The 71,882-nt window shown below is 45.1% G+C and overlaps 3 protein-coding genes across 4 annotated transcripts in view; 1 reads left to right on the forward strand and 2 right to left on the reverse strand.

The window, feature by feature from the left end:
* Positions 1–2,129: 2,129 nt before the first annotated feature.
* Positions 2,130–23,400, reverse strand: LOC137536686 (gastrula zinc finger protein XlCGF66.1-like). Its single transcript, XM_068258919.1, has 7 exons — positions 23,340–23,400; positions 8,482–8,601; positions 8,220–8,354; positions 6,890–7,013; positions 6,673–6,770; positions 5,438–5,638; positions 2,130–2,150 (listed from the first exon to the last, which is right to left on the reverse strand). The coding sequence occupies exons 2-7, from the start codon at positions 8,575–8,577 to the stop codon at positions 2,130–2,132; spliced, it is 675 nt and encodes a 224-aa protein (XP_068115020.1). The 5' UTR covers positions 8,578–8,601; positions 23,340–23,400.
* Positions 23,401–28,285: 4,885 nt separating this feature from the next.
* On the forward strand, positions 28,286–39,686 carry LOC137536363 (oocyte zinc finger protein XlCOF22-like). 2 transcript variants are annotated; one of them, XM_068258546.1, is made up of 5 exons: positions 28,286–28,522; positions 31,209–31,387; positions 31,509–31,607; positions 31,713–32,375; positions 38,339–39,686. In XM_068258546.1, the coding sequence occupies exons 4-5, from the start codon at positions 31,754–31,756 to the stop codon at positions 39,394–39,396; spliced, it is 1,680 nt and encodes a 559-aa protein (XP_068114647.1). In that variant the 5' UTR covers positions 28,286–28,522; positions 31,209–31,387; positions 31,509–31,607; positions 31,713–31,753; the 3' UTR covers positions 39,397–39,686. The 2 variants fall into 2 exon arrangements, with proteins under 2 accessions (XP_068114647.1, XP_068114648.1); XM_068258547.1 differs by having other exon boundaries at positions 31,726–32,375.
* A 29,489-nt stretch (positions 39,687–69,175) lies between these two features.
* Positions 69,176–71,882, reverse strand: part of LOC137533856 (CUB and zona pellucida-like domain-containing protein 1) — a 60,353-nt gene continuing 57,646 nt past the window's right edge. The window contains exon 11 of the mRNA XM_068255112.1: positions 69,176–69,727. Within this exon, the coding sequence (XP_068111213.1) occupies positions 69,475–69,727 (253 nt within the window). The 3' untranslated portion in view covers positions 69,176–69,474. The remainder of the gene's footprint in view (positions 69,728–71,882) is intronic.

Below are 71,882 nucleotides of genomic sequence, written 5' to 3' on the forward strand. Positions count from 1 at the left end.
CTTGGTAAGTTTACAGTTGTGCCATACTCCTTCCATTTCTGAATGATCGCTTGAACAGTGCTCCGTGAGATGGAAATCTTTTTCTAGCCTAAGCCTGCTTTAAATTTCTCAATAACTTTATCCCGGAACTGTCTGGTGTGTTCTTTGGACTTCACTGTGTTGTTGCTCCCAATATTCTCTTAGACAACCTTTGAGGTCATCACAGAGCAGCAGTATTTGTACTGACATTAGATTACACACAGGTGCACTCTATTTAGCCATTAGCACTCATCAGGCAATGTCTATGGGCAACTGACTGCACTCAGACCAAAGGGGGCTGAATAATTACGCACACCTCACTTTGCAGTTATTGATTTGTAAAAAAAATGTTTGGAATCATGTATGATTTTCGTTCCACTTCTCACATGTACACCACTTTGTATTGGTCTTTCATGTGGAATTCCTGTGGATTCATGTTTGTGGCAATAATGTGACAAAATGTGGAAAACTTCAAGGGGGCCGAATACTTTTGTAAGCCACTGTATATTGTTAATATAAATAGTTGTCATTAAAGGCGTCCACCAGGCACATACATCGCAGGCGCAGTACGCGCCAGATGACATGGGCGTTCACGCTGGCGGGTCGGCGTTCTTAACAGGCAGCCAGCGGGACACTTAGGAGGAACAGAGCTGTCATAATTACCTGCCAGGGTGGCTGGATCAGCTTCTCCTCTTCTTCACTCACGGCAGCGCTGCACTCCCAATATCCTCTTTTGGTTTTTGATCACATGATATGACATGTGACTGTAGCCCAGTGAATGGTGTCAGTGTCACAGTGCCGCTTGGTGGTGGGAAAGGGGTGACAGAAGAGACTCTTTCATCACCCCTCTTCCACCATCGGGCAGCACTGCAATGCTGACACAATCCTCCGGGCCCCGGTCACTTGTTATATCATGTGATTGGAAGCCAGGAGAGGATGTCGGAAGTGCCGCCACGGGTGGAGGAGAGAAGCCGATCCAGCTGTCCGGAGAGATAACTATGACAGGTCGCTGCGGCCTGCCTTAGGCTTGCTCTCGCTATCCGCAACATGACACGCACCACGCTACCCGCAACCTGACCAAAATGAAAACGGGTATCCAAACCCACATTTTGGGTAACCCGCGGGTGCCCCACCTGATGGAGTCCCCTAATCTAAGCTATCACTTCTGTACAAAATATGACCCACACTCAAAACATGAATATAACTTCACAAATGTAAATTCTCTGGTGCAAAAGTTGGTCTGATTTATTTGAAAAACACTTGGCACAGGAATAGGGCTTCTTGCTGGTTTGACATAAATAACCAATAGAAAAGATTTACAAAAACTTAAAACAAGGATATAACTTAATGGCAGTGTGAATTTGTGTACAAAAAGGTACATTTATCCCTGAAGGACACGATTACGGCTCTTCTCCCGCGTGAATTCTCTCATGTATGACAAGCTGTGATTTCCCTACAAAACATTTCCCACACTTAGGACATATATATTTATCTTCTCTCCAGTGAGCTCTCTCATGTCTGACAAGGTGAGATTTTTGTCCAAAACATTTCCCACACTCTGTACATGAATAGGGCTTCTCACCAGTGTGAGATCTCTTGTGTGCCACAAGCAGTGATTTGTACCCAAAACATTTCCCGCACTCCATACATGAATATAGCTTCTCGCCAGCGTGGCATGTCTCGTGTATGACTAGCTGTGATTTTTGTACAAAACATTTCCCACACTCAGCACATGAATAGGGCTTTTCACCAGTGTGAGATCTCCTGTGGACAACAAGCAATGATTTATACCCGAAACATTTCCCACACTCAGGACATGAATATGGCTTCTCACCGGTATGGCATTTCTCATGTCTGACAAGATTGGACTTATACGTAAACTGTTTCCTACATTTTGTACAAGAAAAATACTTTTCAGCCGTGTGAGAGCTCTGCTGGGCTTCAGCATGATGGCTCCCAGGGCTAGGACGATGGGGGGAGCCTGGAGGGATATTTCTGGTACCTGGAGTCCTTGCATCAGAATCTCGAGTGAACACATCATCTTCCATTGTAGGATCCGGAGATAAAGTGATACACATTTCCAAGGGGTCTGCTATGCCAAGACGCTGCAACTAGAGAAACATTGTCACTTCCTGCCAGAAGAGGAGTGGAACACTTGTCAGCCTGACAGAGAACTGCAAAAGGTTGTGTCACATTCAACTTTTTACATACAGTATATTAGCATATATACACGTTTAGTATACTCAAAAAGGACCTAAAGTGAGAGGCATATTGAGGCTGCCATAGTCATTTTCCTTCAGACCCCCTTTACACTTACATTGTAGGTGTGCATTGTGTTACCCTGTTTTACCACAGGGTAATGCAATGTCAATGCAAGTGTATGGGGCTTTGCACATGTACCGCATCCCGTGGCGCCAGAAGCTTCTGAATCGCTGCCGAGCTGATGCAAAGTCTGTAGCGTGTTAACGTATGACTTCTGCAGCAATGCAGTGGACACCATCGGAGTCAATGGGCACCGCAGGAATTTAATGGACGGGAGCGCAGAGCATCGGGGCGCACATGCGTGGACTGACGTCACTGAGGAGGGAGGGGGGGGATATGCATATGATGCTGTCACACACGCTGCCGCTAATATGTTTACCAACGATAACATGTGGCAGAAGCATCGCATCTTACCGCAACGCAAAAAATAAAACCGGCCTTAACCACTCCGCATCCAGACCTTGTTTCCCCAGAGCAGTTTTGACGTTTTAGCTATGTCCCTATTTAATCCACAATAACGTTATGCCTACTTATGACACCTAAATAAAATATATATTGTTTTTTTTACAAGACAAATTAAGCTTTTATTGTATGGCATTTTTTCCATTGAACAGTTTTGTTTTGTATGCATTTTAATTGGAAAAAAAAATGAAAAAACACATTATTTTTCAGTTTCCCCAATTCCAGTTTAAAAATAAAAAGCACTACTGTAAATACAAAACACAAATTTTGTTTGCCTATTTCTACCGTTTATCTCAAAACTGTCACATTATATGGTGAGGATATTTGATTCTGAAATAATGCTACAGTGTGTATTTTTCACTATGAACTGAGAACATAAAAGTATTTTTAATGGTAAAAATCAATTTTATTTGCTCAGGGAACGGATATTCCCTTTCACCAATCAGTGCTGCATCATATAATACTGGAGGTTGTACAGGAGCAAGCTCAGTCGCACACAGCACTGCTTCAGCTACAAAACGTATATCTATGCCCTTGTGGCTTAGATGAAGTCACAGAAGACGTAGATATACTGTAGTGGTGGATAAAGTGGTTAAAGGACACCTGAAGTGAGAGGGATACAGAGGCTGTCATATTTATTTCCTTTTAAGCAATTCTAGTTGTCTGTCTACCCTGCTGATCATCCGCCTCTAATACTTTAAGCCATAGAGCCTGTGCAAGCATGCAGCAGATCAGGTGTTTCTGACATTATTGTTAGATCTGACAATTTTAGCTGCATGCATGTTTCTGTTGTTATTCAGACACTACTGCAGCCAAACAAATCAGCAGGGCTGCCAGGCAGCTGGTATTGTTTAAAAGGAAATAAATATGGCAGCCTCTACATGCCTCTTAATTCAGGTTCCCTTTAAAGCTGCCCTCCCATCCTGTCTACTAACTGAGCAGGAGAGCAGCAATGGGGATCTCAGCGCTAGAAGCTTTCAGGGGAAGAAACTGAAAAGTAAATAAGAAAACGCACAGAAAGAAGAGAATACGGCCAGGTTAAGGGTAACTATACTGAGGAACAGAATCAGAGAGGAGGCACTCTGCTTCACTGGGGGGAAGAAAAAGGAGCAGGACTAAGCTGATTATAGGCTGGTAACAGAAAGCCACCTCTATTGTGACCACTATGTGTACAGTAATGTACAATGGCCATAAACATCTTATTACATGCCATTAACACTAAGTAATCCCTACTGTGACCAATAAGTGAATAGTAACCATAGTCAGCTGGGAATACGCCAGGGTAGTAACCATAACGCTGGGAATACGCCAATACGTTTTTTCGGTAGATAGATGGCTCAATAGATAATTTCCAACAGGTCCGATTTGATTTCAATAGTTTTTCTGATTGATTTTCTTATAGAAGTGAATGGAAATCGATTGGAAAATCAATCGAAAAAATGATTTGCCAGTAAATGTTGAAAAAAACTCTTTGGGCTCGATTCACTAAACTGTGACATTCCATAGCACAGCCGTGTTAGCGTTTTTGTGCTCGTTTTCGCGTGCAGTCTGGAATTTTCACGCACAATCACAAATTTTCGCGATTGCGCATGGAAACGTGCACAAAAACGCTAGCGCTAGCTATGCTATGAGCTATCACAGTTCAGTGAATCAAGCCCATTGTGTATTCCCAGCATAAGTCACCCACTACTGTCACCATTCGGTGTACAGTAAAGGTGCCCATACATCTAGCAAGGTATGGGCAGATCGACCAAGAAACAGGTCTCTCTCTGATCGAATCTGATCAGAGAGAGATTTGTAGGTCGCTCATACACAGGCTGATTCACAATCGATTTCAGCATGAAATCTTTTGGGAATTGGACTCATGACATCGCCTTGCCACCTCTGTCACTGCCCCCCCCACACACACGATTCCTGTGCATTAAAATATCTCACCTGTCGGCTTCTGCCAAATGTCTAGCTGCGCATGCAGACCCCATATGCTGCAGGAGTATAGCACGTGATGCGTGTGAAATCACACATTCACAAGTGCTACTTGCCGGCAGCACGTAACATGTAAATGAGGATGCTCAGCCAGACACTCTGCGGCAGCGGACAGGTAATATATTTTAAGGCAAATATAACATTTGGGTAGAGAACAGCCGGACAAGGTTGGCCAGAGATTTCCCAGCATGCTCGATTGATGCATTCGACCGAATTCAGCTTGAAAAAGGTTGAATCGCATGCTTCTTGCAGTAAACCTGAGATCGCCATAAGGGTTGTATTTATACTTACCTGGGGCTTCCTCCAGCTCCATGAGCCCCCTCACCACCCGCTACGTTATCTTCTAACCCTCTCTGGTAATTTGGCCGGCCGCGCTCTTCTGTGCATGCGCGGCTGGGCCGCAAGCACACCCCTGTCTGCGCACACACACACCCTGTCCAGGAGCGTTCTGCACCTGTGCGGTGATACTGCGCAGGCGCAGAACGCTCCTGGAAACAAGAGCGAGGCAACGACTGGCCGTGTCTGGCCAGATTATCAGAGAAGATTCGAAGATAACAAAGCCATTGGAGAGGGTAGCAAGGGCGCCCACGTGCCTCATGGGGCTGGAGGAAGCCCCAGGTAAGTATAAATACACCCCTGATGGCCATCTCAGGTACACTTTACTTGTTCCCATTATGCAACCCTCGTTCGTAGACTACCGATTATCCCTTACATACATCTCTTCTTCTTCCTCTTTAATTGTCCTCATCATTTTACCCTTCTCCATAGACTGCTGATCACTCCTCACGTATGTCTCGTCTTCCTTATTAATTGTCCCCATCATGTCAGCCTGCTCTGTAGACTGCTGACCACCTCTTCTATCAGTTGTTTCCTCCTCTTCACCCTCCGCTTTTACATCAGCTACATTTTCTTCCTAAGCCAACAAAATAGTTACAAATAATCAGTGAGCAGTAATATTCTTAGGGTACAAAGCACAGTAGAATCCCTTTATAGTAAACTCCAGGGGGGCCTGGCAAAGTAGTTTACTATATTAACTATATCGGGATTCGTCATACATCGTATAATCCGGAGCAGTGCTTTTCAGCGCTGCTAGATTTGGGCGCAGCCGGCGCCTCCATAGACTTCAATAGGAATCATTCCTATTGAAGCGCTCAGTGAGTAACGTCGGCTTCGTCAGAAGACGGAGCCGAAGTTACTTAAAAACATAATAATTCGGCCTCCAGCAATCGCTGGAAGCCGAATTATTTCATTCCCCCACTTTCCATGTCGGCCTGGAGGGGGAATAGTAATTAAATCGGCCCGGACTTGTGCAGAAGCAGGATTAGCTATATACCGCTGTGTCCTGCGCCCAAGTCTACCGGCGCCGATTTCAAATGTATGCGTATAATCATTCAGGTCTATGGTCGGGACCTGGGGTCTGAGTTTCCTATAGCCAAAGGTTGTCTATATTAGTTTATTATAACAAGATTATTCTGTACAAGATAATCTCACACTGGAGTCTCTGGTAATTCCGACGCCAGTTTCAGAATACTAACCGGCGTTATCTGTGCTCTGCGGTGACTGCTATTGCATCGCTAAAAACAACCTTCAGAGATTACCGCAGCAATGCGCGGTAATCTCCCTTCTGGCTCTCTAGCGCTCACATCCTGTGGCCAAAATTAGAATTGTGCGGAAGTGTATTAAAAAAAATACACTTCCGCGCATGCGTGTCACAACAATTTAAAAAACCTGCATCGCCAAACACTTACATGACTTATGGTTACCCCACGTCACCGCACATGCTGGCCCCTAATGGGCTGTTACCCGCGCTTCAAATTGGAGACTTCCGGCACATCACATTGCATCAGTTATGAAAGGCCGCACAGACTTACTTCGGTTTAGCGTTACCCTGCAGCAAACCAGGATAACGCAACGCGCGAGTGTGAAAGGGACTCGAGTCCCACCTACCTGATAATGGTGGTGGATTGTGAGACCTTCCTGAGGACAATGCTGGGAATAAAGAGAATCTGTAGATCTAGCTGGTGGGTTTCTGCTATTTGATCCCTCTGTAGGAAAGACACACACACACTGGCTGAATACACAGTCTCTATAATGATGATGGGGGGGGGGGGATCTAGGTGGACCCTCCCTACTGCTCTTTCCTTTATATAAAGTCTCCACCTACCCATTGATGTGAGGGGCAGCTGATTTTCCATCATGACATCCTTGTAGAGGTCCGTGTGTCCTTCTAAATACTGCCACTCTTCCATGGAGAAATACAAGGTGACATCCTGACACCTTCCAGGAACCTGACACACACAATGAAACAGTTACTACCCTGACCTATCCTTTGTGGATACTGCATAATATCCAATAATAGAAAAAAGCAGACAAAAACTGCTCCAAAACAACTCAATGAGTTATAGTGTATAAAATAATACCAACGTTTTATTTAGCAAAACACATAAAAAATGCAAACAAACTAAAGATGGCCATACATCAGGTCACTTGGCGGCCGATCAACCATCCCATTTATTATAATTGGATGAAATTGGGTGCCACCAAGTGCATGCCCGATCAACAATGCGACCAATTTCGGGCCAAAATTGGTCGCATTAATTGGTCGGACATTCTGCAAGACGGCAGGCTGACTTAATCAGGTGCGCGGCGGTAACAGCGAGCGATATCAGGATGAGCAATGAATCCTCCAGCTTGGTTCCCGCAATGTGTATCTATGTATGTAATGTATATGTGCTGTAATGTGCACTTATACATTACCTGTCCTGTGTTGCGGTGGCCACCTGTCTTCCGCCGCTCTTTTATTAGCCACAAACGCTCTGCCGGCGCATAGCACACCGGTGTCTGACGTCACACACACACCAGTACAATAGTGTCTCTTGGTTGAATATAATAGTAAACAGGAAAAAAAATGGTACTAAACCGGCCAGCCAGTGACCAGTGTCCTACAGGCACACCACCTCTGCAACTACAGGACAAAACAACAGGATGGACACGGCACTCAGAAGCTGTGTAGCAACAAGCTGTAAATGAGTCACAAGGTACACAACATGTTTCGGGCGGAGCCCTTCCTCAGGTATGAAACAATTCGTGTATCTTGTGACTCCAATACAGCTTGTTGCTACACAGCTTCTGAGCGCCGTGTCCATCCTTTTGAATATAATAGTGTAGTCTGCTGTAAAACAACCTGGTTGCTACACTTATTATATTCAACCAAGAGTCACTATTGTACTTCAGCTTACATATGATGCATTGCTTTAATGACCATGTTGGAGCATAACGGAACTATTCATACCCAAGGTTGCTAGGCAACGGGCTACACTTGCTATTTCCCCAAGATTGTCAAACAATGAGCTACACTTGTTACATGTGGGGATATCTTTGAATACTATTTAAGGACCACTCCAGAGAAAAAGGAAGCAGTTAAAATCTGACAGAACCGACAGGTTTTGGATTAGTCTATCTCCTCATGGGGGATAATTCCCAGTACAGCTCACCTCTCCTGTCAGCAGCTCCATCATCTTCCTGGTGACTTCCAGAACTGACTGCTTGTGATATCTGTCAAATATCAGGGGGTGAGATGGAGACACTGTGATGGTCACATGATTATCAGACCTCACTGGAGGAAATCTCTGCATGGAAAGTCCAACAATATTTGCACATGATTCTTCCAAAATCCTTCTCACCTCTCGCTTCAGGTGTATGTTTTATTAATAGAGATAAGAATGATGTTATGTGACTTCCCAGAATCCTCCTCACCTCTCCGGTTAGCAAGCAGATGATTTCCAGGGTGAGGGTGAATATCCTCTCAGTCATGTCACTATGATCCTTGTCCATCCTCAGTGGTGTGGTCATGTGATCTGCACAGGTCACTCCTCACTGTGGAAAGATAAGAAAGTGCACAGCATCTACTCAACTTCTATCTCTCTGATTCCCATATCTGAGTTGGGAGCTGGGTAGTTGTATTATTAGATTAGTCCGTCTTAGGAAGAGGATGTTACACGTAGCACACATACAGACTGGAGTGCAATGATTTCCTGGAAATGGAAATATATTGCTCTTATTCTTTCTGCCATCAGTCTCAGAAATGCTCTCTTTGGGTCCTCCCCTCACAAACTATCTGCTTAGATCCTGCCCCACAACAAGTGCCCCCCTCCGCACACTATGAGACCTTCCACAGTCCAACACCTGTCCTCCCCTATCCGACTATGTGCTCCTCCCCCACCACAATACCTTACCTTCCCTCCTTTACTATTTACCTTTCCCCACACCAATACCAGTTTTCCCGACACCTGAACTGAGAGGAATAAGGAGGCAGCCATATTTAGTTCCTTTGAAACAATACCAGTTGTCTAGTTTCCTGCTGATCTATTTAGCTGCAGCAGTATCTGGATAACACACCTGAAACTAGCATGCGCTAATCTAGTCAGATTTCAGTCAGAAACATCTGATCTGCATGTAGAAAATCAGCAGGACAGCCTGGCAACTGGCATCATTTAAAACTAAATAAATAGGGCAGTCTTCATATTCCTTTCAGTTCAAGTGTCCTTTACTATTTGCCCTTCCTCCACACAAATACCTATTTTCTATGTGCTCCACCCCCATGCCAATACCTATCCCCCCCAACATTTGTTTTCCCTTACCGCACAATGACCTACAACCCCCACACCAATATCTGCTCTCCCCTCCCTCACTATGTGTGTCTGCCTACTTTACCCCAATACCTGTCCTCCCCTCCTTCACTATGTGTGTCTGCCTCCCTTACCCAAATACCTATCCTCCCCTCCTTTACCATATGTATTTGCCTTTTTTACCCCAATACTTGTTCTCCCATCCTTCACCATATGTGTCTGTCTCCATTACTCCAATACCTGCCCTCCCCTCCTTCAGGCAGGGAACACACTTGACTTTCGGTTTTCCGCGCGCGTTTTTCTGCATACTTTTTCTGCACACCAAGTGTGTTTCCATGCAGGAAAATGTGCGCGTTTTTTCACAGCAGCTGATGTAATTGATAGAGAAAACTGCCAAAATGTGCAGAGTCATCATGCAGAATGTCAGTTTTTTTTCTGCGTGCGAACAACACAGTAAGTGTGTACTAGCACATTGATTAACATGAGCTCTCAGTTTTTCTGTGCAGAAAACGCGCACGAAAACAGTCAAGTGTGTTCCCTGCCTCAACATGTGTGTCTGCCTTAACCCAATACATGTCCTCCCCTCCTTCACCATGAATGTCTGCCTCCATTACCCAATACCTGTCCTTCTCTCCTTCACCATGTGTGTGCCTCCTCTACCCCAACACGTGCTCTCCCCTCCTTCACTATGTGTGTCTGCCTCCTAGTGATGCTCAAATACCCCTTTTTAAAATTCGAGTTTGGTCGAATTCGAATAGTAAATTATTCGAGGTCAGTCGAATATTCGAGTCGAATAATTTTTACTATTCGATTCGACCTCGGACTTCGAGCTCACTATTCGAGTCGGTATTCGAGCTAACTATTCGAGCTGACTATTCGAATTGGCCTTAAATAGCTTCCAACACTTGTTTTGAGGGTGAATGATGCAAGAAACCTCTTTTTTTCCAAGTAACAACAGCAAGTGATTATGTGGGGATGTTCCTTTAAAAAAAAATGTGGAAAGAGAAGTTGTGTCCTTAATTTTGTTCAGTAGTGTTACTGTATATACTTGTTCTTCTTCTTCTTTATCTTTCTTCTTCTTCTTCTCGATCTTCTTCTTCTATATCTTCTTCTTCTATATCTTCTTCTTCTTCTTCTTCTTCTTCTTCTTCTTCTTCTTCTTCTTCATCTTCTTCATCTTCTTCATCATCTTCTTCATCTTCTTCTTCTTCTTCTTCATCTTCTTCTTCTTCTTCTTCATCTTCTTCTTCTTCTTCATCTTCTTCTTCTTTTTCATCTTCTTCTTCATCATCTTCTTCATCTTCTTCTTCATCTTCTTCTTCTTCTGCATCTTCATCTTCTCCTTCCTTTTCAATATCGTCTTCTTCTTCTTCACGTATTTCTCTTTTCAATTTTTTTTTTAAAGAAATGCAGCTATTTTTGAGCGTAACAAATAGCTGGTGGGCGCACGCATGTTGGAAGCGCCATTGTATGTGCTCCCTGGCAGTGGAAACACAAAGACAGCAGGAGGTAAATTCAGCAGCAGGAGGAGGAGGATGAGTGTGTGGCAGCAGGCAGTCAATGAGGCAGGCAGCTCGCCGTGACATAATAGCCCTGGTACCTAGCGGTGATACCAGGGCTGTAAATAAACACAACAGGAGGTCCCAGACAGCGGTCGTGCAGCCCACATTGTGTCCAATACACAACTGGGACAACACAGTTTTCAACCCGGGCACCTCAGAAAAATTAAAACTTTTTTTTTTTTTTATGGTTTTTTGGTTTTTGGTTTTGCAACCAATATAGCTATTGTTTGACGTAATAGCTGGTGGCAGAGTGGCAGCAGAAGAAGGTAATTCTGTGTACCCTGGCAGTGGGAAACACAGACAGACAGCAGAAGGGCAGTACACAGCAGCCCACTGTAGGTGTAAAATGTGTGGCTGCAGGCGACGTAATAGTCAAAGTGAACCAGGCTGGCTTAGTGAGCAGGAGCCAGGAGGTGGTAAAGGGTGGTAAGGCACATTAACGATGGTTCCGGCAGCCAGTTCATGTCCCCCTCTCGCCGACAACAGGGGCCAGGAACTCGCCTTCCACCCACGCCTGGTTCATCTTGAGAAACGTCAGTCTGTCCACAGACTTGTGAGACAGACGTGAGCGTTTCTCGGTGACCACGCCACCAGCTGCACTGAAGCAGCGCTCGGACAGCACGCTGGAAGGGGGGCAGGACAGCACTTCCAGGGCGTACTGCGCCAGCTCGCTCCAGATCTCCATGCGCTTGACCCAATACTCCATGGGATCAACAGGGGCATCGCTGTCAAGCCCGCTGTACGACCCCATGTAGTCAGCCACCATGCGGGTCAGGCGCTGGCTGTGACCGGAGGAGGATGCTGCTGCATGCATCTCCTCTCTAGTCACTGCTGCCGGAGCCTCTACAGTCCTGTAGAGCTCGTGGCTGAGAGACAGCAGGTCTGTGGGGCGCTTGCTGCTGCTGGATGCAGGCACCTGCTGCTGCCTCTGTGCTGGCTGCTGGACAGTGGGGGTGGAAGGCTGGGGGAAGGCTTCCTCCAAGCGCTCAACAAGGGCCTGCTGCAAGCTCCTTATTTGTTGCGCTGGGTCTCCTCCTGCAGGCGGCAGGAACTGGCTCAACTTCCCCTTGAGGCGTGGGTCCAACATCATGCTGATCCAGATGTCCTCCCTCTGCTTCATCTGGATCACCCTGGGGTCCCTGCGCAGGCACGTTAGCATGTGCGCTGCCATTGGGAAGAGGCGGGCCACGTCTGCTGGCACATCGACGTCAGTGCTGTCCTCATCCTCCTCCTCTGCCGCCTCATCCTCTCTCCACCCCCGCACCAACTCAGCTGCGCTGTGCTGATCCCCCTCATCAGCAGCCAGGTCAGGGACCTCCACCAAGTCCTCCTCCTCCTCCCCCTCAGAGGTGGACTGCGCAGCTGGTTGCCGCTCCTGCTGGTCCAAGGCTGCCGCTCCCTGTTCCAGCAAAGCATCGAGGGCCCTGTTCAGCAGAGAAACCAGGGGCACCCACTCGCAGACCATAGCATGGTCCCTGCTCACCATGTTTGTGGCCTGCAGGAAGGGAGCCAGCACTAAGCACACCTGCTGCATGTGCCTCCAGTCATCATCGGGGACGATGGACGGGATGTTGCTGGTCTTGTCCCTTCTCTGAGCTGCGGAAACAGTGGCCAGGGCAAGGTACTGTTTGACAGCGCGCCTCTGTTCAACCAGACGCTCCAACATCGCCAGGGTGGAGTTCCAGCGAGTCGGAACGTCAAGGATCAGCCGATGGCGTGGCAGATCCAGCTCCTTTTGCACGTCTTCCAGGCTCGCACAGGCTGCAGCCGAGCGCCGGAAGTGACGCACAACATTCCTTGCCGTTTCCAGCAGTTCGCCCATCCCCTGGTAGGTGCGCAGGAACTTCTGCACCACCAGGTTCAGCACGTGGGCAAGACAGGGGATGTGGGTCAGGTTTCCCCTGTCTATTGCGGCAACCAGATTGGCCCCATTGTCGGCCACCACCTCTCCGACTCTGAGGCCTCTGGGGGTCAGCCAAATCCTCTCCTTCTCCTGGAGTTTGGCCAACACATGGGTTGCCGTCAGCTTGGTCTTCCCAAGGCTGACCAAGTGCAGCAGCGCTTGGCAGTGGCGGGCCTTCACGCTGCTGCTGAGGCGGAGGGTTTGGCCAGGTGTGCCGGAGGATGGCAGAGGATCGGAGGAACCTGCTGCAGTTCCCCTGAGCCTGCGGGGTGGCACCACCCACTGTGTTGCTGCTGCTGCTGTGCCCGCTGCTGCTCTCCCATCCTCACCCCCTTCCACCAAGCTGACCCAGTGGACAGTGAAGGACAGGTAGCGGCCTGTCCCGAAGCGGCTGCTCCAGGAGTCCATGGTGACGTGGACCCTTTCACCAACCGCGTGCTCCAGCCCTCGCTCCACATTGGCCATCACAAAGCGGTGCAGTGCAGGAATGGCCTTGCGGGCAAAGAAGTGTCTGCTGGGGAGCTGCCAGTCTGGGGCTGCGCAAGCAAGCAGCGCACGAATGTCGCTCCCCTCCTGCACGAGCGTGTACGGCAGGAGTTGGGAGCACATGGCCCGTGCCAGCAAGCCGTTCAGCTGCCGCACGCGACGGCTGCTGGGAGGCAGAGCCCTAACCACCCCCTGGAAGGACTCGCTCAAAAGGCTCTGGCGTGGCCTTTTGCTGACACGGGAATCAGCAGACACAGCAGAGGAGGCCACTGAGGACTGGCTGCCAGAACAGGCCTCAGTGTCGGCGGCAGGAGTTGCAGAGGGGGGAGGAGCAGTGCGTTTCCGCACTCCTGCTGGTGCTGCTGGAGGAGCAGGAGGGCGGGTGGCTGCTGTTGCTGCTGCTGCTGCTGAAGGCTGTGCAGTGATGGGTGTGGTGCCACTGCCAGCAGCAGATGCCTTCAGCCTCTGGAACTCCTCATGCTGGTGGAAATGTTTAGCCGCAAGGTGGTTGATGAGCGAGCTGGTGCTGAACTTTAAGTGGTCTGCACCTCTGCTCAACTTCCGCTGACAGTGGTTGCAAGTGGCGTACTTGCTGTACACAGTGGGCATGGTGAAAAACCGCCAGATTGGTGACAGAAACTTCCCCCTACGGCATGGAAGCGCTGCTGCCTGTCTCCCTGTGGTGGTTGGGGGGGGGGGCTTGGGTGCGGCTGGGGGTGGTACTGGCTGATGCTGCTGCTGCTGCTGCTGAGCCTGAGACACCAGCAGGCTGTGGGACGCTGCCAATGCTTGCAATGATGCGCCTCCTTGCAAGGTCCACAAGCGCATCCTCCTCCTCCTCCTCAGAGCTGCTGAGGACGACATCCCCTGGAGGTGGTGGCACCCAGTCTCTGTCTGTCACCGGGTCATCATCATCCTCCCCCTCCTGAAACATGTCCTGCTGGGATGAGGACCCCCCAAACTCCTCTCCTGATGCATGGATGGGCTGCTTGACTGTCGCCACAGTCTTGCTGTCCAATCCCTCATCCCCCAAAGTGCCCATCAGCATCTCCTCCTCAAGATCGCCAACAACAGCAGACAATTTACTCATGATGCCTGGGGTCAAAAGACTGCTGAATGACAGGTCGGCGAGTGACGGTGAACTGGCCTCCTCCCCAGACCCTGCTGGGCGGCTGCTGCGAACAGGGGTGGTGGTGGTGGTGAGGGTGGAGGCCTCGGATGCAGAGCTGATGGCGGGCTGCTCATCCTCCGTCATGAGTTGCACCACAGTGTCTGCATCCTTTTCCTCAATGGGACGTTTCCGACCCGGCTGGAGGAAAATGGGAGCAGGTGCTACACGCTGCTGCTGCTGTGTCTCTGCAGCGTGAGTTGCAGATGCTCCTGCTGGGCGGCGCCCAAGGCGTCCACGGCCAGTGGCTATGGGAGGAATGTTAGCCACTGACGCTGCTGCTGCTGCTGCGGAACTGTGCATGGTGGCGCGCCCGCGGCCGCGGCTTGCCACAATGCTGCTCCCTCTCCTCCTGATTCCCTTGCTGCCCTTCCCCTTGCCCAAACCGCGCTGGCTGCCACTTCCAGACATCTTAAATGTTTTGGGCGTATAGACAAAAGTTTTGTAAAAGGGCGGGTGAAAAGTGGGGTACTTTAATGGAGTGGGTTGGTTGGTGAGGTGACTGAGTGAGTGTCCCCTAGTACAGTAAGTAAGTAGTAACAGTCAGGAAGTACAACTAGCAGTTACAATAATCAGTAGTAATCACAAGTAAATTTAGTGTGTGTACACTCAGACAGTGAGTGCACGCACGCAGGAGCTAGTAGCCTATGAACACAGTGACTGAGTGTCCTAGACTCCTAGTACAGTAAGAGTAAGTAGTAACAGTAAGTACAACTAACTAATTACGATAATCAATCAGCGATCAGAAGGAAATGGAGTGTGGGTGTGTGTACACTCAGACAGTGAGTGCACGCACGCAGGAGCTAGTAGCCTATGAACACAGTGACTGAGTGTCCTAGACTCCTAGTACAGTAAGAGTAAGTAGTAACAGTAAGTACAACTAACTAATTACGATAATCAATCAGCGATCAGAAGGAAATGGAGTGTGGGTGTGTGTACACTCAGACAGTGAGTGCACGCACGCAGGAGCTAGTAGCCTATGAACACAGTGACTGAGTGTCCTAGACTCCTAGTACAGTAAGAGTAAGTAGTAACAGTAAGTACAACTAACTAATTACGATAATCAATCAGCGATCAGAAGGAAATGGAGTGTGGGTGTGTGTACACTCAGACAGTGAGTGCACGCACGCAGGAGCTAGTAGCCTATGAACACAGTGACTGAGTGTCCTAGACTCCTAGTACAGTAAGAGTAAGTAGTAACAGTAAGTAGAACTAACTAATTACGATAATCAATCAGCGATCAGAAGGAAATGGAGTGTGGGTGTGTGTACACTCAGACAGTGAGTGACCGCACGCAGGAGCTAGTAGCCTATGAACACAGTGACTGAGTGTCCTAGACTCCTAGTACAGTAAGAGTAAGTAGTAACAGTAAGTAGAACTAACTAATTACGATAATCAATCAGCGATCAGAAGGAAATGGAGTGTGGGTGTGTGTACACTCAGACAGTGAGTGCACGCACGCAGGAGCTAGTAGCCTATGAACACAGTGACTGAGTGTCCTAGACTCCTAGTACAGTAAGAGTAAGTAGTAACAGTAAGTACAACTAACTAATTACGATAATCAATCAGCGATCAGAAGGAAATGGAGTGTGGGTGTGTGTACACTCAGACAGTGAGTGCACGCACGCAGGAGCTAGTAGCCTATGGACAGTGACTGAGTGTCCTAGACTCCTAGTACAGTAAGAGTAAGTAGTAACAGTAAGTAGAACTAACTAATTACAATAATCAATCAGCGATCAGAAGGAAATGGAGTGTGGGTGTGTGTACACTCAGACAGTGAGTGCACGCACGCAGGAGCTAGTAGCCTATGAACACAGTGACTGAGTGTCCTAGACTCCTAGTACAGTAAGAGTAAGTAGTAACAGTAAGTAGAACTAACTAATTACAATAATCAATCAGCGATCAGAAGGAAATGGAGTGTGGGTGTGTGTACACTCAGACAGTGAGTGCACGCACGCAGGAGCTAGTAGCCTATGAACACAGTGACTGAGTGTCCTAGACTCCTAGTACAGTAAGAGTAAGTAGTAACAGTAAGTAGAACTAACTAATTACAATAATCAATCAGCGATCAGAAGGAAATAGAGTGTGGGTGGTGTGTGTACACTCAGACAGTGAGTGACCGCACGCAGGAGCTAGTAGCCTATGGACAGTGACTGAGTGTCCTAGACTCCTAGTACAGTAAGAGTAAGTAGTAACAGTAAGTACAACTAACTAATTACAATAATCAATCAGCGATCAGAAGGAAATGGAGTGTGGGTGTGTGTACACTCAGACAGTGAGTGCACGCACGCAGGAGCTAGTAGCCTATGAACACAGTGACTGAGTGTCCTAGACTCCTAGTACAGTAAGAGTAAGTAGTAACAGTAAGTAGAACTAACTAATTACAATAATCAATCAGCGATCAGAAGGAAATGGAGTGTGGGTGTGTGTACACTCAGACAGTGAGTGCACGCACGCAGGAGCTAGTAGCCTATGGACAGTGACTGAGTGTCCTAGACTCCTAGTACAGTAAGAGTAAGTAGTAACAGTAAGTAGAACTAACTAATTACGATAATCAATCAGCGATCAGAAGGAAATAGAGTGTGTGTTGTGTGTGTACACTCAGACAGTGAGTGCAGTGCGCACACGCAGGAGCTAGTAGCCTATATGAACAGTGACAGTGAGTGTCCCTACGGGTACAGTAAGAGTAAGTAGTAAGTAAGTACAACTAACTAACAATAATCTATCAGTAATCAGAAGGAAATAGAGTGTGTGTACACACAGACAGTGAGTGAGTGCACACACGCAGGAGCTAGCTAGTAGCCTATAAACAGTGACAGTCAGTGAGTGTCCTACTCCTAGTACAGTATAACTACAATACTATTAGTAAAGGACAGCAGAAATACTGGTATAGATGAGAGAAATAAACAGAGGACAGCTGCCCACAGAGGCAAGGCCCCCCTGAGGCCTAAACCTGTAAGCTTGCAGCAGCTGCCTGTCTCTAATGTAACACACAAGCTACTAACTAAAATACAATGTCTATCTAACTAACAACAATATAGGTGTATATGGCAGGTGTAGGTGAGCAAAAACGCTAGGTAAATGATCACAATAGAGCACTTGCTAAGCCAAAGCACAAAGGAGCAACTCTCTCTCTGTACAAGTCTCAGGCAAGCATGGAGAAACGGAACATGGCGGCCGCTATTTATAGGGTAGGGGCTGGCCAGGGTCCCCCTCTGTGATCGGCTGCCGTCAGAGGGCCTGGGAGCCCTCTGATTGGCTCTAAGGACATCAATCTGGGCTATGACGCTATTCGAGCTCGGTACCGAGCTCGAATAGCGCCGGGTTGCTCGAATAGCTCGAATAGTGAATGGGCTATTCGAGTGTACTCGGATAGCCCATTCGAATAGCTCCAGCTATTCGGAGCTCGAATACCGAGCTCGAATAGCTGAAAAAGAGCTCGAATATTCGAGCTACTCGAATATTCGAGCTCTGCTGAGCACCACTGCTGCCTCCCTTACCCCAAAACTTGTCCTCATCTCCTTCACCATATGTGTCTGCCTTCTTTACCCCAATACATGTCCTCCTGCCTTTCAATATGTGTGCTTGTTTCCTTTAACCCAATACCTGTCCTCCCCTCCAGTGGCGGACATACGGCCGTGCAGGCCGTGCCGCCGCACGAGGGCCCCTGAAGTTCTGCTGCTTCAGGGGCCCATTAAGTATTGCAGGTTTTTTTTTTTTTTTTATTTTATTTTTTTTTAACCTGGGGGGCCCAACTCCTGTCCTCCCCTCTCACCTCGCCCCCCCCCCCCTCATGCGGCGGGAGAGCGGAAAATACAAGAAGTCTCCGGCCGGGGCGGCAGCTGCCGCTTGGTCTCCAACTTTGGAGACATATCGGAAACTAAGCAGCAGCTGCCTCTAGCGTCTGCTGCAGCCCCGGCCGGAGACTTCCTGTATTTTCTGCTCTCCCGCCGGCTGCAGCGCATACCGGGAGGGGGGCCCCGAGGTGAGTGAGGGAGGATAGGAGTCGGGCCCCCCACCCGGATAGCTACCCACCCGGCTACCTTACCCACCCACCCGGCTACCTACCCCGCTACCTAACCATCCACCCGGCTACCTACCCGGCTACCTAACCAGGCTACCTACCCACCCACCCGGCTACCTAGCTACCCACCCGGCTACCTAACCACCCTGCCGGCTACCTACCTGGCTACCTACCCACCCGGCTACCTAGCTACCCACCCGGCTACCTGACCACCCTGCCGGCTATCTACCTGGCTACCTACCCACCCGGCTACCTAGCTACCCACCCGGCTACCTAACCACCCTGCCGGCTATCTACCTGGCTACCTACCCACCCGGCTACCTACCCACCCGGCTACCTAGCTACCCACCCGGCTACCTAACCACCCTGCCGGCTATCTACCTGGCTACCTACCCACCCGGCTACCTACCCACCCGGCTACCTAGCTACCCACCCGGCTACCTAACCACCCTGCCGGCTATCTACCTGGCTACCTACCCACCCGGCTACCTAACCACCCTGCCGGCTATCTACCTGGCTACCTACCCACCCGGCTACCTACCCACCCACCCGGCTACCTACCCACCCGGATACCTACCTACCCACCCGGCTACCTACCCACCCACCCGGCTACCTACCCACCCGGCTACCTAACCACCCACCCGGCTACCTACACACCCACCCGGCTACCTACCTACCCACCAGGCTACCTACCTACCTACCCACCCGGCTACCTACCAACCCACCAGGCTACCTACCCACCCACCCAGCTACCTAACCACCCACCTACCCACCCACCAGGCTACCTACCCACCCGCCTACCCAGCCACCCACCAGGCTACCCACCCGGCTACCCAGCCACCCACCAGGCTACTTACCCACCCGGCTAAGGGCTACCTACCTACCCACCCGGCTGCCTACCTACCCACCAGGCTACCTATCCACCCAACCACCCATGGGAGCTGCGCGCCGGATGGAGGCTGGGACAGGAGGTCTGCTGCTGCAGGTGAGTAAATGTTTTTTTTTTATTATTTATTTTAGCAGGTGTATGTTCTGGGCAGGTCTGCCACATGATTGCGTGTATGTTCTGGGCAGGTCTGCCACATGATTGCGTGTATGTTCTGGGCAGGTCTGCCACATGATTGCATGTATGTTCTGGGCAAATTTGCTACATGATTGCATGTGTTTTCTGGGCAAATCTGCCGACATGATTGCACTTATTTTCTGGGAATATCTGCCGACATGATTGCAGGTATTTTCTGGGCATATCTGCCGACATGATTGCAGGTATTTTCTGGGCATATCTGCCGACATGATTGCAGGTATTTTCTGGGCATATCTGCCGACATGATTGCACGTATTTTCTGGGCATATCTGCTGACATGATTGCACGTATTTTCTGGGCATATCTGCCGACATGATTGCACGTATTTTCTGGGCATATCTGCCGACATGATTGCACGTATTTTCTGGGCATATCTGCCGACATGATTGCACGTATTTTCTGGGCATATCTGCCGACATGATTGCACGTATTTTCTGGGCATATCTGCCGACATGATTGCACGTATTTTCTGGGCATATCTGCCGACATGATTGCACGTATTTTCTGGGCATATCTGCCGACATGATTGCACGTATTTTCTGGGCATATCTGCCGACATGATTGCACGTATTTTCTGGGCATATCTGCCGACATCATTGCACGTATTTTCTGGGCATATCTGCCGACATCATTGCACGTATTTTCTGGGCATATCTGCCGACATCATTGCACGTATTTTCTGGGCAAATCTGCCGACATGATTGAATGTATTTTCTGGGCAAATCTGCTCACATTATGTGTATTTTCTTGAGAAAACCTGCACAATTATGTGAATTTTCTGGGGAAAGGGTCACCAAAACTTGGGCCCACTGTCTTTGCGTTGCACTTTTCATGGGAACCTGAGGTGAGAATAATATTGAGGCTGCCATATTTCTCTCCTTTTAAGCAATACCAGTTGCCTGGTTGCCGTTCTGGTCCTCTGCCTCTTATTCTTTCAACCATAGACCCTGAACAAGCATGCAGCAGGTCAGGGGTTTCTGACAATATTGTCAGAACTGAGAAGATTAAGCTGCATGCTTGTTGCTGGTGTAATTCAGTTTATTACTGCAGCCAAATAGATCAGCAGGGCCGCCAGGCAACTAGTATTGTTTAAAAGGAAATAAATATGGCAGCCTCCATATCACTCTCACCCCGGGATCACTTTAAATTACAGTTAGCTCCGCCCTTATCCGGTCATTGCCACGCCCATTTTTTGCCGCAGGTTCTATCCACGCCCATTCTTTATAGCTGCACCCATTTTTGGGCGCGGCGCGCTTCGCGCGCCGCAGGTCAGGGGGGCCCACAATTGATATTTTGCACAGGGGCCCACTGCTGCCTGTGTCCGCCACTGCTCCCCTCCTTTACCATTTGTGTCTTCCTCCATTACCCAAATACCTGTCCTCCCCTCTATGTGACCATATGTGTGTCTGCCTCCATTACCCCAATACCTGTCCTCCCCTCCTTCACCATATGTGTCTGCCTCCATTACCCCAATACCTGTCCTCCCCTCTATGTGACCATATGTGTGTCTGCCTCCATTACCCCGATACCTGCCCTCCCCTCCTTCACTATGTGTGTCTGCCTTCTTTACCCCAATACCTTTCCTCCCCTCCTTCAATATGTGCTTGCTTCCTTTACCCCAATACCTGTCCTCCCCTCCTTCAATGTGTGCTTACTCCCCTTACCCCAATACCTCCCCTCCTTCACTATGTGTGTCTGCCTTCTTTACCCCAATACCTGTCCTTCCCTCCTTTGCTATGTGTGTCTGCCTCCTTTACCCCAATACCTGTCCTCCCCTCCTTCACTATGTGTGTCTGCCTCCTTTACCCCAATACCTGTCCTCCCCACCTTCAATATGTGTGTCTGCCTCCATTACCCCAATACCTCCCCTCCCCTCCTTCACTATGTGTGTCTGCCTCCTTTACCCCAATACCTGTCCTTCCCTCCTTCAATATGTGTGCTTACTCCCATTACCCCAATACCTGTCCTCCCCTCCTTCAATATGTGTGCTTGCTCCCCTTACCCCAATACCTGCCCTCCCCTCCCTCACTATGTGTGTCTGCCTCCATTACCCCAATACCTGTCCCTCCCTCCTTCACTATGTGTGTCTGCCTCCTTTACCCCAATAACTGTCCTTCCCTCCTTCAATATGTGTGCTTACTCCCCTTACCCCAATACCTGTCCTATTCTCCTTCACTATGTGTGCTTACTCCCCTTACCCCAATACCTGTCCTCCCCTCCTTCAATATGTGTGCTTGCTCCCCTTACCCCAATAACCTGCCCTCCCCTCCCTCACTATGTGTGTCTGCCTCCATTACCCCAATACCTGTCCTTCCCTCCTTCACCATATGTGTCTGCCTCCTTTACCTCAATACCTGTCCTCCCCTCCTTCAATATGTGTGTCTGCCTCCATTACCCCAATACCTGTCCTTCCCTCCTTTACTATGTGTGTCTGCCTCCTTTACCCCAATACCTATCCTCCCCTCCTTCACTATGTGTGTCTGCCTCCTTTACCCCAATACCTCCTCTCCCCTCCTTCACTATGTGTGTCTGCCTCCTTTACCCCAATACCTGTCCTCCCCTGCTTCAATATGTGTGCTTACTGCCTTACCCCAATACCTGTCCTCCCCTGCTTCAATATGTGTGCTTACTCCCCTTACCCCAATACCTGTCCTATTCTCCTTCACTATGTGTGCTTACTCCCCTTACCCCAATACCTGTCCTCCCCTCCTTCAATATGTGCGCTTGCTCCCCTTACCCCAATACCTGCCCTCCCCTCCCTCACTATGTGTGTCTGCCTCCATTACCCCAATACCTGTCCTCCCCTTCTTCACTATGTGTGTCTGCCTCCATTACCCCAATACCTGTCCTCCCCTCCTTCACTATGTGTGCTTACTCCCCTTGCCCCAATACCTGTCCTCCCCTCCTTCACTATGTGTGTCTGCCTTAATTACCCCAATACCTGTCCTCCCCTTCTTCAGTATGTGTGTCTGCCTCCATTACCCCAATACCTGTCCTCCCCTCCTTCACTATGTGTGCTTACAGCCTTACCCCAATACCTGTCCTCCCCTGCTTCAATATGTGTGCTTACTGCCTTACCCCAATACCTGTCCTATTCTCCTTCACTATGTGTGCTTACTCCCCTTACCCCAATACCTGTCCTATTCTCCTTCACTATGTGTGCTTACTCTCCTTACCCCAATACCTGTCCTATTCTCCTTCACTATGTGTGCTTACTCCCCTTACCCCAATACCTCCCCTCCTTCAATATGTGTGTCTGCCTTCATTACCCCAATACCTGTCCTCCCCTCCTTCACTATGTGTGCTTACAGCCTTACCCCAATACCTGTCCTCCCCTGCTTCAATATGTGTGCTTACTCCCCTTACCCCAATACCTGTCCTATTCTCCTTCACTATGTGTGCTTACTCCCCTTACCCCAATACCTGTCCTATTCTCCTTCACTATGTGTGCTTACTCTCCTTACCCCAATACCTGTCCTATTCTCCTTCACTATGTGTGCTTACTCCCCTTACCCCAATACCTCCCCTCCTTCAATATGTGTGTCTGCCTTCATTACCCCAATACCTGTCCTCCCCTCCTTCACTATGTGTGCTTGTTTGCTTCCTTTACCCCAATACCTGCCCTCCCCTCTATGTGAACTATGTTAGCTCCAACCAAAACGATTTTTCTCCTTTCCTAATACATACAACACATCATACATAAATATAAATTAAGTTATTAAAGTAAAAAATATTAATTATTCAAATCTCTCACTTCACCTTCTCGGCTGTCAGTCCGAACAATTGCTTCTCTACATGGTGGTCTCCCCACCACTTCCTGTGCTTTCCATATTTTACCGTCTGTAATCTCCGTTATTTCTAGATTTCCATTTTTTTAGGCAGAGGAGACGTGTTACCCTCTTGTGGTCATTTTCGGAACTGCAGCCCAATTACTAAAACGAGTTACTAATGCAAAATAAAAATAATGCTGCCAACCTGGCATGGAAGTAATCCTAGCATGGAGTGTAAAAATCCTCTTCAGTCTTACGTCTCTGTTTGGAACTTGGAAGTATGGTGCTGCCCTATGTCATCAGGGTGCGCCGGCACGGGTAAAATCAACCTCTTTTCACCTAGGGTTGCCAGGTCGGCTGATGGAGAAAAACGGACAGGGGGTGGAGTTAGGGGCGGAGTCAGAAGCTCACTTTTATGTAGAGTGGGGCTAAGCAATGGGCTTTTTAAAAAATGTTTTTTTGTTTTTTACAGTATTTATATCGCACTGACATCTTCTGCAGCACATTACAGAGTACATAGCCATGTCACTAACTGTCCTCACCAGTACATGCACATAAGAGACCACTTTTCACCAGTAAATGCACATAATAAGAGACCGCTTTTCACCAGTAAATGCACATAATAAGAGACAGAGCAGAAAACTATTACAAAACTGGAAAACTATGCAAATAATGCAATGCATTTGTGGCGTTTTTGCACAGTGAAGTGGTCGATTTCTTGCGGGAAGTTTTAAAATTTATTTATTTTTTCCCACCAAAATTTTTTATTGAGAACAATAAAGTGGACATACATAGGCATAAAGTTAAAATATAAATCTGCGCATACATGTATGTACACATTTTGAGCAAATATAACAAATATAACAGTATAACAGTATAAATTGCGTTGTACAATAGTATGAATTCAAGTGTAAAGTATAGTAAGCAGCGGGCTCAGGCGAGATTGAATGAGATTGAAAGTCACGCCTGGACTATACGGAGGGGATATAGAGCGGAGCCAATGCACACAAAGAGCGGAAATACAACCAGAGAATTATGGGTCACTCACTCACCATATCTCCAGACTCCTGACCTTACCTTGCTTCCTTCGCAGATGCAGAATCGCATTGCAAATGACGTGAGTGACGCACGTCATGCGTGCGTTGGCAACGCAGCGTTGGCGTTGCCGTAGCAACGTCGGGAAGCGCGGGCTCGGGGTCGGTACTTAAGCTGGCGTAACTTGCGCCGCGTAAGCTGGCTGGCTGTGCCTTTGACTGACAGACAGGCAGCGAATCAGCGGTCGCGCAGCGCTGGCGGACGGGTGGCGGCAAATGGCAAAAGGCATAAAACCGGACATCTTAATTGTCCGGTTTAACATGCCTTTTTGGACAGGACACAGCGGCCAAAAACCGGACTGTCCGGTCTAAAACCGGACACCTGGCAACCCTATTTTCACCCCTTCCTAAGACTTTAACCCCACTTTTATTCCACCTAAAGATAATCTGTGACCTTAATTAAAACACTGACACCCCCAAACATTCCTAAACAATAATAATAACAACAGTGGCGTGCCTGTGCAGGCGCATTCGCGACTCTCTACTTGGCCTCCATCCGAAATAGCTGAGCCCAATCGGATACACTCTATTGCTCAGACGCAGAAGGCTAGCGTCTGTGCAGTAGAGCAGACCCGATCGGGCTTGGCTATTTCCGCTGGAGCCCAAGTGGAAATACGCCAGAGCTCCTGCGTGCCAACATGCCCTTGTCGCTGGACTTTCAGCTGTCACACCGCTGGAACGGGACTAGATGGAAAGGATGAGTAAAGCCGATGCAGAAACTTCCTCCTCCCGAGGTAAGTACCCTCTATGGGCATAGCCGGCCTTTGACCTGTGCGACCAGAGCGGTCGCTCAGGGCGCCGGCTTCCAAGGGGGCGCCTAATAGCTGGTTACCTATACTGAGGGCACCTACACCTGATTTCCTATACTGGGGGCACCTATAGCTGGCTACCTTTACTGAGGGCACCAACACCTGACTTCCTATACTGGAGGCACCTACGCCTGGCTACCTATGGGGGTGATGGAGACCTTCAACTGACTTCCTATACTGGGGGCACCTATGCGTGACAACCTACAGTATATTGAGGGCACCTACACATGAGATCGGGGGGAGTTTTTTTTTTTTTTGGGGGGGGGGGGGGGCGCACTGCGGCTATAACGTGTGGTGCAAATTGTCGGTGCTGTGCTATCATTCTAAATGGGGGGGGGGGGGGGGCTAACTGTCCCACTGATTAATATTCCTGAAAGGTTCTAGCCTTCATTTTTAAGTATTTTCAGGGTAATGCACTCTTTCCATCCATTCGTGGTTATTAATAGTATTTTTCATATTATACATATGTGACGTGTCACAGAGATCTGAGCATTTGGCGTGATGTGTCACAACGTCAAAAAGGTTGGGAACCACTGTCCTAGGAGATATCTCAGGAGAAGAGGTGAATTGCATATGGGCCTGTGTGCGTGCGTGTGTGTGCGGGAAGAGGATGAAGGGGGGCACACAAATCAGATTTCGCTCAGAGCGCTGTGAAACCTAAGGCCGGCCCTGTCTATGGGCACTTTTTTTCACTTCAGGGTGACTTTATATTTGACTGCATTTGCTGCATGCTTATTTCAGGTGGATGATTCAGACTCTACTGATGCATAAAAGATCAGCACATTGCCAGACAGCTGTTATTGGTTAAAAGCAAATAAATATGGCAGCCTGCATATTTCTCTTGGTTCAGGTGTACTAATTGTTTTATGACCCCATTTGCTGGTGGTAGTGGCTTCAGCTCTCAAGCGCATTGAGTCTGTCAGGAGAAAAGCGTTATACAAATGTTGAAATTAATATTATTAATGCTAAAGGGGAACTCCGTGCTGATCACGCAAGTCATCTGTGACAATCCTGACCTATGTTTCAAGTCCAGCAGCACAGGTCTTAATGTTCTTTTTGGAGGTCATAGAATGTGGGTGATGGTGGTGGGGGAAATGTGCAGTCAGTGTTGGGTCCCCCCCATCCCCTTAATACAAAGTGCAACTAGATTCTGTGTCTTCCTCCCACCCCCAATCCCCCCCCCCCCCCCCCCCCACACACACACACAAAAACACACATACAAGAGGCCGGGCCTGCTTCTCTCTTCACCCATATGAATATGCAGAGAAGCCCCAGTGGAACATAAATACTGGGTCCTCACCTCTTTTGCACCATGCCTCTGCTATCACCGTGCAACACCATCTCTTCACATACTCCCGATGCTGGTCACATGACATTAGTAGCCTACAGAGAGATTCTTCAGCATGAAAATAGGCTGCAGTGTAGAAGAGGAGGGGATCTGGAGCTGGTATTTGTACACCTTTGTGGCCACTCTGCATATTCAGTCATTGGCATGGGCCTTTAGTTTTTGTCTGTCTAAATCAATGGATTCATGGTAAGGCCGGCAATGCATAGTAGGAAAGCTGAAGGATGATTTGGGGTTAGGAGGATAGGTGCACAGTAAGGAGGTCAGGAGAGGTGCTGTGATGGGGTGAGAAGATAGATGAGGGTTAGGTAGCCGAGTATCTTAAGAAATGACATGGAGGTTGCAAGATAGATGAGGAATGTGTGTAGGTGAGATTACACTGGTGACATCACGGTGAAAGGTTAGACATGTGGTGGGTGAGTAAGAAAAAGTAATGGAGAAATGATATGGTAAGTGCAAGGACTGAAGAAGGGTTGGTGGGCAGGTATTGAACTGAAGAGGGGACATAAACAGTAGAAAAATAGATGTAGGGTAGTTTGGTAGGTAAGGGGCTGGAGTGGCAGCATCAGGATGTAGGAGGATGGATGAGGGTTGGGTTGTCAAGCAATAGAAATGGTGACATGAGGAGTGGAAAAATAGTTAGCGGCTAGTTAGGTGATGGTGGTTACATTGAGTGTGAGTGATAGGATAGGTGAGGAATAGGTTGAGGATCAAAAGTTGTGACATACTGTAGGTTGGTAAGAAGATAGATGAGGGGTGGGTAGGTAAAGGTGCCCATTAACGGTACAATCTCCCAAACAATCGATCATCTGAGATTGGGTGTTGTTAATGGTGTCAATTAACAATGAATGATCATTCCATTGATCCAAATTTTGAAATGATTCGTTTAGTCTGATTGGATTTTCCTCTCTCAAACAAACGTTTCCTATCAATCACAATGATCAGGTTGATCATTCAGGAAATTGGATCGTTAATGGGCACCATTAGCTATGAGGATGTGGGGAATAACATTATCGATGAGGGGTAATTAGGTGAAGTTATGTATGGTGATTTTGGAAGCCACACAGTATAGAAGAGGGTGAAAAAGGTTTCTGCTGGCCGCAAGTGCAGCTATGGCACGTTTGCACTGGGCATGCGTAAGTATGGTCTGGGCATGCCCACTAGAAGGAAGCGCTCATGCACAGAGGAAGACAACATGTGCATTATCACTTCCCTCTAGCCTAGAGACTTCTCCGATCCCACTGCATGCCACCATTCCAGCCCAGGATCCCTCCATATCTTCTGCCAGTGAATATACAGTTTGCCTATAATGCCCAGTCCTGATGCGCTAGTTCAGGGCTGATCTGAGAAGTCTCTGGACTATCCACTAGTGAGGTATCTATTTTTTTTATTATTATTATTTTACAGCTCACTTCTGGATTGCTTTAGCAGCCAAATAAAATATATAATAATAACAATGCATTAATAAATAAATGAACAGAACTGAGTGGTAAAAGTTTCATCTATAACCCCAAACTCAAGGAGGTGTAACTAATCTCTATTGGACACCAAGCTAAATTAGTTTCCATCTGTGATCAGCTGTAGTTGGTAGGGACTGCAGTTAGTTGACTCACCACAAGATGGCAACCCCCTCTCAGCTGGAAACCAAGGAAAGCACAGACCGGAACTGATGGAAACACAGACAGGAATTAACAGAGAAGGACTTTTGTTCGGGCTGGAGGCAGAAGAAAGGATGTGATTTTACAAAGAAGAATCAAACAAAATGTATTATACGTCTGAAACATTGTACTTGTAGCCAGCACAGATCACAACGTGGGGGAGATTAGGAGAGGTGAAGATAAGGAGCTCGTGGTGGGGGAGGTGAGGACACTGGAAAGCTGGGACCTTCATCTGACAAGACATATTCTGAATACTGTCCTCCAGGGTATGTAACAATCATTGACCATTCCTCTCAGCACCTGGCTTCCCCCTGGTTCCAGGATGAGCATGGCTATCCTTGTATGTATGTCACTGCCAATTTAAAGGGATACTGTAGGGGGGTCGGGGGAAAATGAGTTGAACTTACCCGGGGCTTCTAATGGTCCCCCGCAGACATCCTGTGCCCACGCAGCCACTCACCGATGCTCTGGCCCCGCCTCCAGTTCACTTTAAAGTCAGAAAACCACTGCGCCTGCGTTGCTGTGTCCTCACTCCCGCTGATGTCACCAGGAGAGTATAGCACAAGCCCTGTATGGTCTGTGCCTGCGCAGTACACTCCTGGTGACATCAGCGGGAGTGAGGACATGGGCGTGCAGGCGCAGTGGTTTTCTGACTTTAAAGTCAGAAATTCCAGAAGTGAACTGGAGGCGGGGCCGGAGCATCGGTGAGTGGCTGCACCAACACAGGATATCTGCGGGGGACCATTAGAAGCCCCGGGTAAGTTCAACTCATTTTCCCCCGACCCCCCTACAGTATCCCTTTAAAGCTACGTACTTACATTTAATTATTGTTGTCGTTTAGGGATTGGGGAAAAGATTACTCGGGAGACAATTCAGGGCTCGATGTGCACAAATGTGTTTTGTTGCTAGGCAGATGAGGGTGTACAATCAATGCATGATGTGATGTCGGGTGGCTGCTGTACACACACTAGATAAGCAGTGCTGTGGGGTCGGTACAAAAATCATCCGTCTCCTCAGTTTATGAAACCTCCGACTCCAGGTACCCAAATTTGCTTTGACTCCGACTCCTTAGTCTAATTTTTACAAAGGCTATGGATTTGGTTCAAAAATCATCCGACTCCAACGCCTCCGTTTATTGAAACCACCGACTTCGGGTACCCAAAATTGCTCCAACTCCATGGCCCTGAAGAAAAATGATTGATCATTGGCCAAAGTGGTCGTTATTTGCTGTTCAGGCCGACATTTATGTAGTGTGTGTATGTAACGTGAAGTACACAATTGTAGAACAAAGATCACCGGACCATGCTAATTTATCAGAGAATCCCAGCAACAATGCACAACGTTGACAAGCCTTTATGACATTTATCTTAAAGAGAATCTGTACTCTAATATTCTTACAATAAAAAGCATACCATTCTATTCATTATTTTCTCCTGTGCCCCTCTGTGCTGTTGCTGCCACTCTCTGCTGCAATCCTGGCTTGTAATTAACAATTTTAGGCAGTGTTTACAAACAAACTAACCAGCTTCTAATAGGCTCAGCTAAGCATAGTGTGTGAGTCATTCAGAGTATGCAGGGGGCCTGCAGAGGGTGTGTATCGCTTCTACCAATCACAAGCAGCCCTGCACATTCCACACAATCAAGCTTTAGCCCGACAAACAGGACAGAGGAAAGATACATTGATTTATTACAGAGACAGTGCAGTTAGGAAAGACTGCAGTAAGCCAGAGCAGATTAGAACAGGCATAGGAACTTATAGGATAGAAGAACTAAGGCTGAAAAATTTGTTACAGAGTCTCTTTAAAGTACACCTGAACTGAATGGTAGATGGTTTCTGCCATATTCATTTTCAAACAATTACAGACAATTCCAGTTGTGTTTCAGTCTTGCTGATCTCTTCGGCTGAGGTAGCTTCTGAAGCACACACCTGAATCTTTGATTCTGATCTGCCAGGCCTGTTCAGGGTCTGTGTCTAAAGAGTATTAATAAACAGAGGCTCAACAGGACAGCCTGGCCATCTGCATTGTTTTATAAGGAAATACATATGTCAGCCTCCATATGCTCAGTTCAGGTGTACTTTAAGTCCCTCATTTCTGATTAGTTGTCTCTCTCTCTCAGGTTTGTCATGTACAAATCTGTATTAATAAAAAGACACCTGAAGTGAGAGGAATATGGAGGCTGCCATATTTATCTCCTTTTAAACAATACCAGTTCCCTGGCTGTCCTGCTGATCATCTGCCCCTTTTAGCCATAGTTCCAGAAAAAGCCCGGTAAGTTTTCTTTTCTGCTGCATGGGGGGAGGTTTGTGCTTTTTGGCCAGTTGCTCAAGCAACTTTCAAGCACATGTATCCGGCATCAGGCAATCCCCACCTGTGCCGGTCGGATACCGGGGGTCATGCTGTATTTTAGAAGTATTCTTAAAGGACACCCGAGGTGAAAATAAACGAATTAAATAAACAATTGTATCTATCTTCCTTGTCCTAAAAATGACTTTTCAAAATATTCCACGGTTTTATTTTAGGTTTAAATCTACTTTTTAAGTTTTAACTGTTTTATTGTTTTTGCTCAATGACACATTCATTGAAGTATGCCTGTGCTAAAATCTATGAACTGTTGGCCCTTTTATCTCCTTCCTGCTCTCAGAAGCCATTTTTTTGCTAGGAAAGTGTTTTTGTACTTGGAATTTCTTATCAGTGAGGGTCACACAGTAGTCACTCCCTGTCTGAGTCAGGACTGAGTCAGCCACTTACATACCTGATATTTAACTCTTTTCAGTCGGAGAAAGAAAAAAAAGAACACAGCATAGTTATTTGTGTTCTTGGCACTGTACATACCCATGTCTATCTCATCATGTCACATGTCACCGTTGGTATTCTTTAAGCATTCATCCAACACAGTCTACATCATTTTCATTGTTTTGGGTTTTTTTTTCCTCCATTGTGTTTTCTACAGTAAAGACTGTTCTGTATAGACCATATGTCCAGTTCAATGTAAACAGATGAGGAGCAGAATTCAGCTGAGAAGAGAAGTGGCGATGTCACCGTCTAAATCTTCATGGAAGAGGGGAAGTATTTAGAAGGACCTCTGCAAGAATGCCATGAGGGAGAGTCGGCCACCCCTCATGTCGCCAGGTAAGAGGATACTTTTGTTTCTTATGAAGGAGAGAGAAGCTTGGCGGGGCCATCTGCATCCCCTCTCTACTAATAAACACATAGAAAGTATGTATTCAGTCAGTTTGTGTATTTTCTACAGATGGATCCAGTAACAGAAACTCACCAGAGAGATCTACAGGTCCACTTTTGTCCAGGGCTTGTCCACAGGAAGATTCCACCATTCCCCCATCATAATCGGGTAGGTGGGACTTGGGGTCACCAGAGACTCCATACTGTGTGGTGTTATATTGCTTTGTTTAGTCTCAGCATGTTAATGCTCATATGTAAAATAATTTTATCTCAGTTTATGAATTTAGGGTGAAAAATGTAAAAGCTGAAGTAAAAATGGAAAAAGACCAGGTGTACATGAGTGGTGATCGGAAGTCTACGGAGGAGGGTGACATGATGAGGACCATTATAAAGGAAGAAGAAGAAACATACGCAAGGCATGATCAGCAGTCTACAGAGGACAGTAGCCTGATGAGGACAATGAAAGAGGAAGAAGAAGAGATGTACGTGAGGGGTGATCAGCAGTCCACTGAGGAGAGGGACATGATAGGGACAATTAAAGAGGAAAAAGAGATATATGCTAGGGATGATTGGCAGTCTACTAAGAAGGATAACCTGATGAGGACAATTGTAAAGGAGGAGGAAGAGATGTATGTGAGGGATGATCAGCATTCTACAGAGGACAGTGGCCTGATGAGGACATTTAAAGGGGAAGAAGAGATTTATGTGAGGGATGATTGGGAATCTACAGAGGAGGATGACATGATGACCACAATAATAAAGGAAGAAGAAGAGACGTACGAGAGGATTGATCAGCAGTCTACAGAGGAAGGTGACATGATGAGGACAATTAAAGAGGAAGAAGATGAGAAGTACTTGAGGGGTGATCAGCAGTCTACAGAAGAGGGTGACATAGGTACAAATAAGGAGGAGGACACTCTTACAGAGGTTGAAACAGGTATGTACTCTACTATAAATGTGGAGCAAATGTTTTAATATTGTTATTAGAATTTTTTACGGCTAGTTTTGAAGTTAATGGGCAACTGAAATGAGAGGGATATGGAGGCTGCCATATTTATTTCCTTTCAAGCCATACCAGTTCCCTGGCTATGCTGCTTATCCTCTGCCTCTAATACTTTTAGCCATAGACCCTGAACAAGCATATGCAGATCAGGTGTTTCTGGCATTATTGTCAGACCTGACGAGATTAACTTCATGCTTATTTCTGGTGTTGTTCAGACTCTACTGCAGCCCAAAAGATCACCAGGGCTGCAAGGCAACTGGTATTGTTTAAATGGAAATAAATATGGCAGCCTTCATATACCACCCGTTTCAGTTGTCCTTTAAGTTTTGTACTCATTATAGATCATTGTCACCTGAAATGATTACTTTCCTGTACAGGTGCTATTTTTTAGCACACGCCATTTTTATAGGCGTGCTTACAGAGTGAAAATCTGACAAGTTTTGGAATAGCTCATCTCCACATGGGGATGGATTCTCAGTATTTCATTTTGGGCCGTTTCACACTGGGGTGATGCGGTAAATTTACAGCACCCCACCGCAGCCTAATGAAAGTCTATGGAGTAGTGCATACTACCCATGATGTGGTATGCTGCACCGGAAATGCCCTAGCGTGTGTACTTATATTGCGGTGTGGCGACCTGCTGCGATCTGCGGCAGACCAGAAGTCGTGTAAGTCTATGGCGAAGCAAGTATTTAAAATGTTGGCAGCTGCGGTGCGGCACCCATGCGCTGAAGCATATTTTTACAATACGCTTCTGCTAGTGAGTGCAAGCGAGCGTCACTTCCTATTTGTCGTCCAGAAGGTGATTACTGCATATAAACACAGTGATCCCTGAAGGCCTGTTTTTGGCTGTGAGGTGTGGCCCCTCGGGCCCCCACACCACTAACGTCAGCCGGTAATCTGAAACCGGCCTTATTCTTTACAAAGGCATTTCCTGGAAATTATCTATACAAAGATGCTGGCTGGACTCCCTACTGCTTTGCACTTGACTCAGTTGAACTGAGCAGCTGCCGTTCAGTAAATGCTTTTGAAAATAAAGAAAACCCTGAGAATCCCCCACGAGGAGATGGACTAGTCCAAAAACAGATTTTTGTGTATTTTTATGTTACAATTTTTCGCAATAGTGGTCCTTTAAGTCATAGACAACCAGACTATAACCACTAGGACTGCACTAGAGAGCAAAAGGAGCCTAAGGGCTCATTTACAATTAATCAGTTGGTATGCGTTAGTACGCATTAGTGCACGTTAGTACCTGTTTTTTCCATAGCAGTGCATTGTGAAAAAGATTTCAGTTACAACGCGTTAAGTGTGAAAGGTGCCATAGGAAAACATGGGCATTACTTTAAAAAATCAGTTTTCTTTCAGTTAAAGAGACTCTGAAGCTAGAATAAATCTCGCTTCAGAGCTCATATTCAGCAGGGGCATGTTTGCCCCTGCTAAAACGCCGCTATCCCGCGGCTAAATGGGGGTCCCTTCACCCCCAAATCCCCCCTTGCAAAATCCACGACCAACTTGGTCGTGAATTTTGCTCCTCCTGGAGGCAGAGCTAATGGCCGCAGCCCTGCCTCCAGTCGCGTCTATCAGCGGCGCATTGCCGCCTCCCCCCCTGCCCCTCTCAGTGAAGGAAGACTGAGAGGGGTGGGGGAGAGGCGGAGATACGCGTCTGATAGACGCGCGTGAGGCAGGGCTGCGGCGGTTAGCCCTGCCTCAAACAGGAAGTAATCCCCCGCTGCACAGAGCGGATTTGGAGGGTCAGGGTCCCCCGTTTAGCCGCGGGATAGCAGGGGCACACATGCCCCTGCTATCTATGAGGTCTGAAGCGAGATTTATTCTCGCTTCAGACTCTCTTTAAAACTGAGAGCAACAGATTAAGTGTAAAAGGGCCCTAACCCCTCCTACTGAAAAAAAGCTGTGCTATAATTGTCCATCTTAAATGGAAAGTATTTGCAATCACTTACCTTTATATGAGCAAGAAGATATAATTACCGGTACTCATTGAGCAGATATGATGCATTAATGACGTACTTACTCATGTAAAGCTAAATAATAGCAAGTATTTTTTTTTTGTTTTTTGAGTGGGAAAAACTTTACTTTATTTAGCATAAATTGTCACCTGATAAATAATAACCAATCATCTTGGCCAATCAAAATCTCCCATGAGTACCTGGACTAATTAAGGGCTACCAGCCTATAATAAACTGCTGACAATGGTCAGAATAAATTATTGTACAGAGCTTGGTCACAGGAGGAAGTGTCACCAGCATGTTATAAGCTGATAATGGTCACTGTACTGTCCACTTGCCAACTTGCCAGGTTTTGGACTAGTCCATCACCTCATGGGGATTCTCAGGGTTTTCTTTACTGTCAAAATCATTTAGGGCCCTTTTCCGCTAAGAGCAATTTGCTAAAAATCGCAAAATGCTAGCGATTTTTAAATTGCTAGGGTTACTTCTTTAACATAGGAATTGCAAAAAGTATTTTTCAGTATTATGATTCGATTTTTGCTAAAGCGCAAACGCTTTTTGGAGCAATTTTACCTGCAATCGTGCTTCATGTTAAATGCAAACTCGCATATCGCATAACCAAATTGATGTAAAATCGCAATCACTTACGTTTGTGATTTTCTTTTGCGATTGCTACTGGAAAAGGGCTCTTACTGAATAGCAGTTTCTCAGCACAACAGCCAAGATAGTGTACCATCGAGTAGAGAGGCTGACTGGCATCTTTGTTCAGATCCTTTCCATAGAGTGCTTCTGTAAAATATAAAGGAGATACTAATACTCTCCACATGCGGAGATGGGCTAGTCCAAAACCCATCAGATCTGTCAGATTTTTACTGCCTAATGTAAGAGACAGCAACATAGGTAAAAAACAATTTATTGGGCATTGTACTCTGGGAGAAATTTACTTCTTGTAAGTATTATACATTCTACAATTTTTTAGCGATAGTTGTCCTTTAAGTTTTAGTGCACATCAGTTTCAGTTGGATTTCTTAGGGTGTCCTGGGTGTCTTCCTAGGGTCCAATGTGTTCAGGGGGCGTGTCTATACTTTCCACATATGCTCCTATCCTGGGGCTGTACTTTACCATCACATTTTGCACACAACAATAGTACTCGGCAAACATTTTTCCTGTATCCACTGAGATGTCCTGTTTTAGACCTTACAGTATCTTTATTCATGTTTGCCTGCTACAAGCATGTAGCAAATCAGATGTTTCTGACATTATTGTTGGATCTGACAAGATTAGCTGCATACCTGTTTCTGGTGTTATTCAGACACTACTGCAGCCAAATAGATCAGCAGTGCTGCCAGGCAACTGGTGTTGTTTAACCTCTCTCTCCCATCGGCGTTAGGCGGTCGCAGAGGGACCATCTAACACAGATTGGCATCATGGTGGTCTCGCGAGATTGGCAGGGAATGAACGCTCGCTGCAGGGGGACCCAGGAGACGGCAGCGAACAGCCTGCCAGCCGCAATTGGAGCTGGCAGGCTGCAGCAAAGAAATAAAAAGGTAATTTGTGTAAAGCGAGGAGAACGCCAGCGCATACCACTAAGGCTGCATCTGAAATGACCACCAGCTCAGTGTGTAGCACCTATATAGACTTTCTACACACTTCGCATTCAATTCAGATGCAAATCATATGCAAATCTGCTACTACTTATCATGCAAACAGGAATCTCAGGAGGAGGGGCTGGGAGCAGCTAACCTAAAAGTTACATAGTTACAAAGTTAAGTAAAGGTGGGGGGGAAAGGCTGCGCATCCCTAAACACATGCTGCAATTGAATGGTTAATCGCACAGGCATACACCGCCTCTGCCAGACTGAAAAATGCATGCCCTGCATCCAAGACAAGTGCTAACATTTATTAAACTAGGAGGTACTTTAGCTTCCAATATGGTTTGCATGCAAAGTATATTATACTAGACACTTGCGCCACGGTGAGGCAGACCTCCGGGCAAGTGACCTAACCTAAATTTAAAACCTCGGGAGCAGCTAAGCAGAAAAAAATGTGTAACTTACATTTGGTAGAACAGCGAGGAGAACGCCAGCCCATACCACTAAGGCTGCATCTGAAATGACCACCAGCTCAGTGTGTAGCACCTATATAGACTTTCTACACACTTCGCATTCAATTCAGATGCAAATCATATGCAAATGAAAGTAACTTTCAGGTTAGCTGCTCCCAGCCCCTCCTCCTGAGTTTCCTGTTTGCATGATAAGTAGTAGCAGATTTGCATATGATTTGCATCTGAATTGAATGCGAAGTGTGTAGAAAGTCTATATAGGTGCTACACACTGAGCTGGTGGTCATTTCAGATGCAGCCTTAGTGGTATGCGCTGGCGTTCTCCTCGCTGTTCTACCAAATGTAAGTTACACATTTTTTATTGCTTAGCTGCTCCCGAGGTTTTAAATTTAGGTTAGGTCACTTGCCCGGAGGTCTGCCTCACCGTGGCGCAAGTGTCTAGTATAATATACTTTGCATGCAAACCATATTGGAAGCTAAAGTACCTCCTAGTTTAATAAATGTTAGCACTTGTCTTGGATGCAGGGCATGCATTTTTCAGTCTGGCAGAGGCGGTGTATGCCTGTGCGATTAACCATTCAATTGCAGCATGTGTTTAGGGATGCGCAGCCTTTCCCCCCCACCTTTACTTAAATTTGTGTAAAGCGCTGCGATCTAGATCTAGACATGCCTATCGCTTAACTGTCTCTCGTCTCCTCCACGCCTCCTGACACAGCGCTCGCTGCTATGTAAGGAGCGTGCCTTTCTTAGTTATACACATTGCTTACATAGCAACGAGCGTAGTTTTAACATTAGGCAGTCCTGTGAAGTATTGTGATCACGATACTTCACTAGCTGTGGCTAGTATGTTATTTAATATAGTTACAGTAACTATGTTAAAGGGAGCCTTAACTGTGAAGGAAAAAAAGTTTCACTCACCTGGGGCTTCTCCAAGCCCCCTGCAGCCGACCAGTGCCTATAACCCTGCAGTCGTCCTATGCCCTTGCAGCAAGCGCACTACGCGTCGCCACCTGCGCATGATGCGCTTGATGGCAGGGAAGAAGAGGACGCGTTTGACTAACTGTCAGTCTTCCGAAAATAAAACTAAGCTGGGGGACTGGAGGACGGCTGCGGGGGGCTTGGGGAAGCCCCAGGTGAGTGAAACTTTTTTTCCTTCACAGTTAAGGCTCCCAGTCAGGACTGAGTCCGCCACTTACTTACCTGATATTTAACTCTTTCAGACAGAGAAAGAAAAAAAGAAAAACAACATAGTTATTTGTGTGCTAGGCACTGTACATACACATGTCTATCTCATCATGTCACATGTCACTTTGGGTATCCTTTAAGGTTCACTTTAAGTAACATAGTAGCTGCTGCAAGTGAAGTATTGCAGTGGCGATACTTCCCAGGACCACTCGCATTTAAGTTACGCGTGTTGCTATGTAAGCAACGCACGTAACTAAGGAAGGCACGTTCCTTACATAGCAGAGAGCGCTGCTATGTAATGCATGCATAGTGGGCGCTCCTTCACATTAAGCTGCGCTGTTTTAGCCCTATAATTCTATATAAGCCCTATAACCTTTAAAGAAAAACATTTCTTTGTTACAGCTAATACAAATCCTGCAGTAATTCTGCAGTGTGTCTACTTCCTGCTTTTATGGAAGCAGACAAAGGATTAACATCCTGTGTTTACATATTAGCTATGTCTACCGAATTTATGTGCTGACACAGCTGAGAGATCAAATTACAGTTGTGATTACTTGAAGGGGGGGAATTAGCCAGGTTATTGTCTCTAAAAACACACCGGGTGCATTTCTCTCTGTTTTCCTTGTGTCCTGTGCAAGAGTTCAGGTCCACTTTAACAGGAAGTGTTGATGTTTCTCCATTTGCAGCACAGAGTCACGGCATCACAGACACCTCAGAGAGTCATCTCACTGTATCTCTACACTGTACAATGGAAGATGATGTCATCACACAAGATTCTGCGGGAGGGGACCCAGTTAACAGAAATATCCCCATCACCTCACCCCATCCTGCTAATCCTGGAGGGGCTCATCCCAGAGCCCAGAGGAGACCTCACACGGCTGAAACAGCTTATTATTGTTCAATGTGTGGCAAATGTTTTGTTTGGAAGTCAAGTCTTGTCGTACATGAGAGATCTCACACGGACGAGAAACCATTTTCATGTGCCGAGTGTGGGAAATGTTTTGTATTGAAATCACAGCTTGCCAAACATGAGAGATCTCACACTGGCGAGAAGCCACATGCGTGTACTGAGTGTGGGAAATCTTTTGTATTTAGATCACACCTTGTGATACATGAGAGATCTCACACCGGGGAGAAGCCCTACTCTTGTCCTGAATGTGGGAAATGTTTTATACAGAAATCACAGCTTGTCATACATGAAAGATCTCATACTGGTGAAAAGCCATATTCCTGTTCTGAGTGTGGGAAATGTTTTAGCGATAAATCACATCTTGTTGTGCACAAGAGAACTCATACTGGTGAGAAACCGTATTCATGTTCTGAGTGTGGGAAATGTTTTGGACATAAGTCACAGTTTGTTGCACACAAGAGATCACACACTGGTGAGACACCCTATTCATGTACTGAATGTGGCAAATGTTTTGTACAGAAATCCCACCTTGTTGTGCACAAGAGAACTCATACTGGTGAGAAGCCATACTCGTGCCCTGAGTGTGGGAAATGTTTTGGGCGTAAAGCACAGCTTATCACACATGACAGAATTCATACTGGTGAGAGGCCTTATTCATGTTCTCAGTGTGGGAAATGTTTTATACAGAAATACCAGCTTGTTGTACATAACAGATCTCACACAGGTGAGAAGCCCTATTCATGTTCAGAGTGTGGGAAATGTTTTCTACAGAAATCAAAGCTGGTTATACATGTGAAGGCTCATTCTGGTGAGAAGCCTTATTCGTGCACTTAACCACTTCCCTACCCTGGATTATTTCCCCTTAAAAACCAGAACAGTTTTCCACATTTCACTCTCCCAGAATTATTTTATTTTGTATGAATTTTAAAGAGAATAAGGGGAAAAAATGAAAAAAAAAGTAATTATTTCTCAATTTTCCGCCAATATAGTTTGAAAATAATAAGCGCTACTGTAGATTAAACCCACACATTTGATTTGCCCTGGTTATTACAGCATTTAAATTATGATCCAAGTACAATGTATGGGGACAATATATTATTTGGAAATAAAGGTGCATTTTTCCATTCTTTGGTTTTCCTGCAATTTATGTGGCTCTTTATTATCCCGCCCCACCCCTAGTTAGCCAGATGTGCTCCTTTATATCCCCCCCCCCCCCAATAGTTGGTCAGATGTGTTTTTTTATTCCCCCCCCCCCCTATGAATAGGCAGGTGTGTGCCCCTTTATTCCCACCCCTCCACCTATGGATAGCCAGAGTTGTGCCCTTTAATCCCTTCCCCATGGATAGCTAGGTATGGACCCCTTTAAGACACCCCCACCCCCAAATGCCAGGTGTCCCCCCCTCCCCCTGCAGAGATGGGCGCAGGGAAGCATTACAAGTAACAATGTCTCATCTGACGTTGTTCATTTGGTTATCGTGATCCCCTCCCTGCAGTACTGCTGTTAGCCTCAATATGTTGAATGGATCAGGTCCCGGCTTGATGACATCATCAAGCCAGGACCCGATCCATTCGGCGTAGTGAAACTGACAATGGGACTGCTGGGAGGGGATCGCGATCACCGCTGGAACACGTTCAGGTAAGAGATTGTTACATAGTAATCCTCCATGCTGCCCAATCACAGCACGGAGAAGGCGGTAATCACAGATGGGGGGATCGGAGTCCTGGGAAGGGATACCTGTTTAGTGTAGTTAAGGGGAGGGGGGGTTAATGAGCCTAGATGCGTTTTTACTTTAAAAACCTGTTTAACATAATTGCCCTTACCTAAAACACCGCATCACAGCGGCTGAAAACTTAATAACCCCAAACTCCCGGGGCAAAAATCCACGACTTTCCTGGTCGTGGAATTTGCTGCCCGGGGAGGCAGAGCTTTGTGCTGTAGCTCTGCCTCCATGCGCGTCAATCAGCACTGTTCGCCGCCTCTCCCTGCCCCTCTCAGTGAAAGAAGACTGAGAGGGGCGAGGAGAGGCGGCGATCCGCGCTGATAGACGCGTGTAGAGGCAGAGCTGCAGCCCAAAGCTCTGCCTCTATGCGGATGGAGCCCCATGATGTGTCCCGGTGAGTTTGGGGTGATTTATGGAGTTTTCAGCCACGGGAATGCAGCGTTTTAGATGGGGCAATTATGTTAAACAGATTTTTAAAGGAAAAACCTTTTTTTTTTTTTTCTTGGCTTCAGACTTAAGAATTGGAGGCCTAAAATTCTTGAAAAAAATGTACCGCTTTTGACTCATAACTCCAGACGGAAATGCACCGCCAGGAAGGTTAAAGCACAGGTTCTAAATCTTCATGCTATAAGTTATTTATTGTTGGACAGATTTATCCCACTTCTGATAGAACTGAGGGCTTGTTTACACTATCAGCGTTTGCAGATTTTTTTAAGTGCTGGCGATTTTTAGAAATCGCTCTAAAAGTGCTTGTGCAATGATTTCCTATGAGAGTGTTCCACATATGAGCATTTAGATCTTCAGCAAATCGCAAATGCGCTGCCTGTACCATTTTCTGGGCACTTTTGCTATAATGGAAGGGATAGGAAAAGCGCAAAACTCTTGAAAAAGCCCTTTGTGTAGCGATTTCCCGAGCGCTATTAAGAATAAATACATTGTATTTATTCTTTTCCGGGTCGTAGTGAAAATCTCAGTCGCTCAGCAAAAGCGCCTAGAAAATTTCTTACAAAAGCGCTTTTCTAAGCTCAAAGCGCAGGGAAAAGTGCTTTGAAAAGAGCTCAATAAATCGTTCTGGGCTTGCGATAGCGCTGGCGATTTATAATGTGAACATGGCCTTTTTTCGCATGCAAAAAAAAAAACTATTAGCAGTGCAGGATAATTCTGCACACTGTGTGCATTTTGTCTATCAATTAAGCTGAGACACACTTGTGGCAAATCATGTGTGATTTGGTGCATGTTTGTTCGGAATTCCACAATTTTTCTACCATGATTCTCAAGCATAAATCGTAAATTGTGTGCAATTACCACAGACTGGCACTGCCAGCAAGTGTCAGAGGTCTTTGGTGGTTGAAAAGTGGAATAAAATAAAACGGACACTATAGGTGCAAAATCATCGACAGTAAAACAGCCTTATTTTTCCTCGGAAGTTAGTGTGCAAGTGTGGTCCCAGCCTAACATTTGCTCCTTTGAGAAAACGCACAGGCTTTTCCACATAGAAACACAGAACACAAAAAAACTGTGTGAACCCTGCCTCAAAGTTTTGGCTTTAAATGAGCTTTACATAGCTTTTTCAATGTACAAAGAGCAAAGCACAAAGTGCAGAAACCCATAACAACCTATTGGAATTCACTTTTCTGGGAAAAAAAAAACAGTTGTCAATTCTGATCGTTTATTTTTGACTTTCTAACATTTTATTGGATAAATTGCAAACAATCCAAATCTCTTGAAAACAGAACAAATCTAGTCCATGATTGCATTGCTTATAAGATTTTCCAATGAAACAAGAACTATAAGGCCGGTTTCACACTGAGGATTGCCTGCACCGCACTGCCAAAAACAGGCCTTCGTGCTAACACGGTAATCCCCTTCTGGCTAACAGCAAAACAGGAAGTGTTGCTTGCTTTCGATCACTTCCTGTTTCGGAAATACGGAAGTGCACATAAGCGTATAGTAAAAAATACGCTTCCGCACATGTGCGCCGCACCGCCATCATTTTTAAAATCCCTGAGTCGCCATAGACTCGTATGACATCCGGGCCGCCGCACGTCATCGCAGATGTGATGCGGTAACGTAGGTATGCGCTTGCTGTAGATCGGTGACTTCCGCAACACCGCACCACATGCTGTATGAAGGCACCCATAGGCTTTCGTTGGCATAGCGGTGAGGTGCGGTCAAAAAGATGACCCACCCCTCCACCAGTGTGAAAGGCCCCTAAAGCATACTTATACCATGAATCGTACTAAAACAATCATTGTTCGAGGTAAATAAGATACATGTAAATAATCAAACTTTTGTCTATATATATTTTACCTATACATAAAATGTTTTTAAGTTAGAAATAGCATATGCATTGTGGTACTCATTTCTAATATTTATTTTAACTAACAATTGCTATAGGAATGGATAATTAAATTAATGCTTATTCAAGACCCCAGGGTAGAGCTATCTGTGCACAGCAATATTACCATTACCCCAACCCGCGTTACATGGGTAATGCAATCATTACTACGGTAATGCGCCTTATGCTACTTTTGCAATACACATTATTGGTGTTAGAATCCCATTACCCATGTACCGCGGAGAGTTCTAATTGCACAATGCGCTTTATAGTGCTGGCGGTAGTAACGGTACTATTGCTGTGTGATGACTGCATACAGGCCTCAACCCCAATATTTCTGAACTATTGCTTATTGATGTTTCTCAGACTCATATCAGTTTACATAAACCTTTTAAAGGTTTTCCCCACTTAGATGGTGTCCAGGGATTCCTTATTTTATTTTAAAAAATTCCCAGTAATATGGGTAAGGTGTTCCTTAGTACAAGTAAAATGTATCTTGTGTATAACTTGTTACCTATACAGTTTATTATTAACCCAGTTGGAAAATTGACTGGTTATTTAACTTATATTCCACCTTGTGCATTGCTTCATGCACTGTTATTTTTCTTTTGTCTTGTAAAAATCCGGGCAGCACGGTGGTGTACTGGTTAGTCCTCTCGCCTTGCAGCGCTGGGTCCCCGGTTCAAATCCCAGCCAGGGCACTATTTGCACAGAGTTTGCATGTTCTCCCTGTGTCTGTGTGGGTTTCCTCCAGGCACTCTGGTTTCTTCCCACACCCCCAAAACATACAGTGGTTTGCAAAAGTATTCGGCCCCTTAAAGTTTTCCACATTTTGTCATATTACTGCCACAAACATGAATCATTTTTATTGGAATTCCATGTGAAAGACCAATACAAAGTGGTGTACACGTGAGAAGTGGAACGAAAATCATACATGATCCCAAACATTTTTTACAAATAAATAACTGCAAAGTGGGGTGTGCATAATTATTCAGCCCCCTTTGGTCTGAGTGCAGTCAGTTGCCCATAGACATTGCCTGATGAGTGCTATTGACTAAATCGAGTGCACCTGTGTGTAATCTAATGTCAGTACAAACACAGCTGCTCTGTGACAGCCTCAGAGGTTGTCTAAGAGAATATTGGGAGCAACAATACCAGACAGGTTAGGGATAAAGTTATTGAGAAATTTAAAGCAGGCTGAGGCTACAAAAAAAATTCCAAAGCCTTGAACATCTCACGGAGCACTTTTCAAGCGATCATTCAGAAATGGAAGGAGTATGGCACAACTGTAAACCTACCAAGAAAAGGCCGTCCACCTAAACTCACAGGCCGAACAAGGAGAGCAGGCCCATGGTGACTCCGGACGAGCTGCAGAGATCTACAGCTCAGGTGGGGAAATCTGTCCATAGGACAACTATTAGTCGTGCACTGCACAAAGTTGGCCTTTATGGAAGAGTGGAAAGAAGAAAGCCATTCTTAACAGAAAAGCATTAGAAGTCCCGTTTGCAGTTTGCCACAAGCCATCTGGGGGACACAGCAAACATGTGGAAGAAGGTGCTCTGGTCAGATGACACCAAAATGGAACTTTTTGGTCAAAATGCAAAACGCTATGTGTGGCGGAAAACTAATGCTGCACATCACTCTGAACACACCATCCCCACTGTCAAATATGGTGGTAGCAGCATCATACTCTGGGGGTGCATCTCTTCAACAGGGACAGGGAAGCTGGTTAGAGTTGATGGAAAGATGGATGGAGCCAAATACAGGGCAATCTTGGAAGAAAACCTCTTGGAGTCTAAAAAAGACTTGAGAGTGGGGTGGAGGTTCAGCTTCCAGCAGGACAATGACCCTAAACATAAAGCCAGGGCAACAATGGAATGGTTTAAAACAAAACATATCCATGTGTTAGAATGGCCCAGTCAAAGTCCAGATCGAAATCCAATCGAGAATCTGTGGCAAGATCTGAAAACTGCTGTTTACAAATGCTTCCCATCTAATCTGACTGAGCTGGAGCTGTTTTGCAAAGAAGAATGGGCAGGGATTTCAGTCTCTAGATGTGCGAAGCTTGTAGAGACATACCCTAAAAGACTGGCAGCTATAATTGCAGCAAAAGATGGTTCTACAAAGTATTGACTCAGGGGGCTGAATAATTACGCACACCCCACATTGCAGTTATTTATTTATTTTTAATTTTTTGAATCGTATGATTTTCGTTCCACTTCTCACGTGTACACCATGAATTGGTCTTACACATGGAATTCCAATAAAATTGATTTATGTTTGTGGCAGTAATATGACAAAATGTGGAAAACTTCAAGGGGGCCGAATACTTTTGCAAGCCACTGTACAGATAAGTCAATTGGCTTCCCCATAAATTGGCCCTAGACTACGATACATGCACTACAAGATACATACATAGACAAATGATTATGGTAGAGATTAGATTGTAACTGTCTGAGGGACAGTTACGTGGCAAGACAATATACGCTGTACAGCACTGCAGAAGATGTTAGTTCTAAACTAATGATAAGTCATATTGTTGTGTGTTTCAGGACAGAAAGTGTCTTTACATAGTCCTGGTTGTCCGCTTCAAGCTGAAGGGCTTTTTTCATAATGCTCAGTTGCTCTGTTTTCATCTTCTTCTAGTTCATGGATGAAACAAAGCAAGTCATGTCCACCAGCATCTGCAGAATTTCGGTCAATCATGATTTTAGCAAGGTCTTTCAGATTATTTATGGCATACGTTCTGACCTTCGTACAAATCTTTATCATTATTACTTCCTTGTAGTGCTTTATTGCTTCAGCTTCAGATTTTCTATTAAACCTTTCATACTGCGCCCAGCTGAAATGAAGCTCTTGTTTCTCTGTGCAGGTGATGTGTCCCATGGTTTCAGCTTTGTGAAATGCTTCCTCTGCCTTTTGATATTGTCTATCCTTAATATATATTTTAGCAAGTTCCATGTATGCTGGCACAGATCTCTTATTTAGGGCCACAGCTTTCTCCAAAAAATATTTTGCACTAGCAATGGCTTCAGTTTTTTGACGTTCCAAGTCAGTTGGCTGACCACGTAATCTAGCCCACTTTTCCTCTTTTTCATTCTCTGTAATCAAAATATTGTAACAAGACCCAAGTTGATAATGAAGGGTACTAGATGATGGGGTTATTTCAACTGCTTTTTCAAAGATAGCAATGGCTTCCTTTACTTCTCCTTTTCTTTTGTAGTACTTTCCAACATATCGAAGAACATATGGAGATTCTGGTTCTTCTTGAAGTGCTTGCTCTATTAGCCTTTCCCCTTCTTCATAGTTCTTTACGTCTTGATATTTTAAAGCAAGAAGAACCTTTACAACAGTGTCATTTGGATTGAACTTCAGAGCACGTTCCAAAACTGGAAGAGATGCATTAGGTGGGTCTTTGTGGAGGTTTAAGTTTTCCATTCGATATGCAGCTATAGCATAGCTTCAATTTACCTCTGGATTTTCTGGATCAATCTTTAGAGCTTTTTGAAAGCACTCTTTAGCTTTTTCATAGTATTTTCCTGTAAACGATAAGTAAGCCCAGCCTTGCTCACCATATAGGTCTAACAGAAGAGTATTTTTCATTGAGGGAGAATCATATTTCTGTAAAATTGCTTCCACCCTGTCTGCATAGTTGGAGCTCATGGTAAATTGGCTCTGGTGGTAACACAGCCAAGCATAGTTACCGTACATCACGGTTGTTTTAAAATCTTGGTCTTCTGATGGGTAGGACTTTTGAATCTCTGCCTCAGCATTTTGGATTTGGAGCATGGCTTCATCATGTTTTCCTCTTAGATATTTCAGGTAGGCCAGAAGGTTGTATCGCCTGTGTTTGTTTGCATCTCTCATAAGTGAAATCTGAGCATTCAGCCTTTCTTCTACGCTAACAATGTGCACATCTTCTCCATGCAGATTCCATGTAAAATGGCATTGCAACGTCTCCAGATGGTCTCTCAAAGAGTTTTTTACAGTATCACTGCAAATTCAATAATGAGGAGAATATTAGAACAAGGGTGTGAATCTGTTTATCAGTAACAAAACTAAAAAGTAACAAAACTGACAAACTTTTGGTAGCAAATATTTTTGGCACCAAAACATATTACTAAAGAAATGCTATTCAAATATAATTGGTCTCTTTGGGCCTCGTTGGCTCCTGAGGCCTAGCTGCCTTTTGTTTTTCATTCAGGCCTCATGGCTCAGAATGTTACTTTGCAAGTTACATGAAAACAGTGCCGCTATCAGTGTAAAGTAGTTCAACCGTTTGGGGCCTGTGGTGGATCTGGGGACCAAACAGCAGCAGTGCCACATGGGCCCCAACATTGATCCATCCTGGCTTGCTCTTGGTGCAGTAGTAGGGCAAGCCCATTTGATGTCCTAGGGGTCATTGTGTGTAAAAGTGGGGAGGGGGTAGCTGCAGGATTAGGGAGCAATACTTATAATCCTGCTACCTGAGCATGGGCTGGCACTGGGCTGTAATCTGTCCCACCTCCCTAAATGTCCATCACAGTTCTAAGCGATCAGGTGACTATTGCAGGCATCTAGAAACTCAAACCCCATTCCATCTTCAGACTTTGCAGTGCCACTCAGCACTGGCTTTGATTGGGGAGAATGTCAAAAAGACCCAGAAAGCATTGTGAAGACGTAGCGGTAGCAGAGTTTCTTGCTGTCTGCAATAGAGAGCCATGGACATTCAGGGGCTTCCTAGGCTGCTTGTAATAGTGGCTATGAGGTGAGACAGCACTGCACAGCAATCAAAAATATTGGGGGGAGGGTGTGGGAGAGTACCTAATGAAATATGGAGGAGAGGGAAATGAGCGAGCCCCTGGTTAAATGTGTGTGTGTGTGTGTGTGGGGGGGGGGGGTAATGAGGGAGCACCTGATGAACTAGGGAGGTTGTATGAGAGAGCACCTGATGAACTGTGAAAGGGGTATGAGAGAGCACCTGATGAACTGGGAAAGGGGTATGAGAGAGCACCTGATGAACTGGGAAAGGGGTATGAGAGAGCACCTGATGAAATATGTGGAAGGAGCAATGAGAGCACCTGATGAAATACGTAGACAGGGCAGTGATCTGCAAACTTGGCTCTCCAGTTGTTAAGTACCTAAAAGGCCCACAATGCATTGTGTGAGTCTGACAGTCACAGTCATGATTCATAAAGGCAAATGCATTGTGGGACTTGTAGTTCCTTAACAGCTGGAGTGCCAAGTTTGCAGATCTTTGGGATAGGGGAATGGGAGCATCTGATTAAATATGAGGGGGGAGGCAATGAGAGAGCACTTGATGAAATATGGGGAGGAATGAGAGGGTGCTTGAAATAGTGGGGGAGTAGGGAAAAGGTTACCTTATAAAATGTGGAAGGGAGGGGGCACATCATGTATGAAAGTAGAAGGGGGTCACAGTGAAATCTAGAAGGGGAAAGAGCATATTGTATATCACATATAGTAGATTACACTCTCGCAGTGGTAGAGTCACAAGTTCCTTGGCCAGGACAGTGTCTGCTTGTAGTTTTTATGTTTCCCCCATGTTTTCATAGGTTTCCTCCATGCACTCTGATTTCCTCCCAAACACAGGCTGGAAAGTTGTGTTCAGGTTATAAGTTCATTTGTCCCCCTACTTCCTTCAAAATAGGACAGCTATGGTAGGCATTTAATCCTGAGTTCTTTTTAGGACAGTTGGTGACATGACAATGTACAGTATTCAATACATCACTGTGGAAGATGTCAATGATATAATTACACAATACAGTAGAGTCCTGTTTTTTGTAACTCAACTAACCAGCAGACTCAACCAACCAGAACAAATAGGCAGCAGTACTCCTAGAGGTGAAGGCCAACTTCTTAGGTTGTTTGTGGACTGTTGTGCTTAAAGACAGCTCCCCCAAGGCTAATATACTTTCAGTTACTGTATTTTAACATTTTAATACAGAATTCATGGTATGCATATACAGTAGATATACTGTATCAGATAGGCCTACTTTTATCATTGAGTCTCAAACAACCAGAAAGCTCACTTATCTGGCATTATCCGATCCTCATCAGTGCTGGATAACCAAAACTTCAGAGGGACTGGCAATCCAATCCTTACCATAGTTACATGCTCATTGTACCCTACGGCCAATTGTGGGGGAAGCCAGATAACATAGTTTTTAGGGAAGTGGGAGTAAACTCATGCAATCACAGGTAGAACATACAAACATGTATTTCTGCATTTATTTCTTAGTGATTTTACGTGTAAGTTTGCCCAGTATGGGGCCCAGAAATTTCTAATGGTACCACCCCCACCCCAACACCCCCCGTCTCCACCACCAGACAAATGTAGGATGTAGATTTTCGGTTTGCGGACGCAAATTTTCTGCAAACGTTCACGAACTGCTATAGATTTTAATGGCCAGGTGAATTATAAATTCTAAAACCTATAGGGACTGTTTCTGGCCACAAAACTGATGGAAAAGTAGTTTAACCACTTGAGGACCACCCCCAGCCGATGGGCGGCGGCAAGGGCTGGGCCCAAACGACCTCAATACGCCCATCGGCGGTGGCGGCCTCAAGCGTAGCTGTGCGGCGATCGCGTCATTAATGACGCGATCTGCCGCCGGCATTAGGCCCTGCCTCATGCGCGTCTATCAGACGCGTACCTCCGCCTCTCCCCCGCCCCTCTCAGTCTTCCTTCACTGAGAGGGGCGGGGGAGAGGCGGCGATGCGCATCTGATAGACGCGCTGTGAGGCAGGGCTGCAGTCGTTAGCCCTGCCTCCAGGAAGAGAAAATTTCACGACCAGGTTTACGACCAATATTCACTGAGAGGCCTGGTGAGTTCATAGAAGATTTTATTTTTTGTCACAAGTTAGCGGAAAATGACACTTTGTGACAAAAGGGGTAGAAAGACTGTGGTCCTCAAGTGGTTAAAGAGCCCTAATACCTGGAAAATAACATGCCGGAGGGAGATACATGGTAAAAGTTCCATGAAAAATGATGTCGTTGACGCAGAGTCGTGTTTTCATCTCTAAGGGGCAGAAATCACATTACATTCCTAAATTTGTGGAATAAAGTGCTTTAAAATGTCTGGCGTGTGTACACGTCGATCAGGTAGTGTAAGGGTTAAGCCCGGTTCACACTTATAGATGAAACACCGCATTTAATGCACTGCAAACAACCGTAAAGAGCTATATATATAACATCAGGTGAGCAAATAATTGTTTTTACTTGTTGACACCTCTAGGAGGTAAATTTTAGTCCTCTCAGCGGCAATCTTTGTGTAGTGGTGAGTAGAGGTCGCCGTACTTAAGCGCACATTCGCGGGCCCCTATGGCCAGGCTGAGGTCAGGTGACAGATAGCTTTGTACTATGCGCAACAATCACATCAAACTGTAGGCCCTGCCAGTGAGGCCTTATACAGGGCAGTAGTGGATACTAGATGACACAGTAGTGGTGGTAAAGGAATACTGGGTTATCTAGATGGTGCACTAATAGGACAAGCAGACCTGTCTGCTACAGCTAATGTGTGCACTGCACACACAGAACAGCAATATAACTATAGCAAGAAAAAAACTGCCCTTACAAGGGCTGTCGGGTGAACTACTGTAGAACTAGCAGCACTGCACCTCTCTCCAACAACTAAAGTGCACTGTAGACACACTGAACAGCAATATCAACAAAAAAAATTCCTTACAAGGGCTATTGGGTTATTTAGACGGTGAACTAGTACTGTACCGTAGCAGCAAGAAGTTGCACTGATCACACAGAACACAGCAGCCTAACTAACACTATCCTTGTAAGCAGCACAGCTCTCCCTAGTCCCTAATTTTTCTAGCACAGAAGCCAAATGCAGAATGGAAAATGGCTCCTGTGCTGACGTTTTTATGGGTTGGGAGGGGGGGGGGAGGGGGTCCTGTAGGCACCTCCTGCTGCCTTTGCTCATCAATCCAGAGCTGACCAATATTCCCTGTTGTTACTGGTCATCAACTTCAGCTGTCACTTCTTGTCACCTCTTGCTGTCACTTGCTGCTCCTCAAGCCCCCAACTATCATTATTTGTCATCCCCTGCAGCCTAATAAACTTGCTTTTCAGAACATCACTAGTACCGGGATTTATTATAAAAAAAAATACTAGACAGTATAGTATACGCTCTATAATCTATTTGATGTAATAAAAGCAAAGGAAATATTTATTCCAGTACTGATCAGTAGGAGTAATGTAATTAGACAGCACAGATAGACTATAAAGAAGGTCAATACAAAGTAGCATTAACCGTAAACTGGAACAAAATAGGTTGGAACAGTACTATCATCGCTGTGTGGGTGAAAATTGGTGGGAACACAGAATCATCGAGGCAAACATGTTATGGGACTTTAAAACACTGATGGATAAACATCTGATGGCCTAGTACCCCACTCATTCCCTAGTGCCCCCCCACACACACACACACATATTGCCTCCCTGGTGGTCTTGCAATCTTCCCCAATTCAGAATTGCTATAGCAGAAGCGAGAAGATGCTCACCTAACCCAGCAGGCCTGGGTCTCCCATCCAATCTGCCCTCCATAGCCACAGCTTACTCTCAACTTCCTGCAGGGGAACCAGAAAGTAAGTTGTGGCTACGCAGGACAGATTGGAGGGTAAACCCAGGCTGGCTGGATCAGGTGAGTGTCTTCTTGCTTATGCTGCCACTACTCTGTGGGGTGAGGGAGAGCACTGGAAAGGGACCCTAGGACAGGTAATAGAGAAGCTGTGACCTCCCTTCTAGGAGTACAGCATCGGCTGAGCCCATTGAAAGATCCTCCGGCCATCTGGTGGCCCAGTCTGGCCCTGCCCAAATCACCATTAGTAAGCTGGAGAAGGCAGTACTTCTAGTATCAACCTCCTGTGACACCTAAGTAAAGAGCTTACTATCCTCTGGATAGTCCACAGCCTCAGCTCTGCTCCGCAGGGACCCTCTGAACATATCCAGCAACAGTTTCTAGGCTATATGTTCTTGTGGCCATGTTCCCTGTTGTGTGCAAGCGGGGCCGTACTGTGCATGTCACTAGAGCCGTGCCTGCTAAGTAAGCTGAAGGGGAGCGCAGCTGTGAATTAGAGATGGGTCCAGGCCAGCTGCGGTGGGGTCGAGGAGGACATGGGAAGCCACTGGACCATCCAAAGGCTTCCCTCTCAGGTAAGTATCTTTTTTATGTTAAAGTGGACCTGAACTCAGAAAATCCTCTCTGCTCTAAAAGATGCGCAACAGCATAATAACCTTTAAAAAAATTATTTGTTACAGCTGATACAAATCCTAAAATAAATCTGCACTGTTTCTACTTCCAGCTTTCATGGAAGCATAAATATTGTTAACATCCTGTGCTTTCAAATGAGCTTATCTGCCATAACAGTCAGGTGACACAGGGGAGGATCAAATTACAACTTGTGATTAGACACAAATGAGGGGGAATTAGACAAGCTAAACTCTCTAAATACACACAGGGTACATTTCTCTATGTTTTCCTTCTGTCATGTGCAAGAATACATGTCCACTTCAAACACCTCGAGTTTGCTTTAAAGAGACACTCAAGCGAAAAATATATATATATATGATATAATGATATATGATATAATGAATTGGTTGTGTAGTACGGATAATTACTAGAACATTAGTAGCAAAGAAAATTTTCTCATATTTTCAGTTTTATAGTTTTTTTGGGTTGTTTTTTTTTTTTATAACATTGCATCATTCTCTAATATTTGCAGTTTACACACTACTTAGCATTCTAAATGATTTTACAGAGCAGGCTAGTGAACTTTTGAACTGTCCTCTGTCACTGGATTGTTTTCTTATTCTACAGACACTCGAGATAATAAGCTTCAGAAGACAGAGCTCTCTGCAACTTTGAAAGTCGTGGAGCTCAATGGCTCTTTTGCATAGATAACAAATGGAGTTTCTTAACTCTTCCTGTACTGGAAACAATATTAGACTTATATCTCTGCTCCTAATGTTTTATTTCTTAGCTGTACTACAGATACAAATCATTATATCATTTTTTTTCGCTTCAGTGTCTCTTTAAGAGCTTTATAACAATTATAGTAAATATAACATTAGTATACTTACCTCATGCTTCCCTTTACGTCTGAGAACCTACAGTGATGCCTGCAGTGGTGCTGACAGTGTACAGCATGTGCAGGATGGCAGTCCTTATATACCTGCCCATAAGTTACAGAACAAAGCAAAGAATCGATAGTTGACATGAGTGCTTTTAGAGAAATGAAACCAAATACTTTACTATCTGTTTAGTAAATGGTTCCAACTTTATTGCTGTCACATGCGTGTTTGATACTATTTTAGGTTTTTATTGTTTCAATGGTTAAAGAAAGAGCAGTGGGGCACTGAAATGTGTTTATTGTAAACATCAGTGGTTGCACATATTTAGATCAACTATTTTCTGTACCAGCTTGTGATATGAAGCTTACAATTGCATTTGTGCTCTAATATATATATATATAGGGACCTGAACTCTTGCACAGGAGAGATGGAAAACAGAGAAATCCGCCCTGTGGGCTGGTTCACACTAGGAGCAATTTCAACCTTTTTTCAAGTGCTGGCGAATTTCAAAATCGCCCACAAAACGCATGTGCAATAAATCTCTATGAGAAGGTTCATACCAGCGCCTTTTGCAAAGCTTGCCTGTACCATTTTTGGGGCGATTTTTCTCTAATGGAAGGTATAGGAAGAGCACTACACGCTCACAAAATCGATTGTGTTCGCGCTTTTATGAATAAATACATTGTATTTATTAATTTCCGGGTGAAAGAGTTCACTTCCTGACTGACGGTAAAAAAAAAAAAAAACAGAATCGCTCTGCAAAAGCGCTTACAAAAGCGATTTGTACAAAAGTGTAGCGCACAGTAGAGCACCGGGAGGGGGGAAAAAGCGCAAAAAAATGAAAATCGTTTGCTATTTTGATTTTAGATGTGAACAAAGCCTGTGTGTGTTTATTAGAGAACAGCCTGACTAATTCTACCTTCTCAGAAAGTAATGAGCCAGTGTAATTTAAGCTTGTGAACGGTCTGCCCAGTCTGCCAAGTTGTGAGCTAATATGTGAACACAGGAGGTTAACACTTTCTAGGCTCCCAGCAAACTAGGAAGTAACTACACTGGAGAAGTAGAAGTTCTATAAGCTGTAGCAAGGAAATGCTTGTCTTTAAACGTTATTATGCTGTTGCTTATCATTTAAAGCAGAGAGGAAGTTCTGAGTTCAGGTCTGCATTAAACACAGCTAAAAACTTCTAGAAAACATGAAAAAAGTGGTATAATGCCACTGAAAGGCTTACTTTACTGAAGCTAATTGATAACGGCGCGCCTAGTGGCAGCCATGTTTTCCTGTGACAGACTATGCCCAACATTGGTGCTGAGCTGGAAAATGCTATTGATGGACATAGTCGAACACAGGATCGAAAAAGGGTTTATCCTTCCAGGAATTTGGAAACCATTCATATATTTTTTCCTATTAGTTCTATGCTGTGTTTAATGCTTAAAGAGACTCCGTAACAAAAATTGCATCCTGTTTTTTATCATCCTACAAGTTCCAAAAGCTATTCTAATGTGTTCTGGCTTACTGCAGCACTTTCTGCTATCACAGTCTCTGTAATAAATCAATGTATCTTTCCCTTGTCAGACTTGTCAGCCTGTGTCTGGAAGGCTGCCAAGTTCTTCAGTGTTGTGGTTCTGCTATGAACTCCCCCTTGCAGGCCCCTCTCTGCACACTGCCTGTGTATTATTTAGATTACAGCAGCTTTTCTCTTCTCTCTTATCTTTTACAAGCTGGATAAATCGTCCTCTGAGCTGGCTGGGCTTTCACATATTGAAGAATTACAGACAAGGGCAAAGCTGTTTGCAGGAGAAAAAAGAGCAGCCTGAAACTTCAGTGCATGAGAACTGCAGGGAGAAAGAAACACACAAATGATCTCTTGAGATTCAAAAGGAAGGGTGTATACAGCCTGCTTGTGTATGGATGTATTTTCTATGTGTGGACATACTGTACATCAACCTACTTCCTGTTTTGGTGGCCATTTTGTTTGTTTATAAACAAACTTTTTAAAACTGTTTTTAACCACTTTTAATGCGGCGAGGAGCGGCGAAATTGTGACAGAGGGTAATAGGAGATGTCCCCTAACGCACTGGTATGTTTACTTTTGTGCGATTTTAACAATACAGATTCTCTTTAAGACCATAGATGAAATCTGAGTCTTATGCTACTTTAAAGGGGAACTTCAGCCTAAACAAACATTCTGGTATTACGTTACATTAGTTATGTTAATTAAAATAGATATAATCTCTTACCCACCCTGTTTTAAAAGAACAGGCAAATGTTTGCGATTTCATGCGGGTAGCCATCTTTTTCATGGGGGCAGCCATCTTTTTGGTTGAAAGGAGGTGACAGGGGGCATGAGACACAGTTCCAACTGTCCTGTGTCCTGATCTCCCCTCCTAGCTGCTCGTGCTAGGCTTCAAATCTCACATTAAAAATTAAAAAAAACAAATTTGCACCAAAACAACAGAAGGAGAACAACAACATCAGAAATCCCATCATGCTTTGCACAGCATCAGGCGAAAAATGCCCTGGCAGTTTTCTTCTGTGCAGCTAAAAATGAGGCTTGGGTAAGAAAAACGAAGTTCTGATGCTGTGAAACTTAAAGAAACACCAAGCCTTTTCAGTGCTGCTGAGTAGATTTTTAGTCTGGAGGTTCACTTTAACCTTCACGTGATTGCTGGTTGGGAAGAAAGTCTGGGGACTCCTGGGCTTTTGAGTAAGCAGAAGAGCAGAGAAGCAACAATATGGGGGAGCACAGATATTCTCCATAAGTCTCCAAGTGTACAGATATAGTGTAAATGCACTATTAAATGAAATATAAAGTAATGCACATGCATGTTCATCAGAAAACACACTTAGGCCCAGTGCACACCAAAAACCTAGCAGATCCGCAAAATGTTTTTGAAGCAGATTTCAGAGCGATTCTAGGCTTGTTTAGAGAGGTTTTCTAAACATGCCTAGCGGTTTTTGGAGCGTTTTTGTGTAGCAGATTTCATATATTGTTACAGTAAAGCTGTTCCTGAACAACTTCTGTAACAAAAACGCCTGGAAAACCGCTCTGATCTAGCGTTCTCCAGAGCTGTTTTCCTCTTTCCTATACTTTAACATTGAGGCCAAAACGCATCAGAAATCTAAAAAATTCTGCAGCCCCTGAGTTTGCTTTTGTGGAAAAAATGAGCCGCTCTGGTGTGCACCAGCCCATTCACTTTCATTAGCCAAGCGGTTTTCCCCCTGCAAGCGTTTTAAATAATGCTCCAGAACCGCTCTGGTGTGCACCAGCCCATATTCATTAAAGTTTGCTGCCTTCATTCTCATATCACCCTCACTCATCAGTCTGCAGCATCCTTCTGCATCCGCACCCTAACAATATAAAACTAATCGGGGAGAGTGAGGAAGGCGTATACACAGATAAGCGAAAGTACGAGAATGGGTGCAGCAAACTTCAATGAGTAAGTGTATTTTAATGAAGAATATGTAAATGCTCTACTTTTATATTTCATTTAACCTCCCTAGCGGTATGGTCGAGCCTGACTTGTCCTTAAAAAAAAAATTTGCTGGAATCGGTAAGGATGAGTCAGGCTCGTACAGATATTGCAGTTACTCACCTGCTGCGTCGTTGGCGTGCAGCATCCCTCGCTGGCACTTTGCGGCTTCTTCATCCGCTTCCTGTCCCCTGGCGATCATATCCCCGGATGACAATGTGTGCGCCCCCTGGTGTTGGGAGCACACTGTGTCAACAGACGGCAAATTCAATTTTTCCCTGATATCTCCATGGCAGCATACAGATGGGCAGTTCTCCGCCTACAACTGCCAGATAGGACCTTTCTGAGTATAAAATGAGCTCCACCCATTACCCCATATTCCTTTTTAAGTCCTCACCGCCGGATAGGATCGTGTTTTTCTTGCATGGACTAATTTTTCCCTTACCTCCGCACGATTTTTTGCGGTTTCCAACCAGGTTTTTACCTCCCCTGGTTGCAGTTCTGAACCTCAGGTAACTAAATGTTCCAAAGAGGTCAGGAGCCTGCTCTTTTGCGTTCTCCAGGCATTTGCTGGTTATAAAACATCTAAGGAGATGTATACCTTGTTTCCCAAACATGTTCACAAGATCTGCAAGGCAGGTTGTAATATACATGAAGACTCTGTGGTTAAGTACCTTTGGATTGCTGTTCTCAGTCACTCTCTATCAAAGCTCCGGCTGCCTGGATAGTTTGTTGCAGTTCCTGTTAGTTTCTGCTCGTCTGAGGCTGGTGAGTACTTGCAACCCCAATGGCAGAAATAAAGCAAGTAATTATTGAGTTGAATTTAAATTTAAGCCTAGAGTCGTTTAAGCTTATATAAACAAATTTAAGTATTATCAGTGGAACAGATATGCAGAACATTAATAATTATAAGTCATATCAAGTTTAAGTAAAGTATAGACCTCCATGTTTAAGATCGTGTATTTATAAATAGGCCAACCTAGGGATTATTCGCATCCTCTCCCACTCCAAATGTTTGGGATATCTTCCATCCTTCCCAGTTTATGGTATATATAGGGAGTGTATCATGCAAAGTATGATGAATATAGTCCATCAGTCTCACCTCCTCCACCCTAGCTTCAATCTGTGCGAATGGTACTGACTGTTTTTTCCAATTCTTGGCAATTGCCCATAAAAATGCACCAATCAAAACATAGTATATCCTTCTCCATTTTCTGGTAATACTATTGTTTGGGGCCAATAACAGCACGTGTTTAGGTTCCAATATAACTGGTAGTGAAAATAGAGCAGACATCTTATTCCTCATAAGTTCCCACTGAGTCTGTACCAATGGACACTCCCAGAATAAGTGTTTTAGTGAACCTTCCTCTAAACATCCTCTAAAGCATAGTGGGGATATAGTAGGGAAAATTTTATGCAAGCGTTGGGGCGTCCTGTACCATCTAGTAAACAGCTTTATGGCAGTGTCACGAAGTGTGGGGGTTTTTGTTACCTTGAGCATATTTGATCCAAGACGCTGCCAATCATTTATATTGAGATTAAGTTGAAGGTCTGTCTCCCAATCCTCCATCATATTTGTTTTTTGGTCAGTGATTATGCTGATCAACTGTTGATAAATGCGTGAAATAACATTTGATGGATGCGTAGATGATAGATATAAATTCTCATAAAAAGTGCAATTAAGTTGTGCATTTGGAGATGAATATTTAAGGAAAAAGTGTCGTATCTGTAGATAGCGATAGAATTCGACCTGGGGTATATCATGGTTTGTTTGGAGAATGGGGAAGGACATAAACTTATCAGCAAGCCAAAACCGATTTGAAGTGGTTAATGATCTATCAACCCACCATTCAAATTGTGAATGATCTTTGAAAGCTGGTGGAAATTCTGGGTGCCTAATAAATGACAACCGGGGAGGCTTTTCTGATTGTAGCTTAAATTTAGAGCAATTTCTTTTCCATAAAACAAAGGTATCAGCAATGATAAGGTTACTTTTTTAATGTCGGTGAATTTTAGCGATAATGATGGTATTATTTGTAAATTAAAGGGGAGAGCTGAGTCTTTTTCAAATAGGGCCCATAAAATCTGTGTATCAGTATTGAACCAAGATAACATTTGAGCGAATCTAATGGCAAGATGGTAGCAGTGAAGATTAGGTAAACCTATTCCTCCATTCCAGCCATGCCTATAAAGGTGAATGTTTTTAAACCGAGCTGATTTGTCGTTCCAGATAAATTTAGTTATTTGTTTTTGAAATTTAGTGATTGTTTGTTTACTGGGACTCAGGGGGACAGCCTGCATATAATATAGGATGCGAGGTAGTATTATCATTTTCACTGCCACCACCTTGCCAAGCCAAGATATCCGGTAAGGAGACCATTCCTTAAGAGTTGATGAAATCTTTTTTAATAGGGGTTCATAGTTGGTACTTAACAGAGTATCTATGGAAGAGGTTACCTTAATGCCTAAATAGTCAATTTCCCTGTCTTTCCATTTAAAATCGAAATTGGCCCTGTACAGCTTCACGACCAATGGGGGTAAATTGATTGGAAGAGCCTGTGATTTGGAGGTATTCACTTTCAGACCTGACAATTCCCCAAATTGTTCTAATAGGGGTATCAGAGTGGGCATAGAAGTTAATGGTTGGGACAAGAATAATAATGCGTCATCTGCATATAGACTAATTTTGTATTCCCTTTCCCCTTTAATATACCCCTTAATGTTAGTATTAGTTTGTATTGCTAGCGATAGAGGCTCAATTGCCATTGCAAATAATAATGGGGATAGGGGGCACCCCTGTCTTGTACCCCTATTGATAGATATCAGGTCTGATAATACCCCTGGTAATCGTATTCTGGTTTGTGGAAGGTTGTACAAGGCCAAAACTGCTTGAAAAAATTCCCCCTGGATGCCCATTTTCTGTATTACCGCATGTAGATATGTCCATAGGACAGAATCGAAAGCCTTGTGTAGGTCCAATCCTAGCATAAGAAATCTCTGATTATTAATCTTAGCATCCTGTAAGATGTTGCATACCAGGCGTGTATTGTCTGTTGTCTGTCTGGTGGGAATAAAACCCGATTGAGAGCAGGAAATCAGGCTTGTAATCACTGATGAAAGGCGTATAGCCAAGATCTTTGAAAAAATCTTGGTATCGTTATTCATCAGCGATATTGGGCGATAATTTTGAGGTAAGGTATGGTCTAAGCCGGGTTTAGGGATCAGAGAAACGAAAGCATAAGTGAGTTCTTGGGGAAATTTTTGACCCTGTAAAGCCTCATTATAGATATTCTTTAAAGGGGAACTGAAGAGAGAGGTATATGGAGGCTGTCATGTTTATTTCCTTTTAGCCAATACCAGTTGCCTGGCAGCCCTGCTGATCCTCTGCCTCTAATACTATTAGCCATAGCCCCTGAACAAGCATGCAGCAGATCAGGTGTTTCAGTGGTTCAGACTTATAAGTCTGATCTGACAAGACTAGCTGCATGCTTGTTTCTGGTTTTAATCAGATACTACTGCAGAGAAATAGACCAGCGGGGCTGCCGGGCAACTGGTATTGATTAAAAGGAAATAAACATGACAGCCTCCATATACCTCTCTCTTCAGTTCCCCTTTAAGTGTGGGATCAAGATAAGTCTGAACTTTTTATAATATTGGGTTGAAAACCCATCCGGACCAGGTGCCTTAGAGCTTTTTAAAGTCGAAATGACTTCATCAATTTCTTGGGTAGATATAGGTCTGTTTAAAAGGGCACATTGTGATTCAGTTAAAGAGGGAATGGGCAGTGAATCTAGCCAATCTTTAATGTGTCTGTCCGGGGGTGTATTTTGGGAATTAAAAAGCTTCTCATAGAATTCCTCAAAAATTGTTATTACTCTGTGGGGATTAGTTTCTAATGTGCCATGTTTATTCTGGAGTTTATATACATGTGGAGGTCTATAAAATTGTGTAAGTTTTCTCGCAAATTGGGTACTGGTGGCATTTCCATATAAAAGGAACTTTGCTTTTGAGAATTTTAAAGTTTTTTCCACAGATTCAGAGAGGAGTTGATTTAGTTCATGACGTTTTTCTCTGATTTTGTGAAGTCTATCTTTGTCAAGTGAAGTATAATGCTGTTTGTACAATGCCTCTAGTTCTGAGGTGAGCGAGAGAATTGTCTTCAACCTTTCTTTTTTGCGCCTAGAAGCCAATTGTATAAACCTCCCTCTCATAACTGATTTGTGAGCCGCCCACAATGTTCCAGATGACACCTCCCCATTGTCGTTTGTCAGGAAGTACTCCTCCAAAGTGTTTTGCGCTTCATTTACAATATTGGGGTCCTGAAGTAGGAGATCATTCAGGCTCCAATTGTCAAGGGAAAAAGGAGTGCCTAATGAATTCAGGGTCCCCGTAACCAAATGGTGATCAGACCATACACAGGTAGCAATGCTTGAGGAAGCGGCATTGGCCATCAATATGGGAGACAGAAACAAATAATCCAATCTAGCATAGGTATCTTGGGGATTGGAGTAGTATGTATAAGATCTGTCCCCCATATTGAAAGCCCTCCAAAGGTCATTTAATTGAGATGTCCTAAGGAGTTTATGCAAAGATTTCGGGAAAGATCTGCCCACATCTGAGGCGACGCTCCTGTCAATATAGGGGTTGCTGACACAATTGAAGTCCCCTGCTAATATTAAGTGGTTAGAAATATAACGTTCCAAGCAAATAAACAGTTCCCGAAAGAACTGGGCCTGTGCTGAATTAGGAGCATATATATTGCACAAGGTAACCTCTTTTCCCTGTAAGATCCCCTGAATTATAAGGAACCGACTATTAGTGTCTTTGTATATTTTTTGTGGTTCAAACGCTACACCATTACGCACTAGAATGGCAACACCCCTAGTTTTATTCGTAAAAGTAGTATGATAGAAACGTTGAAATGATTTATCCATATATTTGGGGGAGTTAGAAACAGAGAAGTGGGTTTCTTGTAAAAACAAGATATCCGCCTTCAGGCTTTTATATTGGCGAAAAGCTTTCTTTCTTTTAGCTGGGGAATTAAATCCCTGTACATTATGGCTAACGATAGAGAGTGACATTACTAGGTAAAAATCCAGTGTGCTTTACTAAAAAACTCGAGGTGGAGCCATTCAAACCATACAACCCACTGAGTTGACTCACTAGTCCCAGGTTGGCCTGTATCACATATATTAGGTATATCTGAAGGTTAATATTCTGTACTGCATAGAGGTCAAATCTGTTCCACTGCAAAAGAAAAATAACATTCAAATAAAACTTAAAAATAAACATTAAACAGGTGATTCTAATAAGCATCAAGATTTTAAACGTTGACGAGCTAAATGCCCATAATGGGTTAAAGAACTGTAGTAGGTTACTCGAGAGATCCATACTATTATTAGACAGCATGGATCTGTAGAGTTCAACAACTCCAGGTAATCCCAGCAGCTGAGGGGGGGAAATACAGTGCACAATGCCCAGCTTTCAGGAAGCCGCAGATCAGCATTTCTTGCCTTATGAAAGTAAACAGTGCATGTCCAGGAGGATTATGCAGAAGGAAGAAAAAATAACTATAGTTATGTTCCAAGGTAAGTTACCCATCTTATTAATTCAGGTCAGTTCTGGCGGTCTGGCAGGTGATTTATGGGCTTGCGATCCTTGTTGCTTCCATATTGGAGATAAAGGCCTCTGGGTAGTCTTCTGTGGAGAGGGAGAGATGCGTGTCAGGCCAAGGTTTGCTAGTAGTTTGTTTCCCTCTTTTGGTGAGTGCGCCATCAAGGTCTCTCCTGCATGGATCACTATAAGTTTTTAAAGGGATAATCCCACTTGTATTTAATTTGTGCTTTAGTGAGAGCCAAAGTTATTTGCTTCATTTCCCTGCGTTTATTAAGAGTGATAGGAGAGACGTCCTGAAAGATCTGGATTGTATGCTCCTCGTATTGAAGGGCATCCGCCGTGCGTGCTGCTTGCAAGATCTTTTCCTTAATTAGAAAGTCCTTCATACATAGCACGACATCTCGTGGGGGAGCATTTGTAGCTGGCTGCGATTTCAAAGCACGGTGGATCCTATCGCAGGTAAAGGCTTCTACAGGTGTATCAGGCAATAGCTTAGAGAAGATATTGTTAACATGCTGGATTAGATCCGTGTACGTCTCCGGAAGGCCTCGGACTCTCAAATTGTTACGGCGGTTCCTGTTGTCGAGGTCCTCGGATTGTAGCTGGAGTGTTTGGACTGTATTCCGCAGCTCCTTGTGTTCCTCCTGCAAAGTTTTGTGTGATAATAACAGGTCGTCATGTTTTTTCTCAAGGAGGTCTGTGCGGCTGCCCAGTGAAGAAATTTCCTGTGTTAACGAGGCCTCCACTTTTTTGAGCTCCGACTGGAATTTGCCTACCAGTTTGGCGTACATATTCTCCAAGCTCTCTTCTAAATCTTGTTTGGTAAGGGCCTTACCACGGCTTGGCTGTGAGTTGGTCCAGTCCAGGCCCGTTTCAGACTGAGAGTCCAGGGACCTAGTGGGAGACGGCGAACCGCGGCCATCTTGGATAGACATAGCTGCCACGCGCGGTCTCAAAAAATAGTCTGTAACTGACCTCTGGGAGCTTGGGTTATCGGCTTTCTTCCTCCGCGACATGCACCAATGTTTCCGTGAAGGGAGACGTGTGTCCGGTAAGCTTTAGTTGCATATGCACTCCCCAAAAAGCGGCTAAACGAGCTGAGATAGACGGAGCTACATCACTTAGCTTCCTCCCTCCGGCACGTCGCGCATGCGCCCGAATGTCGGCTTTTCATGCGGAAAAAGCCTTTATGAATACAGATTTTGCTGTGTGGTCGGGAAAGTGAGCCGTTTTCAGCATTTTCGCATGCGGAAATGCTTTATTAATCGAGGCCTTGGTGTGTTTTGGAGCAGTTCTGCATTAGTAATATAGGCCCGGTGCAGAGAAGGATACATAAGGTATGGGCATCAGTTCTATATGGTATTCTGGATTCTAAATATATTTTGGATCATGGCATTATCTTATTAGTAATTTATTTTTGTAGTGCTGACATCTTCTCCCCTAACTATGTAATTTACTGAACATTAGGGAAACTCGCCCCTGTCATAGTCACTGTCTAATGGCCCTATCATAGTTTAAGGTCACTTGCGGCAAAATTAATACTTATCTGTAAATTTTGGTAATAGATATATTTATTTGAGTATTTAGCACTATGGTAGCTCCTTAGGCCGTTAAGTGTGAATTAAAATCTTAATTGTAAACTAAAGCCATTTTAGATCTTAGAAATTCTTGACCCCAGGGCCGGATTTACCATAAAGCACTGTAGGCACGTGTCTACAGGCGCCTGATGGAAAGGCGGCTCACTCCCCTCCTGAGTGCCACTCTGTCTCTATGCAGAGTCCTGATGAGAGTGTAAATGAGAGGTTACTCACCCTGCTCTTCGGCATTCCACTGCCGAGATCTCCCTACATTCGGAGCGCCTCTAGCTAATTATTATTGAGGGTACTTCTGGCTACCTAACGCTAGGGTGCACCTTTAGATACCAATGATGGGTAAGGGAGACGTGACAGCTGGGCCAGCCAGCACACTTACAGTACTGTTCGGCGGGGTTTGTAGGTACATGCAGGGAGAGGTCTATGGTGTCAGGACATCTGAGCCTATAGGCTCCAGTGAGGTAGATCCGGGCCTGCTTGACCCATATTAGTGCATGTTGAGATAAAAATAAAAAATGAAGAAGTGCATCACTAAGCAACTGTGATATAAAAAAAAAACAAAAAAAAAACGTACTTACCTTTAGTGGAGGGAAGCCTCTGATTCTTCAGGAGGCTTCTGCAATCCTTCTTGAACCCACCACTGGTCATCAGGACTCTCTTCTTCGCAGCCACAGTTCCGTCCTTGAACAAGTGTAGGCACACTGTCCGACAGGCACCAATGCAGTAGTATGGAGCCGCTTGGGCACAGGAAAAAGCCGTGCATTAGTTACTCTGCTCCATTCTACTGCGCAGGCCATCTTGCACCTGTGCAGTGTGGCCATGCTGGTACATGGACAGGAACGCGGCCACGTGAACCTATTCAACAAGCCCTTATTAAATAGGTACAGAAGGTCCCAGAACTGGAACGGCAAACTTGATGGAGACGGGGAAGCCCTTAGATTATCCACAAACTTCACTCTACTAAAGTAAGTATCTAACTTTTCCTCCTAATTTCCCTTCAGGTACAATTGTATTACCCCCCATCCCATTTCTTTGTTCTCAACCAAGCCAGCTGGTCAGGGCTGATTCGCTGAGAATCTATCATATGTACAGTGGATCTCTGAGCACCCTAATGCATCACTAAGAGTCCCAGACTTGCGGATCATCTCGGTCAAGTGTAGCCCAACCCCTATTGTTCTCCTCCTCATACTGCCCACTCCATCATACTCCACAGTGTTGTGTTCTTCTGTGCACAAGCAATTCATGTTACTGAGCTTACATTTGATTGATGTTTGCTTTAATGTAACTATGTAACGGTAAAGGTGCGTACACACGTCAGATAAAAGTCTTTGGAAAATGAAAGATCACAGACCAATTTTACCCCCTTCCATGTAGTATGAGAGCCATACCTACACAGTCTATTCTATGGAGCTGAACTCCTCATCAGAAAAAAATCTTTGCAAGATGCTGCACACACAGATGCTGTACACATGCAAGAGATCAGTATGTGCAAAAGATCTGTTCCTGCAAAAGGGCTGGTTCAGACGGGCGTTTTTGTGGCGTTTAACGCAGCGTTTCAGACGCAGCGTTTTTTGGGATCTACTGCCATCCCATGCAAGTGAATGGGAGCGTTTAGAGCTGGCTTTTGCAGGCTTTCATGAAAGCCTGGCAGTAGATCCCAGCGTTGCGTCTAGTCTCAAAAGCAACATGCTGCTTTCAGAGGCAGTAAACGCGAGGAAACAATAGCAGAGACCAGAACTGCTAGCCTTGAACGCTTTTCAAAAGCTTTCAAAAGCTAGCTTTTAAACGCTGGCGTTTGAACGCAATGCCAAGCAAAAGCTCAGCAGACGCCCGTGTGAACCAGCCCAAAGATCCATTCCTGAAAAATGCCTTCATAGTCTATGATATCTGCAGATCCTCATACACACCTTGTTTAACTGACATTCATCTGCAGATCAGACAATTATCTGCCGATCTGAAGATCCAACCTGGTGGATCTGATCTACAGATAATTGTTCGTTAAACAAGGTGTGTATGAGATCTGCAGATATCCTAGACTATGAATGCATTTTGCAGGAATGGATCTTTTGCAGATACTGATCTCTTGCATGTGTACAGCATCTGTGTGTGCAGCATCTTGCAAAGATTTTTTTCTGATGGGGAGTTCAGCTCCATAGAATAGACTGTGTAGGTATGGCTCTCATACTACATGGAAGGGGGTAAAATTGGTCTGTGATCTTTCACTTTCCAAAGACTTTTATCTGACGTGTGTACGCACCTTAAAACAGAACTTTATGTAGTGTTATTAACCTCTTTGCCAGTAAGGACACCATAATAAGATAGCATTTGATAAAGGCCTGCGTGCCGAAACATTGTGCTGTTTAGTGGCTGTGTTACAAATAAACCAAGCTATAATTGCATAAATCCAGGTGGAGACCCAGTTGTTTGTGTCTTCTACATTAAAGCAGAATGAAACCCAGCATTTCTTCTTTGCTCTAAAAAATTATTTACAGTATATTATATACCACCACCATTTTTTTTTACTAGAACAGCATTCAATTAGTTAAACACAGTGCTTGAAAGTTCAGTGCAGAGAAAGCTGGACGTATCCGAAATGGAGATAATGTTATCTTGTGTTTACTTAACCTCCCTGGCGTTCTGGACGAGCTAGGCTCGTCCAGAGACGCCGGAGGTCACCGCTCAGGCCTCGCTGGGCCAATTTGAATAATTTTTTTTTAAACGCGCAGCAAGCACTTTGCTTGCTTCGTGTCCTACCTGATCGCCGCCGCTACCCGCCGCAATACAGGCTACACCCCTCCCCCGAGACCCTGTGCGCTGCCCGGCCAATCAGTGCCAGGCAGTGCTGAGGTGTGGATCGGGATTCCCTGTGACGTCACGACGTCGATGACGTCACGACGGGGGAAGCCCTCAAGGAACTCACGTTCAGAACGGGATTTCCGGACGGGTCTTTGCGCCAGCGGCGATCGAAGGGCAGGGAGGAACGCCGCAGGGAGGGGGGAATCATGTAGCTAGCGCTAGGCAGGGCCGGCGCTACCATTAAGGCAGAGGAGGCAGCTGCCCCAGGGCCCCAGAGCTTGTAGGGGCCCCCAGTGGCTACAAGAGGAAAAAAAAATTTCAAATCGGCCTTATAGTTTTTGAGAAAATCGATTTTAAAGTTTCAAAGGAAAAAAAAACATTTAAAAACCTGCCGACTTTAATGGTTAATAACAAATCCACCTTAAATGCTAGAAACCCTAAATTTGCAGGATATGTTAAGGAGATCATTAGGAATACGAGGAAAAAACAATTTTTCAAAAAGACCTTATAGTTTTTGAGAAAATCGATTTTAAAGTTTAGAAGGAAAAAAGTATAGTTTTAAATGTGGTAAATGTCACTTTTAGTAGCAACCCTAACGGTAGTGTAATTTTACATGTATAAAAAGAAAGAGCAATACATTTCCTGACGGGGTTTCCAGGGGGTCCATACGCAGCCGCAATGCTTTGGCCAGGGATCGCTATACAGTCGCAATATGGCTGTATGAAGATCCCTGGCATTTTTTTGCTATTTTCCCAATTTTTTTTTATGTTTAGAGTGTGGGATTTTTTTTTTTCTTTTTATTATGTGGGGTCCCCCCTCCTGAAACTTTTTAACCCCTTGTCCCCCATGCAGGCTGGGATAGCCAGAATGTGGAGCTCTGACCGATTGGGACTTCACACCCTGACTATACCAGCTGCAAAAAAGGTCCCCTAATGCCGATTTTTGTTCCGGGGTATATGTTGGGGGGGCCCCCCAGGTTTATTTTGCCCTGGGGCCCCATTGTTGCTTAAACTGGCCCTGGCGCTAGGCTAGCTACATGATAAAAAAAAAAGTGCAAATAACGTTCGGAATCAGAATGCCAGGCAGGTTAATTGTATCAAGTGAGGAATGTGACACATTCTCTGACTGTGCAGAAGCTCCTGGACACAGACAGACATTCAAAGCATTTCTGCCTTCAATACAAGATGAATAAAACCACTTATGAATAAAATGCAAAGGCAGCTCTCAAAGCAAAAAAATACTTTGGGGAACTTGTAATTTCTAAATGAATAATAATAGTTAAGCATAAATGCAAATATGATAACCATATGGCATATAAAAAGTAGGAAAACATGTTTTTATTGAATATTATGTCAGGGTTTTATACCGCTTTAACTATTCTGAAGACGCTGATACCTGGCTACCTATACTCGGGGAACCTATATGCTACCCACACTAGGGTTGGAAATTTTTACACCCTTGCCCTGGGACCAATTTATCCTAGAAACTGCCCTGATTGGAAGTTTACCTTCCAGTGTGCACTCTGCCTCACAAACATGGGAATGGGGGGGGGGGGGGGGTCTTATACTCAAGTCGGCTTATACTGACCATTGGTGTGCTGTTCCTTTGGCGTTTACCTCCTATAGGTTCCCCAGTGTCTACTTCTATGGCCCACGGTGGATTTGCTTCTCCCTCAGCGATGACATGTTCCCTGGCGAGCAACATCATCAATATCTGGCAGCAAACTAATTATTTTTTATTTTGAATTTAATTCAATACAATATCCTGTATTGAAATCAATATTAAAAAAAAAAAGCAAGTACAAAAAATATGCTTGAAAATAATTTGAAATTAGACCACTTTTTTGCAAAGAAATCCTGGGGAAATGAATGCCAGGAAGGTTAAATGACTATACCATACTTTGATTGCATCTACACAATCATCCTCAGGGGGGGGATTGAAACCAACCAGCCCAGAAAACCAGCATATACTGTACATTTTACAGGCTATACTGTAAACTGACCTTCACTTGTCAAAGTCCACAAACATAAAATCTTTATTTGTTAACACATAAGTTTTATTCATTAACACAGTAAAGAGAGTATAAGTTGTGTGCAAAGGTAACGGATGTCATCTTACTGTAGTCAGGTGATTCTGAGTGTCTGGGTCAGGTGAGTCTGGTTGGTTATGGGTAAATATAGCTTTTTTTCACTTTTCTGACATTTTCAAAACATTTTGCTATTTCAAAAGTGACAAGAATGCTTGCACAAGTGTATGAGTGTGACAAAACACAGTGAAAATGAAAGCCAGATAGGGGGGAAAAACACTTTTTCTCAATACGTTTGCCTTTAGGTGAAAATGTAAACTTTAATGGAAATATTACTTTGGCAAGAATCTGCAGTTATTGCCAATACTGACACAAACACTGTAAATCTAACAGTAAGGGTATGTTCTCCCCTTGTCTGTGTGTGTTTCCTCCGGGCACTTCATTTTCCTCCCACTTCCCAAAAACATACAGATAAGTTGATTGGCTTACCCCTAAAATTGGCCCTAGGCTACAATGGACATATGACTGTGGTAGGTATTAGATTGTGAGCCCCACTGAGGGAGAGTTAGTGACAAGACCATGTACTCTGTTAAGCGCCGTGGAAGATGTTGGCACAATATAAATACTAACTAACAATAATATATATGTTTCAATATATATGTTTCACTAATTTTATTGAAACTTATCAAGAATTCTGCAATAGGGATGGTCAATACAATGCAAATAATTTCGAGTTGATGCAGCATTATGCAAATTTATGTAGCTTGAACATGAACCAATCAAATCCTGCTGAGGTAAAATTGGATTGGTCCTTTTACAAAATACATACAAAATTTGCAAAATCCTGCATCAACTCAAAATGATTTGCATCTCATTGACCAGACCTATCCTGCAACAAGGAACTGTTTTACATGACAAATGTACACGACTTCAGTTTTATTCCAGGTGAACAAATATTATTTCAGTTTTATTCCAAGATCATTAACATTTTTATTTATTTTTCTGAATAGGGAAGAGCTGGATACATTCATGAAGTTGTCTTTGATACATTCATGAAGTTGTATTTGCAGTGAAAAATTACAGGACAACTTTTCACAAAAATACACTGATTTTTTCCTTAACAAGAATTTGTGAAAACTGGTATTTTTTTCTTCTAGAAAATTCCCAATTTGGAAAAATGCAGGGTATTGCTTTGCGCAGAAATTCTTATCTTTGTAAAAATAAAAAAACATTGTAGTGAAAATTCTGGAAGTCGGGAAATTTACACTTTACAGTTCCTTGAGCTTCAGAGGTCCTGCGACAGCATGGACATGCTCATGGTGGCCACCAAGATCTCTCTTCTTTCTGGACATACAGCCTTTGTTGCAGCGGGACTGCTCATCATACTTCTTGCATACAACAAGCTTACATTGTATGTACACACTAGAATACTGCTTCAAGAAGCTGAAAGCATTAAACCCAAAGCGGATTGTGGCTCCAGAGGTAGAAGCGTATGTTTTGTAGTCCGGAACCTTTGAACAGCTGAAATACAAAATGGAAAACATTATTGTGGTCCCCAAAGAAAGACACAGCAATAAAAAATATGATGATGATCATAATGAACATGATCACGTGATTTTCAGAAACAAAGTATAAACTGAGGCCTGGTGCACACCAAAAACCGCTAGCAGATCCGCAAAACGCTAGCGGTTTTTGAAACGCTTTTTCTTATTTTTATGAAGAGTTTCAGCTAGCGTTTTGCGGTTTTGGGTAGCGTTTTTGGTGTAGTAGATTTCATATATTGATACAGTAAAGCTGTTACTGAACAGCTTCTGTAACAAAAACGCCTGCAAAACCTCTCTGAACTGGCGGTTTTCAGAGCGGTTTGCGTTTTTCCTATAATTTACATTGGAGGCAGAAACGCCTCCGAAATCCAAAAATCCCTCAGCCCGGGAGTATGCGTTTCAGCAAAACGCCTCCCGCTCTGGTGTGAACTAGTGATGGGCGAACACCTGGATGTTCGGGTTCGGGAAAGTTCGCCGAACATGGCCGAGATGTTCGGCATGTTCGGGCCGAACCCCGAACTTTCCGAACATCCAGCTTTTGGGGGCCATATGGGGTCGCAGGCATAAGGGGGGAGCATGCCCCGATCGCGGGGGGGGGGGGTCGGAAATTCCCCCCACCCCCTCCGCTAGCGCTCCCCCCTCTGCCCGCTTCCCCATTCAAAAGTTTAAGCAAAGTACCTGTAGTGGATGGCCTGGCAGTGGGCGGCACTGTGGAGTGAGGAGGAGGAGTCCGGAGAGAGACGAGTTGAGGGAGGCCGGGCAGTGGGCGGTTCAGCGGAAGTACCCTTGTGGTACTTCCGCCCTTTCTCTGACCTCACGCCCGCTGCCCGGCCTCCCTCAACTCGTCACTCTCCGGACTCCTCCTCCTCACTCCACAGTGCCGCCCACTGCCAGGCCATCCACTACAGGTACTTTGCTTAAACTTTTGAATGGGGAAGCGGGCAGAGGGGGGAGCGCTAGCGGAGGGGGTGGGGGGAATTTCCGACCCCCCCCGCGATCGGGGCATGCTCCCCCCTTATGCCTGCGACCCCATAGGGGGGCAGTATTCGGCCGAACAGGGGCCCTGTTCGGCGGCCATTAGAAGTTCGGGGCGAACCCGAACTTAAAAGGCCGAACACCATCAGGTGTTCGGCCGAACGCGAACATCACCCGAACAGGGTGATGTTCTGCAGAACCCGAACAGTGGCGAACATTGTTCGCCCAACACTAGTGTGAACCACCCCATTGAAATACATTACCCACACGTTTCCACAGCCGCGAGCGGCTGTAAAAAACGCGAGATAACCCGCTCGGTGTGCACCAGCCCACAGGGAAAACAGGAGCTCAATCTTGTGTAGGAACTCAGGCCTAAAGCTGGAGTAAGTAAATAAATGGGTACTTACACTGTTCTTGTTGCTCAATCTGTAACCAGTTTAATCGCACATGGGGGAGTCTCCTACTCAGCCTTGAAGGTACATGTGTGGTATCTTCTGGTTTTAAAAAATAAAATCTAACATTTCAGACTCCCCTCCCCCAAATGTGGTGGGAACAATTGTAGCTATTAACTGAAAGTGCCCAATAAAAGTGTTAAAAAAAAAAAAAAAAAGTGTTAAAAGTTTTCAAAACTAAAAAAACTGCTTAAAGTGATACTTAAGTCAAACAAAACAATTGAGTTTTACTCACCTGGGGCTTCTACCAGCCTCCTGCAGCCACCCTGTGCCCTCGTAGTCTCGAACAGATGTTCCTGTCCCCCGCCGGCAGCCACTTCCATTTTCAGTGACAGGTCCGACAGGCCTGGGAACGCAAGTGATTCTTTGCGTTCCTGGCCGCAATAGCACCCTCTATACTACTATTGCAGCCAGGAACGCGAAGAATCACTCACGTTCCCAGGCCTGTCGGACCTGTCACAGAAAACGGAAGTGGCTGCCGGCGGGGGACAGGAGCATCTGATCGAGACTATGAGGGCACAGGATGGCTGCAGAGTCTGGTAGAAGCCCCAGGTAAGTAAAACTCTTTTTTTTTGATGACTTAAGCACACCTTGAAAGCACAGGTGTCGAACTCCAGGCCTGGAGGGCCAGATCCATGCCAGTGTTTAGGATGGACTGAGAAAGAGAGAAATGTGTTCTACCTGATGGACCACAACTTTCCTGAT

The sequence above is a fragment of the Hyperolius riggenbachi genome, chromosome 10, assembly GCF_040937935.1.
Source record: "Hyperolius riggenbachi isolate aHypRig1 chromosome 10, aHypRig1.pri, whole genome shotgun sequence".
NCBI classification, from domain to species: Eukaryota; Metazoa; Chordata; class Amphibia; order Anura; family Hyperoliidae; genus Hyperolius; species Hyperolius riggenbachi.

Bases quoted from the DNA above. Each gene is read 5' to 3' on its own strand.
- LOC137536686 (XM_068258919.1), bottom strand. From the start codon at position 8,577: ATGACCACACCACTGAGGATGGACAAGGATCATAGTGACATGACTGAG. The intron at 8,355-8,481 runs GTGAGGAGGATT...CTTTCCATGCAG, and splicing joins TCTGCTTGCTAACCGGAGAG to AGATTTCCTCCAGTGAGGTC. The intron at 5,639-6,672 runs GTAGGTGGGACT...TTGTTGGCTTAG, and splicing joins CAATCCACCACCATTATCAG to GAAGAAAATGTAGCTGATGT.
- LOC137536363 (XM_068258546.1), top strand. From the start codon at position 31,754: ATGGAAAAAGACCAGGTGTACATGAGTGGTGATCGGAAGTCTACGGAG. The intron at 32,376-38,338 runs GTATGTACTCTA...CTCCATTTGCAG, and splicing joins TCTTACAGAGGTTGAAACAG to CACAGAGTCACGGCATCACA.